Source organism: Arachis hypogaea, chromosome 13 (genome assembly GCF_003086295.3).
Source record: "Arachis hypogaea cultivar Tifrunner chromosome 13, arahy.Tifrunner.gnm2.J5K5, whole genome shotgun sequence".
Lineage (NCBI taxonomy): Eukaryota > Viridiplantae > Streptophyta > Magnoliopsida > Fabales > Fabaceae > Arachis > Arachis hypogaea.
Window position 1 is genome coordinate 14,673,039 of NC_092048.1, and position 68,101 is coordinate 14,741,139.

Below are 68,101 nucleotides of genomic sequence, written 5' to 3' on the forward strand. Positions count from 1 at the left end.
TTTCCCTTTTAAGAAAACAAATGGAGTGAAAGAAAAAGAAAAGATATAGTTTATAGCCTGCTATAACTTAAATACAGACCAGCTATGAAGATAAACAAAATGAGACACATTTTTAGATAATTGAGTGAATAAATACTATAAACCAACTTGTATTGCGGTTTTCATAAACTTAGATCTTATCCAATGAGACTCGGGTCCTATACTACTAGTAGGAATTGATTTTTTGTCGGTAGAACACCTTTAATATCCAATTCTCTGTCCTTCAAAGTAGACGACAATAATGCATTACTCTTATTTATTCCATTTTTAATTAGTTTAATTTATTGAGGCAGAGGAGTTTTTGAATGAATAATGCTAGTTTAATTTATTGAGGCAGAGAATTTTTTGAATGAATAATATTTAGGAAATAATAATTTAAATTAAAGTTATGTCATTTAATTTAATATATATATATATATATATATTTATTATATTTAATATTATAAATTTATTTCAGTGATAGTTAATGAGTACAAATAAAAAATTAAAAAAACAAGTTATGGTTTTCTTTGTTTTTTTAAATTTAGCTACTAAACATTTTTTTTTTGAATATTTTTTATGTGTTAATTCTTTTGTGGTGAATTATGTACAAATAAATGAGTGATATTCACTAATTTGTACTTGTACATACCTCTATTCCTTCGTTCAATAATTGTTGTTTGGGTAATATAAATGTAAATAAATAATCAAATAAAACATTATCATTTTTTGGGAGACAATAGATTATTTGTACAATGTGTACAATGGATTACCAAAAGTTTAAACTCTAATACCATGTTATGATACCACTTATCCCAAAAGTTTCAGTTGATGAAAAAATGTAACACTAATGATTATATTTTTAATACTCTCTAAATCTTCATTGTACACACTGTATAAATATTTCATTAACTTCTCGTACTTTCCCAAAATTTAAAGCAGAAGGTGAAGCTAGGGACGTGGCTTAGAACAACTCTCAAATTATTAGACGTAATCTATAGAACTAATAATAGAAGAGGAAAATGAGAATAGATAGCAATTTGAGCAAGTTAAAATAATAATGATTGGAAGCTAATAATCATTATGTTTGTCATGTTATGTATGTGGTCATCTTTATTCTGTTTTCTTTCTTAACTTGGGGAGGTGTATTTAGCATTCTCATTCTAGATATATATGGCTCATCACTGGGACCATGTTAGTTGCAGTTACAATTACAATTACAAATGCATGTTAAGTAGTTTCGAGTTGTCAACTTGATAATCTAACATTCAACACAAAAAAATCAAACTAATTAACGTAGTCATGTGTCCGACATGATCAGCAACCGACGCTAGGTATATATCAAATTTTAGATTCTTTTGTGAGGTCTCTATATACACATGCACTACTACTATACAATAACAGTGAATATTCTCATCTGTTCTTGACTGATTACGAGATTTTGTCCGCATCTTTGAATCTCAAAACACGGGTGTGTGTGAGTATATATATATATATGGATGATTATAGTATTTTAAAAAATATTGTTAAAATTAAAATAATATTTTTTTTATTGTTAAACAAGAACAACAATAACAAAACCTTCTTTTACTAGGTGGGTCAGCTAAAAAAAATATTGCTTAAATAAATATAATTTTAATTCTAACAACACTTCTATAATCAAGTGCTTAAATAAATATGATAATCGTAGGAGTAAGAAATTACTAATAAATTCATGGTTAAAATTTGGTAAAAAATTAAATAAACAAGTGACTATTATATAATAAATTCTAAGTTTTTAAAATTTAGTTTTTCTTTATATAGACAAATAATCTAATTGTTAGGGATAAAATTGAAGCTAGTTAGTTAGACTTTGAGGGTTAGGCTTGAACAGTTTGTGCTGCCTTGAGTTGCCCAAATTAGCTAGTGTTCCTGCTGGGTTTGAGGTATAACTTGTTCTATTCAGAGATTGAGCTCTCGTTCGCCTAAATGAGAGAGGAATACGTCAGCTTAAGAGAAACGGCGGCGGCGGACACCTGCAAAAGTACTCCGACATTTATACTCAGAGTGATCGAGTAGCGTCCTTTTTACATAGTTAGGGTTTAGTATTTATAGGTGTAATCCTCTGTAGAGAGGTTGAGATATTTGCCTGATCTTTCGATAACCACCTTAATTTATTTCTAAGTGGGTTGTTATCAGTAAGATTCTCTCTAACTGAAGATAAGCCACATTTATTATTGTATTTGAATTCTGACTTATTGGCATAGTTGGAGCGGATTATAACCACCGGATTATAGCCCCTAAGCTTAATCTGTGGTATTTTCCAATACGACGGGTTGAGTTTATGGATTTTTTGTGGACCTATAAATTGGAATGGTGATAGTAATAATAGTTTGGAATAGTGATAGTAATAGTAGTAGCTCCCAAACTCAACTTGTTGTATGTTGAAAAATGAGTCATGCTTGGGAATAGCTTGAGGTGAATAGTAAAATAAAATAAATTTGAGAATGATTAGGAATAATAGTTAAATAATGAGATAAGGATTAGCCCCCAAGATTAACTTGATAATCTTGAGAATGAGATTTGGTGTTGCTTGCATTAGTGTCCTTTCGAATGAACTCATAGTTGATTGTTTGTTGGATTGATTCCGACTTAGATGTGTTGGTTTGCTTTGACTGGTTCCGACTTATAAATGTTGTTTTGTATGGAATGGTTCCGACTTATAGGTGTCGGTTTGTTTGGATTGATGCTAGTTTATAACTGTCAATTTGTTTGAAATGATTCCGACTTATAGATGTCGGTTTGTTTGGAGTGATTCGGACTTATAATTATCGATTTGTTTGAAAGATTCTAATTTATAGATGTCGGTTTATTTGGAGTGATTCGGACTTATAATTGCCGATTTGTTTGGATTGATTCTGACTTATAGTTGCCGGTTTGTTAGATTGATATCGACTTATAACTATCGATTTATTTTTGTATGTCAACATTAATATTGGTTTGTCATAGTTCCTCTTAGATAAGAGTTCTATTTGCTTTTAAGAATTGATATAACAATAACAGAATAGAGGATTATTAGTCATGGTCTCCTGGAGATTATAAAATATAGAAAGATAATGATTAGTAGAGCATATAATTGTTCACGAACTAATTGATAACTGAGTTTGTTCTCGAATTGATAGAAAGCCAAGATTTATTTTCGGACTGATTGATAATCGAGTTTATTCTTGGAGTGATTGATGGCCGAATTTATTCTCGATTTTATCGACTGATTTTGAAGTTGAATGATTGTATCAAAGTATCACTTGTGTGAATTATACTCGAGCTTGAGTATCTAATCTTTATGGTCGATCATTAGGAATAATAGAACATGATAAATAACTTGGTATCTTGTGCGTCTGAAAATCGGAGTATAATTCGATTTTGATTTGATCGTATTGGATGGCTTATAGATCAATTAAGGATAGTGATAAATGAAATTAATAGAAAAAATTAAAAATAGAAGAGTAAAGATGTTTTATTAATGAAAGAATAAAACATCACCGTATTTTGACTTGTGAGCTTAGCTAAAATGCACCTTTAGGCCAATCTTATACATTGATTTTGGAGTTGAGCTCTGTTAGAAGGTTCAAATTGTTCGAGTTATAGTCCGCATGGTGGTACTGTTACTAGAGTTGTTTTTGATGAGTTTGTTTATAGCACTGTCTGACTTTCTTCCGGTCGGCATGACTGTGTTATCATGTATACAAAACTTGACGCAAAAGTATATAGTAGAAACAGTGGTACCAGATATACTTAAAGAAGGTCTATCGAAAATGAAACATAGACTGACAATTTACGAAGAAATATAGTGTAACACCTTACCACACAGAATCTTATGCTTAAGTCATAAAACAGAGGTGGTGAAGTATTACGACCTCTAAAAGTGAAATATTATATAAAATATAGTTGAAAGGAAGTTTTATCTAAGAGCCTTTGAAAAAAGTTAAAACAAAAGTGTTAAACCGAAAAACGCAACACTCACGTAAATATTAGCGTAACCGAAGCAAGATAAGAGTAAACTAAGCATGGATATATATACAAGAGAGTTTCAAGATACAGATAAAAAAGCTTCTGACTCGGCTCGCGAAGATAAACCAGCCAGAGCATATAGGCATATATACATATATACAAGAGAACCCAAAATAAGCCCAAAATATAGTTTACAGAACCTGTTTCTCCAAATCAACCTCTAAGAGGGATAAAACATCATATACATAAATAGTGGAGAAAATAAGTATCTACATATATACATCGGATTCGGCTCCTCTGAAGTTGTTCATTTACTTTAGAGGAAAAAGTAACGCAATCTGAACCCTTGATAATATAAATGGTTCTGATCATCTTAAATAAATAAATAGTAAATAAATGCATTAAAAGAGAATCAAAACGTTAAAAAGAAAAAAAATGCGCCACTTTACAAAGATTGCGGCAGAGTTGAATTTCTATAAAACTAAATGCGTACAACAATAAAATTTGTATTGAGTAAAAAATAATGAAGAGGACCATACGAACATTGAAGACACAGTGGATATTGAACCAAAAAAATGGTAGTTACAGAGATGATGGAATTACCAAGTGAAACGAATATGTGGGTTCCATCTATGGAGACTACGATGATAGTGTCCCCAATGGAGACAAGTTTTGTGTTGTCTCCTACTAGAGAAACGACGATAGGATTGCATAGCAAGTCAAACATGGAGGTGTTGCTTCCTGAAACTAAAACAGTAAATTTATTAGAAGAAACAAATGAATTGATGATCACAATGATACCACCATGGAAAGGTAATTTTTTTATTGAATAATTTCAAATTTCACCGCAATATATTTGATAAAATTTTATTCAATATATATTTTTTTATATTTGCATAAGATTGTCGATTGATTTATCAGAACATGGAAAATACTCAAATTGCACAACACAATTCTACATTAATTACTTTTTCTAGGTATGTTTATAACAATTATATTTAGTACTCTTATCTTTGTATGTTTATAACAATTATATTTAAAATTTTATTATTTATTTTGTTCAGGCCAATTATAGCAAAAAAAATACCAAAATTAAGCATGGAATTTGACACAGTACTAGAAGCTAAAGACTTCTGGAAAAATTATGGTAGAATGATGGGTTTTGATGTTCGACAATTGTATGCAAATAAATGCAAGGTTGATAATTCTGTGAGTAATTTTAGACTCATTTGTGCAAAGAAAGGCCAACGAAGACCAGATAAACGAGATAATTTAACAAAGCAACCTCGCGCTAAGACTAGAACAAGTTGCCAAGTAAGAATGTTACTCAAGTTTGCTCGAGATATAAAAAAAATATGTGATTTGTGATTTTGAGTTAAATCACAATCATATTTTGCAAATTTCAAAAACCAGTCATATGATGCCATCACAAAGAAAGGTTTCAGAAGTATAAGCATTGCAAATAGATTTGGCATGGTATAAGACTAAAGGAAACACATGAACTAACAAGTTTACAAGCTGGTGGTAAAGATGTTCTTGGATATACCAAACAAGACCAAAAGAACTATCTTCGAAGCAAACGAAAGCGAGACTTGGCCTATGGTGAAGCAGGTAGTTTATTAAAGTATTTTCATCGACAACTACTTGATAATCCCTCGTTTCAATATGCTATACAGTTAGATAATAAAGAGAAAATAACAAATATTTTTCGGCTAATGCAAGAATGGTTATTGATTATGCTATCTTTGGTGATGTAATCACGTTTGACACTACATACTGCACAAACAAAGAAAATAGACCATTAGGTATTTTTTGTGGATTCAATCACCATCGAGAAATAGTAATATTTGGCGCTGCTCTTTTGTATGACTAATTAAAAGAATCTTTTATGTGGTTATTTGAATCATTTTTGGAATCTCACATGCAAAAAAAAAAAAGCCTAAAACTATTTTCACTGATCAAGATCCTGCTATGGCAAGTGCTTTGGTAGAAAAAGGCCTGAAACATATCATGAATTATGTGTCTGGCATATTATGCAAAATTCTATTAGATATTTAGGGAATAAGATTCTTTTATCTTGAAAGATTTCAAAGCTTGTATGTATAATTCTAAAGATCAGTTTCAATTTCAAGAGGCATGGGATGCATTGCTTCAAAGATACAAGTGGAAGACCATCCTTGGTTGAAGAGTATTTATAAAGTGAAAGAAAAATGGGCTCATTGCTATATGAAGAAGGCGTATACTATTGGAATGCGAAGTACTCAACTTAGTGAAAGTTTTAACAGTGATTTGAAAGATTTTATGCGGTCAAGTTTAGACATAATACATTTTCTCAAACAATTTGAGCGAGTTGTTGGTGGCAAGCGATATAAGGAGCTACAAGCTGAATACAATGCAAGACAAAAGCTTTCTAGACTTAAAGATGATTCACTCGCCATTGTTAAAGTATGCTGCACAGGTATATACTCCTAGCGCATTTGATTTATTTCAAAATGAATTTGATTGGAGTTCTGCTGCTTATATTATTTCTCGTAAAGATGGAGAATACACCGTATCTGGCAATGTGAAATATATGATAATTACTTGTAGTTGTGGAATGTTTGAAATAATAGAATTCTTATGTTGTCATAGTTTAAAAGTTCTAAATGTTTGGGATATAAAGCAAATTCTGGATCAATACATTATGAAGAGATAGACTAAAGAAGCAAGAGAGATGATTGTTCATGACTCAGAGAAAAAAGTTGTTCAAAGTGATACTAGAGTGGATGCTACATCACGGTATAAAAATATATGTTCTAAAGCTATCAAATTAGCTGCTCGATCATCAGATTTTGAAGTAACATCTAATTTTGTTGAGCAAGTTATAGACGAGGCATGTTTATAAGAAGGTAGATTCTTTTTGTAGACACAACCAAGATGATGATGTTTCAAATATTTTGAATGCAAAAGAAATCGTTAATAGCTGATGGAGATGCATTAGAAAGATTACTTGAAAATGTGAAAGGGTTGAAAAAAAAAGGACGAAAAGGCAGAAAAAGACTCGAGTTGGGTTGAAAACAATCAAATAAGAGAATGGCGTTAACAAAGAAACATTCCACCCAAATTTGTCAGGTTGTAATATTTTTTATTTCTTATTATCATTTTTTAACGTTTTTAAAATTTATTGAAGTTCTTCTGTATTATTATTTTTCTTATAATAGTGTTTACATTGCAGGCTGAAATTTTCACTTCAAATCCTGAAAATCAAGTTGTTTTGCCACTTTATTCATATTAACACATCACTGATCAATCATGGAATCAAATTACAGCAATAGATGGAGTCAAATTACAACACCAAATTTAGATAATTAAATGATAGAATGAAAAGCTATTTATTTGAACTTTGCAATTTTTCTTTTGGAATTTATAATGAATGACTTTAAGGAATTTGATATGATTGTTTTGTTTATATTTTTTACTATTTGTCTATTCTGATCATAATATATTTTCTTTCACTTTATTATATTTATTGTTCTACATCAATACAATGAGAATGATAAGTATAGGCTACTCAAATTAAGATTAACAAGTCACACATTTAAATTTAAACTACAACATTAGACATAAAACAAGAATCATAAACACATTAAATCACATAAAAATATAAATAAATTAATTTAATTTATATCAATATAAAATTATTAGAGATCTATTAAACCAACATCACATCATTATTTACTCTAAACACCCTTTAATTTGTTCTCAGTTACATTCTTATCAAGTATGAAAAAAAAATTGAGTACATTTATCTAAAAGATATCGAGCATATTTACATGAGTATTTTTTATATTAAAATAAAAAAAATATTTCTTGACCCATTTTAAATTAATTTATTTTTTTTTACCAGACTTTTCAGAAAAATGTTAAGGATTCAAAAAAGATAAAAAAAATCACTAGTGGTCACCATTAATCTCTTTCATAACAAAACTTTAAATGTGAGTTACAGAAGATAAAAATAAAGAAGAAGATAACGAAGACAGCAACAATATCATGGAAGAACATGATAATAAAACATAAAAAGAGAATTAAATGTTGTGAAAAAATAGAACTAGAAATAAAATTTCTCTTTTTTGTTGAAGAAAAAGAAAGAAAAAACGAAGTAAAAGAGAAAGAAGATGAAATAAAAAGAAGAAATAAAAAGAAGAAATCATGCTGGTCTTGGAAGCTGCTGCAATTGTCACACAATCTCCAAAGAACCATATTAAAAAGTCCTCTTTTAATTTCTTTTAATGTATTTATTTATTATTTATTTATTTAAAATGATCAGAACCATTTATATTATTAAGGGTTTAGATTGCATTACTTTTTTCTCTAAAGTAAATCAACAACTTCAGAGGAGCCAAACATCAAGCCAAAATAAAGCTCAAAAGCACAAAGATCATTGCTATCAGAAGCTTTCAATATGGTTCAACGAGGTGCCTCACGTCCTGCATCTGAAAACCATAAAAATATGTATGGGTGAGAACCAGAGATTCTCAGCATGGTAACAGTACCCATATCTCTGACATATAATATCTCGAAAAAACTGAAGGCGATCTTAGAAATTTCAACATATGATTTAATCTTATAAAACATAACTAAACCAAAAATAGATTAGGCAACTAACTAAGGATCTTCTTCATTCTATCTAATACTCCCTTTCCAACTCCTCCAAACCTCCCAACCGCCACTAGAATCATTTGTTTCAAACACAATTATTACATGCAAGAAAATCACAATTAGGATTCAAATACAGCAGATAAACAGATAGCAAGTAGTTTATGCAATTAGTTAAACATTCCAAACAAACACATAGATACATATGATGCATGTCTGTCCTATGGCTGATGAGTCTCATATGTTGGTTATATAGCCAACCCGACAAGTCCTGGTAGCTAACCATTGAACTGTCCTTCTGTCGTGCATCCCCAAATCTCATATCATAAACATTCATAATCATATAACACACATCAGCTTATATCCATGGGGCGAGCTCATCCGGAAAGGTCTAACTGTCCAGCCACACTTACGACATAGGGTCAGCAGAGTATCGAGTCTCAACCTGGAGCATGTGATGGCAAGCCACTGCTTTCACCCAGGGAAACTCGTATCTCAGATATTTGAAAGTGCATCAAACCACATAATCAATCAATAATCATACAATCATTATCAGCCATAATTCATTTATCAATATAGCCCTCCGGCTCAATACATAATCAGCACTTCTGCCATTATCATCCGTGAATTCCTATCATCATCCACAGCCATGTTTCATCATTACTTTACCTCTTTTTTCACCAATAAGTTACCTTCCTCACAGTCTTAATTATACTTCACTACCCAAATTTCACTTACCAGACTTTAAATAAGAGTTAAAAAGGTTTTGAAAGCTGGAGGAATGCATTTAGAAACAAAAGTCAATGTTTTGGAAAAATAGGGGCTCGCGTACGCGACCCCTGCTCGCGTACGCGAGGAGTGCGACCCGTAACGATTGCTCGCGTTGCAAGTCGTCCTTCGCGTACGTGCCTTTGCAAAAATTCGACCTCTCGCGTACGCGAGCCCCTCAACCCGAGAGTATTGCTCGCGTCACGTGCCATGTGGTCGCGTACGCAACTAAGGAAAACGCCACGTCCGTGTACGCGACACACATCCCACATATGCGAACCCTCTGGGCAATGCCCAATGGCTGCGTCGCGCATGTCCCTCACGTATGCATGCATAGTAGAAGTTTCAAAAAGCTGCCAAGTCCAGGATCTCTATTTTGCACACCAAACTTTGATTGCGCATAACTTTCTCGTTTTAAAACATTTTTCCTCTGTTCTTCGAATGGTGTAAACCTCTCGAACCAATTTTTCTTTTTAGAGAAGTTTGATAAAAATCGGAGGTTCAAAGACCAAGTTATGCTCCACCAAAGTTGGTCAAAAATCATAGTTTTTATTAAAATTTACAAACCTCAACTTTCAAAACATACTAATTTCAAACCTTTCAAAAACCAACCCAAACCTTACCATACAGCATCAAGCACTTCCAATTCATATTTCCAACTTCCTTATTCATCCCCAACCTACCAATTCTCCACTTTCATCAATATCAACTTCAATAATTCAAGTTCAAATAATATTCAAATTACTAATCATTATGCATATCAACCAATATCATCTACAAAGTTACACACATTATTCATGAGAGCCTCAATCACAACTTCCAAAATGACTAACCACATACGCAATATTCAAACTCAACCAACAACAACATAAACAATTCAATGCTTATCTTATGGTCAACTAACCTAAGTTTTCACGACACATTATATTTTAGTTATGAGAAACTGAAACCATACCTTGGTCGATTCCCCGATAAACCCGGAACACCTCACAGTATACCACACAACAAGTTTGTCAACCTCAGCCCCTCTCAAATGAACCTAGCTTCCAAAACTTGATCTCAAGCTTCCATTTTCTCAAATTGACTCCAACCCACAATTAATTTTCAATCTAAGATTATAATTACCACTATAATCAATATAGAGTTCACTAATTTAACATTACACAAAAAGGTTGAGGGTGCTTACCTAGTTCACAGCTCAAGTGAGCCAAACCCGATAATTTCCGCAAGTTAATTCGAATCTAAAACACCAAACCAACAAAATCTCAACATACACTCATAAATTTCAAAAATTAGGGGCAGAGCATCTGAGATGAGAAATGAGATGTTCCTATGAAATTGTTCTGATGGATTTGTAAAGCTCGACGCGGTAGTCGCGTAGTCGCAAACGGTGCGGCAATCGGAGCTCGGAGTTGGATGTTATGGCAATTTGATTTGAAGCCAAGGGTTTGGAGTTGATAATCTCCCCCCTTTCATGTTTTCCAGCGTGAAAGTAATGAAGAAGAAGGGTAATGAGCTGAAGCTCATGTGTTTAAGTATATTCGGCTGGGCCTTGGGCCCAATACGGGCCCAGTTTGTCCGATTCGGCTCGTTTGGCCCAATTTTAGGCCAAATTTTTTAACATTAGTGTCAAAAATCTTGTTTTAATTAGCTCTATCTCATTAAACTATAAAATTTAATTTTCTAATTTTATAGAATAAATATTAATTTATAAGTTAATTATTTATTAATTATTCAGATTTTACATATAGTGTGTCCTAGGTTGATATATAAAATTGTAAGATATATAAAAGTGAAGCTGTTCAAGTATATAGAGTAGTATATACCTTATAAGAGGTCATGTCGTATTAAAAATTAAAGTAAAAGAATTATATAAGTAGATTAGGTTATGGGTACACATTGTATTATCGTGGTATAATGCCTTATCAATTTGATTTGTTGCGGTCATTCGTCTTTCGATTGTTTTCCGAAGTAATTTCAAATTTTTCTTTTTGTACAAAGGATTTCAAATTCATGTTTTAAATTCATCAGTTAAAACTAAAGCACGGTCGTTATTCCCAAAGTGTGATCATCACCACTGTCACTATTACTAGAATTTCTTTGGTCCTCTTCATCACCTTGTTCGTTTTGGTTCACAAGTTCGGTTAACTTTTGAATTTATGCTTTCAGTGATTCCTTGATCACTAATAGTTTGGCTATAGTAGGAAGTTGTGGAGGTGGATTGTTTTGCTTTTCTACCATTGATTAAAACCTGCAAAATAAGGTAAGTAATTGGACAGAAAAGATGATAATGGGGTTAAGTAAACTCGACCTCACGGTAGACGCCAAATGTTCCTGCGTAGTAAGCCGGGCTTGAGGTGTAACTCGTCTTGTTCAGAGATTGAGCTCTCGTTCACCTGAAGTGGGAGAGGTATACGTCAACTTCAAGAGAAACGGCGGCATCAGACACCTGCAAAGACACTCCGACGCTCAAGTTAGTAGAAGTATGAGATAAGTATAATATTACTCAGAGTGAATAGCGTCTCTTTTACATAGTTAGGGTTCAGTATTTATAGAGTGTAATCTTCTATAAAGAGATTGAGATATTTACCTTATTTTTCGGTAACTATCTTAGTTTGTTTCTGAGTGGGTTATTATCAGCGAGATTCTTTCTAAATTGAAGATAAGTCATGTTTATTATTATATTTGAATTCCAATTTATAGACATAGTTGGACCGAGTTATAACTACCGGATCAGTTAGCAATAATCCTTGTAACTAATTGTATCTCACATTTTTTTATTTTTCAATTTTCTCTGAAGAAACTGTTTATATTTTCTCTGCTTTAATTTTTCTCTCAATTCCATCACCTTCTTTACCTCTCTCACCAAGTTTTGATACCTTTTACTAATATTAGGACTGAATTGTTTGAGGAAGAAAAAATCTAAAAACTAGTTTAGAAAATTAAAATTGATTAGTTACCAAAATATTATATTAAAATTTTTTTAAGAATTAATATGGAAAAACTACCATTTGTACCCATGAATTTTGTGAACACTGACAAAAGTACCCATCAAATAAGAAAACTAACGTTGTATCCATGAAAGATGAGTTCTGTGTGACAATAGTATCTAAACCGTGATTTTTTGTTGACTTTTTAATAAAATTCCCAAATTACCCCTTCTATCTTCTTCCCCAAATTTCAAATTTCACAACCCCCATCCTTCGTCTTCCTCCTCTGCTGCTGCCAGCCACCAGGCATGAAGAATATAAAATTAATTTCCTTTCATTTAATTCTTCAGCTATCACACAATTCCCAATCATCCTCCTTCCAAAGATCCCATTTTTCGAAGCATTAAAATTCATGAGATTTCAAAGACAACACAAACTTGGAAACCCGGAGGACAGAACACAAAACAGATTGAACTTCATCAAAACTTGAATAAACAAGAATAGATATTAAAGCTGTCAAACACACCAGAAGATAAGAGAATAACACAATAAAGAACCACCTTTAACAAACCACCACCCCCAGAAAATCTTCTCAATCCAAAGCAACATCACCTTTCCGCTGACTCCAAATCTAAAAAGATAAAATTGATAGCTAAGACACAAAGAGAAAAAGGGAGAAACAACACATACGATCGGCCCTGAATAAAGCTGCATGTGTACTGATTGAGAACGATGATAGTACCTCTCTGCAACTTGCCAGAATGGATCAAATCGTTCTTTTGCATAGCGAGCATGCTTTGCTGGTAATGGGAGCCATCAGAGAGAATCAAACGGAATCTCTCGGTATTGTTCTATTGCGACTACACAAGTTTGAAGTCCATTACTTGCAAAATCGGCTTCAGATCCTCAGTCGAACTGGAATTCTCGCACATCTTCGTAATTGCCGATTTGGTGAGTTTCACCTCCATTTTTGGGAACCCTAGCAAGAAATTGAAACCGCGTTTAGTGATGTAAAACGAAACGCCGAAGTTTGGTTAGAGTGCGTTGAAGCATTTTGGAGGGAGAGAGAGAGAGAGAGAGAGAGAGAGAGAGAGAGAGAGAGAGAGAGAGAGAGAGAGAGAGAGAGAGAGAGAGAGAGAGAGAGAGAGAGAGAGAGAGAGAGAGAGAGAGTTTGGGGAAGAAGATAGAAGGGGTAATTTGGAAATTTTATTAAAAAGTTAACGAAAAAATACTGTTTGAGTACTATTGTCATACGGAACTCATCTTTTATGGGTACAACATTAGTTTTCTTGTTTGATGGGTACTTTTGTCAATATTCACAAAATTCATGGGTACAAATGGTAGTTTTTCCAATTAATATAAAGTATTACTCTAATCTAACATTTTGAAGGAAACGTATAGGGAGGGAAAAAAAAAAGGAAAATGATACATACATCCAAAATACAAGATCAAGTGGACGATTTGAAACAACTTTGTTATTTGGATAATCATCATCAAAAGGTTGTTCTACATTTTGTTTCTTTCGTAAAATTATGCTGTGAAGTCTACTTATTAATATATTCCACCACAATTTTATTCTTCTTCCTATTATTGAAAACATTACAATTTTTTCATAAGCTACCAATGCAATAACATTTGACTATCAACTTGCACAAATAAATAATTATCTACATACTGTCTAATATACATAACCAAAATGATTATACAAATATCATTTTTCGTATTTGGATTTGAAACGTGTAAGTTTATACATGATCGTTTGGCGCTCCGAAGCAGGAAGTGCGTCCAATTGTATTCAACTTGACGGATAATATTAAAAATAATACTCGAGTCTAATATGAAATATCAGAGCAATATTAATGCAGTAAAAATCTTATATTTGATAAATTGACTTTTGACACCAAACAAGATTTTGAATATCAACTTTTGTTTTAGTTTTCGATATTTTAGAAAATTCGATCTATAACTTTTAGCAAGGAAAATAGTGAAATAAAGAAAATAAATGATAAATTTGGATGCTCTAATATGGTGTCCAATAGAATACAATAAACTTTTCTCAAAATAAAATATTCAGTAGAATTTAATTTTGATACGTTGTCAATGTAAAGCAGTTTTACATGTGTATTCAATTACGTAACGCTATATTAGTAAAAAATAACTACTTTTTTTATTAATCGTATAAATGGTCATTCAAAAAAACAGATGTAATTGCACGACAATATAAAACGCTTTATACTGTCAGTGAATCAAAATTAAACTCTATCTATAAAAAAGTATTAAAAAAAAAAAAGAAAATCAATATTGGGGGGCAATGTGATATGTTACATTCAATTGGGCCTAGGAAGAGGCCCTACCCACATGCAGCATGGAGGTCAGTGTTTTAGCCTTTAATTGAGGGGAGCCAAGAACCCCACCATTGGCCCCAATTATTGAAACCGCACTATGTTCTTCATTCATAAAAAAAAAAAAAAAAAAAAAATCAGAGTATCAATCAGTACCGTACCCCTCTTAATTGAATGCCTTAGCTTCACCTCAAAAAAAAAAAAAAAAAAAAAAAAAACCACACACACACAAATAATTAAAATTATGAAACCTAACACAAGTGATAGTTATCAGAAAACGTTATGCTTTGTATTGGATCCTTTAATTTTGGGATCATGTATGTAACAATTTTTTGAGTTTCTTATTCTCTGAAAGTGAACTTCTGTAAATATATTAATAAATATTCGGTAATTTAGTACAAATAAAATTGAAGACTGAGTTGATTGATACAAGTAGCACGATATGGGCCACAAATTGAATAGAATTCTTTAAACAGTGGCTCTAAAATATCTCCCTAATGGTTTAATTAATGTTGTAATATATAGTTAACTAACAAGTAACACGTACAATGAAATCCTAACAACCCAAGATATTTCATTTTCGTATACTTGAGTGCTATGCCTATATATATAGGTTCATTCCTTCCCAAATTTTTCCATCAAACAATTAACTACATACATTCTCATTGTGTGTGAGTGAGAGAGAGAGAGAGAGAGAAGAGAGATACATAAATAATTAAGATGGATTATGCAATGATTCGTTCTTCTAACTCCAAGTGTGTTGTGACAATCCTTCTGGTAATTGTTTTAACCGTCACAAATTTTGGTGAAGCAAAAGGGAGAGAATTCCGACAATCAAACACAGTATTCATTAGAAGCTCATGTAGCTCCACAACATACCCAAAACTATGCTACACTTCGCTGGTGAAGCATGCGGCATTCATTCAAACAAACCCCGTTCTTCTAACGGGGACAGCCCTCAATGTCACTCTTTCCTCGGCCAAATCGACCTCGGCCGCCATGTCCACGATGGCGAGGAGCGGCAGCCTGAGGGGGAGAGACGCGGCGGCTATGCAGGACTGCATGGAGGTTTTGGCTGATTCCGTGGAGGAGCTCACAAAATCGATTGGAGAAATGAGTCATTTGAGGACAAGTAATTTTGAAGGAACCATGAGTGATGTTCAAACTTGGGTCAGCGCTGCTTTGACCGATGATACCACCTGCACTGATGGCTTCCAACAGACCCCTAGTTCTGTCGCCGGAGATGTTAAGACCGCCGTCCGTGGCCGCATCATCGAGGTGGCGCAACTCACTAGTAATGCCTTGGCTTTGATTAATCAGCTCGCTAATGGCCATCCTTAAGTATACATAGTTTGTGGAAATTAATTATTAAAAGGTGACTATTCACATGGTTAAGATATTGTCACGTATTATGTTAAAAAGTTTAGTTAAATCTCAAACTACCTAATGTTTCTTGTATCTTCGTGTAAGTATTAAAATGATGAAGTGAGATGCTGATCTTCAAGGTTAGCATCATCATGTTGGTTTTGCAGTGTAAGTGTGTGAACTATTAATTAATATAATTTATTGTATATATATATATATATAGTGTTCATGCAATCATGCTTAATTATAAGTTAAGGCTTGAGCAAACGAGTGAATTATATAATGTTATACCTTGTATGTATTGTATAATGCATGTGGTCATCATGTGGAATGAAGTTTATTTGATTTCCTTATTTGAGATAAGTATGCATAATTTAAGTGAAGGTGCTCATCAAGAGCTAGATAAAAATAAAAAATAAAAAATAATATTTAAGCTTGATGTCTTGTCTTAATAACAGAGAGGGGGAAAAAGTACAGGAAAGTGATATTTGATATGGAATCTTATTGATTCACCAACGTAAGGTGTATATATACAGTGACATGGTGTGATGTTTTCTTACCTTATGATTGTGCTCTCTTCCATAGCATTTTATTTTAATATTTGATAATTAATAAAAAAGAGAACTAATTCTATATGCAACCAATTTATTAATATAGCAGCACTTTTTAAAAAAAATTATTTTATAATTTTAAAAAGTCAAAGTTTAGGAGGTCAATATTTTTATTAAAATTTGGTTTAAAAAAATGAGTAATTTTACACTATTAGATATAATTTACACCATTAAAAATACTAATAATAACAAATTAATTACTATAAATCACAAAATTTGTTGACCCTAAAACTATTCTTTTTCCTTCTTCTTCTTTTTCTTTTTAGGTTTTTTATGATTCTTTTTAATAATTTTAAATATTTTTTTCTAGATTTAGATGTGTCTTTTTTATAGGTTTTAGATGTTTTTTGTTTTATATATATATTTTAGATATTTTTTTAGGGTTTGAATAATATTTTTTAATTTTAAATATTTCTTCCGATGTTTCTTTTTTTTTTATATTTTGAATGTTTTTTTTCTAGTAATTTTTTATGTCTCAATTTATTAGATTTTGAATTTTTTAAAATGATTTTAAATATATCTTTTTTATTAGATTTCAAATGTTTCTTTTGTTAAATTTCGAACCTTCTTTAATTTTTTTAATAATTTTGAATTTTTTATTTTGTTTGGATTTAGATTCATTTAATATTTTAAATATTTTTTTATTAAATTTTAGATTTTTTTATTTCAGATGTTCTTTTTTTAATAATTTTAAATATTTTTTTGTGATTTTTTAGACATTTCTTTTAAACAGCAATGTAAAAAGAGGGGTGAGAGAGGATGACAATAGATGGCAAGATACCTGCAAACGCGATGACGACGACGATAGATACATTCTTAACAAAAATATCTGAAATTTCTAAAATTTAAATAGAGGAATGCTCGGAAGTCAGTAATTTTTTTGATTTGTAGCCATCAAGTAGCCATCAATGATATTTTTAATGGTGTGAGATTTCATCTAATGGTATAGGATTACTCACTTTTTTTTTACTAGTTATATGCTGGCCAGAATTTAATAAAGTTGTTGGCTCCCTAGACTTTTCCATTTAAATATCCGAAATCTCTAAAATTTAAATATTTGAAATGTAGATATAAAAAACTTCTAAAAGTTAAATATACCTTCGTTTTTAATTATTTACTTTTATTTATTTTTAATTGTATATTCTCAAAAAATTATTCAATACTTTTAAAATTTTAACATCCGAGATTCGAGTATAAGAAACATCGCATATTATGTTTTCTTTTTTTAATAGTTTATTTATTTATTTATTTTTTATTATACATTTAAACGTACAAAACAACTAAACTTTAAAATCTAAAATTCAAGTATAAGAAACATTCTAAATTAAAAAGAGTATTTATTGTGTTTAAATTTTGAATTTTTTTAATTAGATTTTGGATAATTTTTTATAATAATTTTAGTTGTTTTTTTTTTTTTGGTTAGGTTTTGAATTTTCTTTGTTAAAGGTTAAATATTTTTTATAATAATTTAAAATGTTTATTTTTATTTGATTTTAGATATTATTTTTTTAGATTTTAATTTTTTTTTTAATTTTAAATATTTTATTGATTTGTTTGTTAGTTAATCAATAATAAATTATTGTTGACGGGTATTCTAATTGATTACTTAGCATGATTGTAATAAAAAATATCAAACAAATGTTTAGTTCAATCATATCATGAACAATGTTCATGAGATATTTTTGGCGAAACCAAGCGCGTGGGACATTACAAACACTGATTACTACTAGAGTTCATGGAGCTAGAATTACTATTTTTTATTGTGAATTTTATGTCTAATTTCACACATGAAATACACCTCATTTATGCAAACTTTCAGTTCTTCTGACGTCATGATGAACCCACTTATAAGAAGAAAAAAAAATGCTAATACATATAAAATTCAAGCACACCTTTTTTCTTTATGAATGAACTTGGCTAACACATCAATCTTTTCTACTGGTGAACGCTATGGTGTCTAAAAGTTAGTACTTATTTATTAAAAAAAATTAAAAAATAATATTTAATTTAAAAGATATAACAATAAATAATTTTTAAAAAATCAAAATCTACTATAAAAAGTAAGTTAGGCAAAATTTAGACACTAACTCATAGGTACCATAGAATTAGGGGCAAAAAACCATTATAAGTCAATGCCATTTAGAATTTCGTATATAAGCCAAACCGGAAATGGTTTCAGTAATGCGCCAGAACGTATATTAATATAATTCGAATCAAAATGATTCGAACTGCATTTGTTAGTAATTCGAACCAGTGCAGTTCGAATTACAAGTTGACTTTTGTTAATAAATCGAACCAAGTTGGTTCGAACTTCTAGTGCACATAATTCGAACCAGGGTGATTCGAATTATAGAGAGAGAACGCTGACAAAGTAATTCGAACCAGGCTGGTTCGAATTAAACCAATCATAATTCGAACCGGATTGACTACTCCTTGTGGACTCAGCATCGTGATGATGAGCGGAGATTCGGTCACATGACAACTAATATCTCCGAGTGTGTTAACTCAATACTCAAGGGTGTCAGAAATCTCCCTGTATCCTCCCTGGTGAAGGCAACATATGGTAGGCTTGCGGAACTCTTTGTTCGTAAGGGGAGAGAGGCTGAGGCTCAGATGGGAACCGGACAACAATTCAGTCAGTACTTGGTGAAGTCTATTGAGGCCAACTTGAAGACGGCCAGGTGCTTCACGGTGACTTTGTATGACCGTGATAACTCCGAGTTCACCGTAGCCTCTCTGACCACCTGCATCATACACATGTCTTACCGCTACTTAAATGTGTGCTTAGGGTATCCAATACATTATAAATGAACACGTAGTTATGTATAGTAAATTGAAAAAGACAAGGCTTAGTACAGTACCTCGAGGCCAATAGCCAGCTGAACGTCTCAAACCCTGCAGGCCTAAACCGAGGAAATCGCCAGAAAATCCATGACTGAAGTAGCTGAAGTGGGCCCGCTAGCTTGATAACATTTCTGTTCGCCACTCGGCACATGCACCGGTACAACCATGCCAGTGCTGCAGAACCCCAGCTGTAGGTCCCCATATCCTCCAACCTAGCTACAAACGGAAGCCATCTGATGTGAATGCGGTTGCCGGACTTGTCCGCAAACAGCTGCGTGCCCAACAACATCATGGTGTACGCACGGGCATATCAACGCATAGTCTCCTCATCAGCTCCCTCCGGGCACTCACCAAAAGTCTCCTGAAACCAGCTGCAGTTGACCGCGTACTTCTGAACCTGGCTAGGAGGAGGTACCACTCCAAGCAACTCCTCGAACCACACCCAGGCTGGACGGCCACCCTGGATGTATATCTGGAACTCTGATAGGCAGCCGCTGACGTAACGCCCGTCCACTGGCAAACCCAGCTGGTATGCCACGTCCTGGAGTGTGATCGTGCACTCTCCGAACGGCATATGAAACGTGTGCGTTTCCGGACGCCATCGCTCGACGAACGCACTGACAAGGGCCTCGTCCAACCGGAACCATCTATCGTTCAGACTTGCAAGATGGTATAGACCGACCATCTGCAGGTACAGAACGTATCTGTCATTGAGGAGCATGCCCTGCTGCCGCCGCATGCTCCTGATGCATCGCTGAGGCTGCGGAAGAAATGAACCGCATTATTATAACCAACTTAATTACCAGTGACAAACATACTCAACACGATAATTCATAAACCAAAAAATCGTACTAAATATGACCGCTTAAAAATCCAAGAACGAGAACCACTTGCATAAACAACTAACATAAGAAACCGGCATAAACCACTGACATGGAAGATCTAACATAAAACAACCACAACTAAACCGCTAACATAAACCACTAACATAAACCACTAACGTCAACCTCTAAGATAAACCACTAACATAAACCGTTATCGTAAACCACTTACATAAACCACTGAGATAAACTACCAACATAAACCACTAAGATAAACCACCAACATAAATCACTAACATAAACCACTAACGTAAACCACTAACATAAACCACTAACATAAATCACTAACATAAACCGTTAACGTAAACCACTTACGTAAACCACTAACATAAACCACTAACATAAACCATTACCCTAAACCACTAACATAAACCACTAACATAAACCACCAACTAAACCACCATCTAACCCGCATGCAAAACCACTAAGTCACATGTACCGGTAGAACAAAGTTATTTCCGTACTAACCTCCTCGTTGATGACCCCAGCTATATGGGCGACTCCGTCCAAGCGATATAACCGTGCCGGATCGTCCCCCATCAGCAGAGTATTCCGTTCAGGTCTTCGTCGGAGAGAATCTGAGTCGTTTTCTCTGAGATTTGGTGGGGTAGGGGAAGGTGAGAATGGTTCGAATGAGGCTGATTCGAACTCCTTATATAGCCGAATCACTAGTAATTCGAACCAGAGTAGTTCGAATTATTAAGAACCCAGCATAAGTGTAATTCGAACCAGGATGGTTCGAATTACTTGAAGACTTTACTTACCTATAATTCGAACTAAGCTACTTCGGTTTACGTGGAGAAGGAGTTCGAACCTTGCTGGTTCGAATTACAACCAACTTTTCATCAACCTAATTCGAACTTGGCTGGTTCGATTTACTAAGGAATCCAATTCAAACCGAGCTGGTTCGAATTACATATATATAGCTCCTAGCTCATTACTGAAACGAATTTCAATTTGGCTTATTTACGTAGTTCTCAACTTGTCTTGGCTTATTCTAATTTTTTGCCCTAGAATTAGCCTTTTCTATTATATAATGATGGCGAACTAACGGGTAACCAACTAGATAACCTCCTGCAAGATAAAATTGTTTGTCACGCGCCATTCGTAATTATATTCTTTTTCAGACAACTACTTCTTTATTTTTTGGAATTAATTAATTAGAGGTAATTATCTTATCTTTCTTATATATTAACGTGTCATAAATTTAATTGTGCACATATTTAACATATGAAACAAATTTTCTTATATATTTCGGTTACTTTCCCCCACCATAGAGTTATTTGCATAGTGAGAAGATGGATCCCGAATGGTAAGCGGAATTCTTTTGTGAGTGAGAAGTTGCCATTTGCCAACAGTATTATAGATATGACCATTTAAGTATTTCCTAAACTAAGATTCGATTTGGGTTATTATGTGATCCCTCCTAGTTCTTGGGCTAGGTCGGGTACGTGTAGCTTTGGGTTCTGATCCCCTCATGAAATTTGTGAGGTAACGAATAAGTGGACTTTGTAGGGGAAGGGGGGTTGAGCCATTAGTTTCTGGACCTGGTCGCCACAAGTATTGTAGTTGAATTGAATTCTAGATCATTAACTTATTGCATCGTTTTTTTTTTCAATAGGATTATATTTATAATAAAACTTGAGAAATACTTATGTACGTAATTCTAAAGTATATTTAATGTGTGTTTTAAAAATTTATTTTATTCAAACTTTAACTATGTATTAGATTGACTTAATATATAATTATTTTAAGTGTAAAAAATGTGTGCAAAATAAACTTATATAAAATAATTAAAATATTATTTATATACAAAAATCAATTACTAAAAATAGCTACTATATATTTATATATAAATACATATATTATTTAATTTATTTTTAATATATATTTTATATTTTATATTAATAATTAATTTTAGTATAAACTTAATATGATTATAATTAAAATAATACATAATAGAAGATAATTTCCTCTAATTTCAGAAAGACACGGAGACAATTAACTTTTTTATAAGATTTTATATTTGCAGTGAAATTTATTATTTTTCTTTGATCTTAACTGAAAATTTCATAATTTGAGAAATAACAGTGAATTACGAATGCGTTGTCCTTCCATTCGAAATGGCGTTCATATTGATGATAATAATAAGAGATTGAAGTTGCTTTTAATATAGGTTTATCAGCTAGGCATATACGCAGTCACGATCCAAACAATTTTGATAGTGATGGTGAAATATATATAATATGATAATAATTTTTATAATAAAAATATTGTGTTTACATAAAAAATTAATTATTAAATTATCTACTATAAATTTATATATAAATATATATATTATTTAATTTATTTTTAATTTATATTTTAAGATTTATTTTGTACAAATAATTATTGTATGTATACGTAGTATAATTATTGTTATAATTAAATTTTTTTATTGTAAAATATAATTAGCTTTCAAAATATCTAATTATAAATTAAAATACTAAAATATTAATTTAAATAATAACATATAATTTAAAATTTAATTTTTTATATTTCATATTTTAAAACTTTGGCAATATAATCAAAATGTCTCTTTTTTTTGTATATGTCATTAAACAATCATTTAAAACTCAACTTTCATACGATTAGCTTTCGATGATATTCATAGTTAAAAAATTTCATTCAATTAGGGTAGTTATTATGAAAAAAACTAAAACTAATTTTAAAGGAAGAAACACAAATGGATAGATAATATTTTTTCGAGTCGATTTTTAAGAAAGAACATCAATCTTATTTAAATTTAAAAATTGATCATTATCACATCTAATATGAAGTTCTCAAATTAACTATTAAGTATTAAAAATTGAATAAAAAATTATTATAAAATTTAATTTAATAATTTAGTAGAAACAAATAAATATTATTATTATATACTATTTAATAAAATTTTAAATTATAGTGAAAACATTTATCCTGCATCCAAATGAATAGATCCGTCCCTGCATATACGTATAATAAGGGTGGTGAAAAGCATGCAATTATATTTTGTGTCGAAGGTAGTATTATATATACGTCATGGCAAATTATGTGTGGATCGTATCGCAATCATGAGATTAGTTATATTACTATAAGTGTAAATGATCATCAGCAAAATCACTTTTATTTAAAAACCTAAATTTATTGAAGGTTGGTGTTCAGTGTGAGAGTGATAAACATGCATCAAAATCAATCATCATTGTCCTTGTCTTTAATTTGGGATTTGAAAGCCTTATTAGTGAATTAATACCTGCCACCATATGAAGCCACACGATGTGTCGGTCATCTGATGACGTGGAAGACAGCAGGGTAAAGATGTATCTACATCTTTGCATTCTCCTCCAATTGACTACTTACCTGTTTTCCACGTGTGTATATATATTTTAATAATTAAAAACGTTAACATTAGAAATTAAACATCCAGAGTATTGAAAAAGAGGGACGAAATTGAACCCAATTTATTTAAATGAAAAAAAAATATTGGAAAAAAGCAGTTGGGTTGTTTGGCTTCGTTGACATGCTAGCTCAAGTTCTTATTTCTTTGATGTTGAAGGATATTAGCACTGGTGGAGTTTGAAATAAAATTTTAGGGCCAAAATTTTAACATAAAAAATTTAACGTTAAATTTATTTGATATAATTCTTTAAATTTTTGAAGATTGTATCTCATTTTTTTCGTGATTCATTAAAGTAGAACAACTATTTACAGGTGTTGATATTATAGAAGTTATATATTCTCCTTTTTGAATATTAGTTTTCTTCTTAAAAAATGCATCAATTCTTTGATTTTTCATCATTATTTTGTATAAAAATTTGAATATATATCCTGTAAAATATGTAAAAAAATAAAAAGATAAATATTAAAATTTATAATATTTATTAATTTTTTTATCAATTTATACAAATACAATAATATTAATACTTATTGAATATTCTAATATTTTTTATTATATAAAAAATTAAATTAAATAAACAGTAATATATAAAATAATATTAAATTAAATAAATAAAAATACCTAATTTTATAATGAAAAACAAGACAGCAAACGCAAGGAAACTTTTTATTCTTATATCTTTTTGTTAGATAACTTTTTTTTGTTAAATGTGTTGTGAAGCCAACAAAGGCCTACTATAAAAATTATTATGCAATAAAGACATGAGATGGAAATTAAATCTAAATATTCTAAATTCTAAATTATAATAAAGCATTAAACCAATAAAATTAATTTTTATTTTTTAAAGAATTACTACTAATTTTTTTATAAAAAATTTGAGGGGACTATGGCCCATTGCCCTAGTTAAGCTCCCTACTGGATATGAGGATTGAGGGGGAATGCTATTACCCTCACTTTAGTTTTTAGTTTTTTTTTTGGGCTTAGACCCAATTGGTATACCAAAAATAATTATTTCAAATAATTTATATATTTATCCAAATTAAAAAAGTATTTTTATCAGACCAAAAAAAATTAATTTATATTTGTAGTCACTAATTTTTTTCTGAAAAAAGTAATTATTATGAAACAATAATAAAAAGGATAGCTTAGCTTAACGAGTCATTATTACTTATTTGTAATGGATTAGAGATGTTAATCAAAAATAGAACTTAATTTCTTGCATTGTTTCAATTAGTATTTCATTAATAATTAGTAGTTAAATAGTGATTTTATTGAAAGCGAGAGCTTAATTTCATGTTTCAAGTAGGCATACATTAGTAATTAAAAAAACATAGAGAGGACCAATTTTTAGTTAACTATATTAGATAAAGTTTTTTAAAATTAATAATTCTCAATTTTTAGAAAATTTATAATTTAAAGTTTAAAATTTAAAATAAATAAAATATTTAAAAAAATTAGTTCTTATTCTTTAAAAAAATTAGTTTTCTATCATTACTCTTAATAATAATTAGAAGTTGATTAGTGATTTTATTGAAAGTGAGAGCTTATTTTAATTTAAATAGGGACGGCAAAACTCTCTTAAGCGTGGGGATTTTTGCAAGAATTATCTTAAAAAGGGATTCGAAGACAGAAAATTTGTTTCGCAGGAAGTGGGAATGGAGCCAAAATTCCTTTGAAGTAGACATGAGAACTCGAGTGGGGATCCCCGCCCTATCCCCACTAATCCCCGAATTATTAAATATACTTAAATATATTTAATAATTATTTTTAATATAAATTTTTTAGTAGTCATTTCACATACCATGTGTGTTGAAAAACCTAAACCTATTTTTAAAAGTATTTTTCCTTTTCTCCAGAACATTAATACTGTGTCGTCCCACTCTCCAATCACCCCAAAAGGCTAGAATTCGCAAATTTCAATCTCCCATAGTGTTACAATCATACCCCTCATCACTCCTACTCAGTACTCATCGTGTCATCACCTCCTCATCGTCTCATTGCCTCCGCTCGTGACGTCCTTTTCCTTTTTCATCTAGGAATGGTAATACCACCCGAACCCGCGGGTACCCATCCCGTTCCTACTTGCTCGGAGCGAGTAATTACCCATGAAGCGGATTTTTACTGAGACGGGTTTTTGGGCGGAGCGGGATGGGATCGAGTTTAAGTAATACTCGCCCCGGTTTATATAATATATATAATTTTAATATATAATATATGTAATATATGTAAAATAATTAGTAAAATGATTAATAATATTGTATTATATTTAAATTTTTGCTTTAATTTATATTATGTATGTGATGATGGTTATATAAATTTTGAAATTTAGTTTTATTTATTGAATTTTAATAATTATAGGGGCGGGGAGGGTACTCGTGAAAGCGAGTTAAGATTCAACTTTTTACTACCTGCGAGTAGGAGCAGGTCGAATTCTATGCGGGTTATTGTAGGGTGGGGCAGGATCGGATAGAGCAAAAATTCATCCCATTGCCACCCTTACTTTTATCGATGTGTGACTGTATTCTTATATGTTTAATAATTGTTTTTAATTTTTTAATTTTTTTTATCTTTTCATTAGAACTTTCATATAAACTATTAATATAGGTAGATGAAAAATACGGCCATGAAAAATGAAGATCCGTAAAAAATAGAAATAGGCCGGGGACAATATTTTTCAAATATGGGGATAAAAAGCAAATTTAGGAGAAAACACAAAATAGAAAAATGTTCCACTCCTATCCTATTCTTTGTCATCTCTACTTTTAAAAGTGATTAATAATATATTAGTGGTTTAAACAAAAGAGCCCTTAATTTTTATCTTTGAAGTATAGCTAATCTTTCATGTTTGATAAGGAATTAGCGGAATTAGAGGAATTAGGGTGTGATAATCATCAAAATAAAATTTGGAATTTTTTACTTAAATAAAATTTTTAAAAAATTATAATATTTATTATATATTATTAATTTTATAATAAAAATATTTCTCATGTTATTTTTTTTTATTGTAATTGAAATTTTTTTTTTAAATTAAAGAGCTTTTTTTTCTTTTCTTTGTCTCTCTCACTATTCTTTTATTCACTCTATTTCTCTTATATATTATTATCAATGATTAATTATAATTTAATAATCAAAATATGTGATATGTTATTTTGTCATTATAATTAAAAATAAATTAAAATTAAAATTAAAGTATAGTTATATTATATTACTAATTTAACAATCAAAATGTGTCACTTGACACTTTCTCATTAAAATTAAAATAAAATATATTTTTTTAAAATTAATAAATTTCTTTTGTCTATGCATCCTCTTATCTACCTCTCTCTCCTTTTTTATTTCACTTTACCCTTTCTACTTTATACATAATTTATAATTTATATGTTATATTTTATATTACTAATTTGACAAACCAAAATATATGTGACGAGATATTTTCGTTACAATTAAAATAAAATATTTTTCTCTAAAATTAACAAACTTTCTATCTCCTCCTCTTTTTTTTTGTTTATCTTTTCTCTCTCATTATTTATTTCTCTCTAAAAAAATTATAAAAAATACATTAATAAAATAATATAATTTAAAAATAAATTCATAAAATTATAAAAAATATATTAAATTTATAATTAAAAAATATCCTGTAATATTATTCACATAAACAAATATTATTATTATAACTACTATTATTATTATTATTATTATTATTATTATTACATGTATACTTTTTTAATTTTTTTATTTAATTTAAATTTTTTACCGCTTATCTTTTTAATTTATATTTTTATTTTTTTTTTCAAATATTTTGGAGAGAATATTAATATTGTGATTAATAATTAGAATCAAGGTTGAATTATTTTAAAAAAAAATTATGTTGAGTTAATTTTATAACTATTAATATAATTTTTTTATGCTAATATCTAATTATATATATATATATTAAAAATTATTATTTTTAAATAACAAACATGAAAATTAATTATTTTAATTTATGCAACAGACGTAACACGCACCTAATCAAATATAAAAGTATACACATCAATTAGTTCTATCAAATTTTAAATAATAAATGTTAAAATTAATCATTAGTAAAAAATTACACTATTTTACATAAAAATAATAACTAAAAATTTATTATTTAATTTTTTTTTATCTATGATCTTTTTAGTAAATGAAAATTTTTGTTTTTTATGACCATTATTTAAACGTAGTTTAACTCGATAAATTTTTTTCTGTTATAATTTATAATGTCAAAAATAAAATCGATGTAATTTTAAAAATTTATATTCTCATAATATTATCATGAACAAAAATATTATTATATTATCCGATGAATTGACCTAAAACCAAACTGGTTATATTCTAAATCATGTGTAATGAGTTCAATATTCTTAAACCAGAATGAAATGAGCGTCTGTACTAGAATAGCTCTTATCTTAAAAATCTGGAAACCAATTTAAGATAGAATCAAATAGAGCACTGTAGAGATTGCCGCAATGAGAGTGCTGATTTTAAATGAGTTGAATGAACAATGAAGAACTAATTAAAAGTCTTGTATGTAAATGTAAATGGGCGCACGTTGGTGCTACATTGCTTGCGTATTATATATTTATATTTGACTTCTAGGACTTTTGACACGTGGCATATCCGCATATGTGTCATATTCACATAGAGTGCCGACTCTTCTTTCTTCAACTCTCTTTTTTCCGATACCAATGTTCATTCAGCCCTAAACACCTCCTAACTCACAATGCCCGTTTTCTCTTCTCTTCTTCCCAAGAGCCATGTTCTTTCATGATAATAAATACTATTAGAAAAGTTAAACTACCAGCAATTTTAATTTATGTTGACTAAAACAATATAATAATATTATTGTTAAATTATTGGCCAAAACACAATAAATTATATTGGTGGAAACCCTATATTATACAATATATGAAAACAAAAAAACGGTTATATACGCTTTATTTCTATTCCCCTTAATCACAGGGCCGGGGCCTTTGTCTTTTTAAAACCTCATGTATGTGCCTACGAAATAAGGGTTGACCAACGAATATATATATATAAAATTGAATTAACATAGATGTAATACATAGGCATAAATTATGTTATAGCTTCTGACCAAATTTAAAAGAGAGAAATAATTATGTGCTATAATATGTATATATATAGTGAATTCCAGATCATTAGATACAAGCAATGATAATATTATTACTCTTTATTTTATCTATATATAGGGAAATGGGCTGGCTAATTATTTTATAAATAGAATTGAAACTGAAAGGCACTTGCCTATAAATGCGTCAAGTTTAAGACAGTTGAAAGAACATATTCACATGCAATTAGAGTCTGAGAGAGATAATCATCAATCAGAGAGCAATGGATGTGAATGTTGTTTTTCCACGCTCATCAGCTACCATGTATTACCCTGTCTTATTATTATTAGTTCTTCTCTCTATATCCAAATCTTCTTCTTCTGTTTCTTCTTCTTCTACCAATAATTACCAAAACACCCCTAATAATACACAAACGTATTACTACAAAAGCTACATAAAAAGCTCATGCAACACAACAACATACCCTTCAATTTGCTACAAGAATCTCAACCGTTATGCTTTGTCCATACAAGCAGATCCTTTTCTGCTCTGCAACACTTCACTCGGCCTCGCCTTTAAGGCGGCTCGCTCCGCCTCCACCACCGTCTCCAAGATCCTCAAGAACAATAGTAGCAGCCTCACGACGCCGGCCAAAGCCGTGGTTCGTGACTGCTACGGCAACCTCAAAGATTCGGTTGAGCAGATAAAAGATTCTATTTCTGAAATGGGGAACTTGTATGAGAGTAGCGACAAAGATTTCAAGATGAGTAACATAAAGACATGGGTGAGTGCTGCTATAACGAATTATAATACGTGTTCGGATGGATTTGAAGAACAGAGTGTGGATGGTGATGTTAGAAATAAGATCAATAAGCTTGTTTTGAATGCTGCGAGGATGACTAGTAATGCATTGTATTTCATCAACCACCTCGTATATTGATATTAATTAATTGGACATTAGCCAAGCTAATTTATATATATGGCTTGCTCTTTTATGAAATTCAACTTTTGAGAATTTTCTCAAGAGTTACGCTGTGTAAATCCGCATGCACCATGTTTGTTCACTTTCATTAATAAAACTATTCTTCATTTGCACTTGGTCATGTTATACCTGTTCTGAATAGAACCATGATGATAACTGAAAATGGCCAAACTTTGATTTCTTATTTAATTTAAAAATTTTATTTGTATATTAAAAATTAAATACCATGGATTTGTATAACTATATACATTAACAGTGTAAAATATTTTATACAATTATCTAATTATATTTATTTTTAAATCATTATTTATGTCATTAATGTAAAAAAATAATTTTTTAATTATATGATATTATATAATTAAATATACGTATAAAATTATTTTATATTATATTAAATTTATATATATAAAATTTAATTTATTTTTATTTATATTTTGTATTTTATGCAAATAATTTATTTTATTATAAATTTATTGTATACATATAATATAATTGATTTAGTTAAATTACTTAACATAATAATTTTAGTTATTAATTTTGCAAATAAATTTTTTATTTTTTATATTAATATGAATAATAATCACCATTAAATAATATTACATATACAATATATTGACAATTAATTTTACTTAAATTTTATATACTTTACAGTGTGAACGTCATGTATATTTGTTATACTCTAATTTTCTACTCTGGTCTTATATATCTTAATATATTTTATAAAGAGGCTCTTTAATCTTTTGTGAATTTTTTTATAGTTTTTTTTTTATCTCTTTTTATTAAATTTATGCTAATTTTGTTTTTAACAAGGATCGGTTGAAATTTAGATTTTTAGATTATACAAATTTTTATACTAATATTATTTTTTTTAAATATATACTCTAATAAGAGAAAATATATAAATAATTATATAGTAAAAAAAATTTAAACAATGCTCAAAATTTGTCAATTATCACAGGTATACATTTAAAGTATTTTTTTTAGAGTTATATATTTTCCTAAAAGCTAAATATATAGTAGTATAGAGTTATTTAAAAGAAACCGTCTTAACACCGCCGGCAATAACTCAGCCACAATTTTTTTTTTTTAAATAAAAGCTATTTAGAATATGTAAAAATCACATATCAATATACATAACTGAGTTTCACACCCGTTTATTAATATCATGTCCGTGTTAGAAATCATTTTTCCACTTATATGTATACTTATTTAATTTTATGCCTATATATATATATATCAATTAAAAATTTCGTTTTGCAATCGGCATTATTTTCTTCTATTCTAAAAAAAAAAAGAGGAAAAAAAAAAGAAGAAGAGGCTATTTTTAATATCAAATTTTCATTCTATTAATACTTCACTTCTCTACTAAGCATTAACTAAGATAATATTGTACTGTATGTGTATGCCAATTTTTTTCCAAACTCAACTTCCATTTTACTTCTTGCCACAAAACATTTTTATAAATACATTATAAAAATGTGAATTGACATGCACGAAATTTCCGGAAGATACTAGCTAGTATTTAATAATGTTGATAAGTAGTGATTTGATTTTTTTTTTTTCTTATTATTCAGTACTCTATGTAGGGATTGGTGATTATGTGTTAAGACAAATATCTATTTATCCTTGATATCTGTAGGACACTGTATGTGTCTCACTGACTACTCTATCTTTAATATATAATAATATAATGAAATGAAAATTAATTTAGTATATGTTAATTGCACACTACTGGATCCAATAACATATGATAATATATTAAATATGTTATAAATGTTAATGTTCAAAATACATTATCCAAATTAAATTTAGTAGGTCATTAAATTAACGGAAAAAAGAAGAAATATTTCTTAGGAGATGTGTTTTGATTTTGGAGAGGCTTGGACGTGACACATTGCTTAATATGTGATAGCATAGCAAATGAAATTACACGCATACAGTAATATATAGTTGAATTGAAGTTTCAATATATACTACGTTTTGAGTCTCAAATTAATATAATATATAATAAAGAGTATGGTTTAGGGTATATTGACTATATTCATTATGAATATACTTAACATTATCTCAATATTAAACAAAGAGTTTAATTTTTTTAAAATAATTTTGATGTAACTGAATATCTATGTAAAATACTCACAAGAAAAAAAGTTAGCCATCTAGAATTTCGTCTCTTTTTTAAAGAGAGTATTAGGAAGCCAACATTTTTAGTATAAACAAGAAGAGAAGTTGTCAGTGTTAGTTTAAATATAAAATAAAAAATAATAAAAAAGTTTTGACTACCTAATAAATTTCGTTTTTTTTACAAATAATAAAAAGTATATAATTAAATGAGTAAAATTATTAGATTAAAGTAGTAGTGATAGCATAATGAAGAATAAATTACTATTTGTATTTATACAAATTTTAAATGCTGACAAATGTACTAATGAAATAATAAAATTAAAGTTATACTCATAAAAGATTGACTCCTTATCACAAAACTATTTGAACTCTAAAAAACTACTCAAAAATTTAAAATTACCTTTCTCTCTACTTTTATGACAATAGTTTTCCCTTTTTTTTTCTCTCTGTATTTTTTCTATTTGCACTCTCTTTCTCTTTCTCTTTCTCTTTCTGTATTTTCTCTTTCCACCATCTCAACTTTCGTGGATAGGATTTTTGAGGATAGCTTTTCCTCCGACTACGACCTCAAATCCATCACAAGCAAGGCAATATATACTGCCGCCCCTGTCAGTGTTGATTCTCTATCTCCTTCCTCCAAGCACGTGAAACCCTTGCCTGCCGAATCGTCCTCCTCAACTCAGTCACTCGTCCTGGTTGACTCGCAGGAAAATGGGATCCGACTCGTCCACACACATGGCGTGCGCGGAGGCAGTTTATCAGAACAACTTATCTCTTGCGGAGGCGCTCTAAAGCAGATCGAGTTCTTAGAGCCATGCGTAAAGTAACCATATACTTCGCTGAAGCTCTCACTCTCTGGATCTACGGTGTAAACTCGAAGAATCCAATCCACTACTCGTAAAAAATTCATCACGAACAGCTTGGAGGATCTTGACATCTCGATGCTGGAGCTGAGGTGTACTAAGACCGAGATGATGGCGATTCTCCATCTCGAAAATGAAATTATTAGAGATGATTCGAGGAAGATGAGATAATATGATGATGGGGTTGTGCGATTGCAGTTAAAGACGAAGATGGAGAAGGTGAGGGATGGGCTACTGTGTGGTTGCGGTTGGGGAGGCGACAATACAAGTGGTTGAGATTGGCGACAATGATAAAGATGAGGGTGATGACTGGTGGTTGTTGGAAAGGGAATAAGATAGAGAATGATGGTAGTAATGGTGGAAGAAAGGTAACTTAGAATTTTGGATAACTTTTTAGAATTTGAATAATTTTATCGTATAAAACTTATTTTTTATGAATATAATTTTAATTTTATTATTTTGTGAGTATATTTATTAGCATTTAAATTTTTTTGTGAATATAAATAATAATTTATTCGCATATTGAAAGAAGAATTGTTTTTACTATCTTATTTTAATTTGAAGTGTGAAATCTCTTTCAAACAAAATAGCTGTTATAAAAGAGATCAACAATGCTAGGGAACTAAGAGGGTATTAGCCAAAAACTAGCCAAATATTTTTGAGTGAATCCAAAATCTCTACGAGTTAATATATATGCATGTTTCTTCTGCTAAGTATCAGAATGTTTCTTTTTCGAATTTTTTTGTATTACAAATGTGAATGTCCCTATTCTTTAAGAATTTCATATTTTTTTTAAAATTTTATAGATATTTAATTATTTTTGCAAAAATATAACTGGATATTTTTTTGTTAAGTATTAAGATATTTTTTTCATATTAAATGAATGTTTTTTTTTTATATTTCTTTCCAAGAAGATCAATTAACTTTCATTGTGCTCTAAGGTTAATTGAATTTTACAATCTGCACTCACTTGTTTGAATACCAGTTGCGCCTCAGTTACAAGACCGACATGATTACAAGCAGATAATACAACAAGTAAGGTAATTGCATCTGACTTCACTTCTCTCTCTCATGAAAAAGTTGCAATGCTTGTTGGTCACCACATCCATGAAGACCGCAGGCAATGATAAAAGTGCTCCATGAAACAGAGTCTCTATTTGGCATTTCTAAGAATATCTTAATTGAGCCATCCAGACAACCATATTTGGCATACATATTTATAAGTGTATTTTTTAATGAGATGTGTGAACTAAACCCAAATTTGAGGACATAGCCATGAAATGGACAACATGTTTTAGTGAAGATAAGTTTTGCGGCTCCGGTAACACATTTGGTTCACAAAAGGGAAGCGGTTCTTGTCGACGGTGGCGAATCCGACGAGCCAGATGTCCGTAATAGAAGAGGAGTGGGTCGCGACACTACAACAATATAGATTATTTTTTAGGGTTATAATGTGTAAAAGAAAATTAAAATTTGTCAAAAAAATAAATTTTGACACTATTTTAACTATGAAAATATGTTAATAAAAATTTTGTCAAAAATAGTATTTTTAACATATAAGTGATTGTGAAAAAAAATTTAAATCTTATTTTGATAAATATTGGCTGTCAAAAATAATTTGTTAGAAAATTTTGAAAACATATTTTCTGTGATACTTATTAATTGTCAAAAATACTATTTATTTTGACATTTATTGACTATAAAATATTTTCAACAAAAAATTTTAACAAAGAATGAAATGAGATCTTGAAACTAAAGAATAAATTGAGATTTTGAAGATAAAGAATGAGTAGTATAATCTTAAACTGAGAGTAGTGTGATGTCAAAATTAACAGAGCCCAAAGAAGAAAAAAAAAATAGTGGAGTAAATTGAAAACAAATGAGTTTCAAAATTGAGGAGTAATTTTCTACTGTCAAATTATTTATCAAGAAAACATAGAAAATTTGACATTTGTGATATTTGTCAAAAATATATATTAATTTTGACATTTAATTATGGTGTTAAAAAATAAAGTATTAAAATAACTCTATTTTTTTGTAGTGCGGTGGGGAGACGGAGAGAGTGTGACAGTGAGAGAGAGAGGTCTATGTGTGTGATTGTTAAAGGTGGGTAGGTTAATATAAGAGAGAAGATGAAGATTTTTATATGTTTTAATTAAATTTACTTAATTAATTTTAAATTTTTTAAATTTTAAATTTAAAAATTTAAAATTAATTATTAATATAAATTAATATGATTTTGTTTAGTTTTTCATTGATAACCTCTTAGTTTCGTATACTTTTCCAAAAGAGATAGATGTTACTTGTGCTAAACTTCTAAAGGCTGTGTCCAGGCATTTAAAAAAAATCTAGTACCTTTAGGATATTAATTCTATACAAAAATGTTAACTACTATTAAACGATGATTGATTTTATATTTTCCGTCATATATATAAAGTATATCTATATTTAAAATATTTTACTTAACATACATGCATTATATACTATATGAAATTTAATTTTAATATATTGATAATATAAAATATTTTAGATAATTATTAAATTTTATTTTTTTTGGATATCCGTTCAGGCCATCAATAAAAAAATTAATTATTTTTATTGATATAATATTATATAATTGAATATATATATAAAATTATTTTATATTAAAAATTATATAATAATATTATATAATTAATAAATATTATCATTTTAAACTAATATTTAATCAGTAATAATTTTTACTTATATTTATATAAAATTTGTACAAAAAAAATATATAATTTACCATATAATTTATATTTATTAAAATTTATACACATAAATTAATAAAATTTATTTATTAAAAATAGTTTGATATTCGTATTGGTTAAATATTGGTCAAAATTACTAAAAATTATTTGCTCCAAAAATATCTGTACATAGTAATTTTAATATTTAAATTTAATAAATTAATATATATAAAAAAAAAGTAAAAAACGGTCGGCCATAACTACTGAAACGCTAGTATTGATAAATATTAAAGTAATGATTTCTTTTTATGAATTAACTCTTTTTCATAGTTATAAAACAAAATAAAATAAAAAATTTAAGTGATTAACATTTTTTCTTATTTTTATGTTATATTTAAATTAATATTAACCAATTATTTCTTTCTACATTAAAAATGTTGACCTCTTCCTAGAATAAAACTAGCTAGTAGCAATAGTAAACTCTTATTTTCCCCTTCTCATCCCTTGATTCCAATTTCCTTGCTTATCTTTGATCCAGAGTTCAAACCATATCAGTTATATAACTTATTTGATTCAGTATATGTTGCCCTTCTACATTAATTTGTGGACTTTAATTAACTGTTTTTATTATTAATTGCCCCCTTTTCTGTGTTTTTGGTTTCCACCTACATCTCAGTCTTCACTCTTCATTGACATGCATGCATGGATATTCCTCCTCTATTTATTTAATTATTTTTCAATATAATATTTTATCCATGAGGATTTACATTGTCACTATAATTAGTTGATAAACTACATGCTTAATTAATCAGAATTAATTATTCCATATTATATTTTTGTAGCGTAATATGTACTCGTAAATGCATTTAATTTAATATATACATCTAAAAGTCAAGCATGTGCTAGCTAGATACTCCATTTTCCTTTAAATCAAATTGTGATTCATGATGCTACATTCATAGAAAAGAAACTAAAACAGTATCCATGAAATCATCACCATGCATGTGGCATGTGCTATCCCCTTCTTCCACGCTTTAGATTTGGCTTATCAACATTACAGAATTTTCCAGCAATTTTTAATTACTCATCTTCATGATTTAATTAATTTCCTCCTCATTGATTCTTTTTCCACCACATCATTGCTAAGAACCTCAAATACTCATCATAACAAATTTTCCTTATAAAACCCACCATTACATTCCTTCTAGCTTTGCATTAATACATTAATACTAGAGATAATCATCATTATCATCAATAATGTTGAGAATACTTGTATCCATTGCATTAATCTCAACCCTTGTTCATACATCATCTTCAAGTTACTCTCCCGCCACACAAAAATCCATAAACACATACAAGAAATTCATAAAGGATGAGTGCAATTCAACCACATACCCTAATTTCTGTTACAACTACTTGTCACACTACGCGTGGCAAGTCAAAACAAACCGCGTCACACTCACAAAAGTAGCCGTTAACATAACGGTAATGATTGCGAAGAGCTCGTTCAAAACGCTGACAAAACTATCCAAATCGACGAGCCTAACAAAAGCGGAGAGTTCGGTGCTGGCGGATTGCCGGGATAACATAGACGACACGGTGGACCGGCTGCAGCAGTCTGCAAAGCAGTTGGCGCGGCTGAACGGAACGAGGACGGTGGAGGAGAGGTTTGAATGGGATAGCATAAAGACATGGATGAGTGCTGCAATTACGGATGAGTACACTTGTACGGATGGAATCGGTGAAATGAAAGTGAGGGTTCCATTGCAGAAGAAGATCCAATCCAGTATTGCTAATGTTGCTTGGATGAATAGCAATGCTCTCGCTCTTGTTAACAAGATTTCTTACTAGAGATCCATCAATCTTAATTAGATTATTTGAATGAATTCAAGTTGATGAATACTTGTGTACAATTATTTTCATGTGAAGTTGATAGTTGAAAAATATAATTTAACTAATTTAATGATTTTTAATTAACAACTTCACATAAATACGACTACGACTCATTTGCACATGAGTTTCTACCATTCAAGTTATATACATACACTATAGAGTAGTGTTTTTCTTCGTATATGTGTTTAATGGTTCCTATCAAGTTAATTCATTCTGCTTTTAGTGATTAGTCTTGTTTTGCATGCATAATGTATAGGAGTATATATATGCGCATCTTGAAAACTCAATTATGCTAACAAAACCAAACCAAAACCTATACAAGAGAAATGGTGGGGTATTAAAATTTTGAAAAAGTATAATGAAAATATTAAATAATGTGAACAATAGATATATCATATATTAGATATTCAATTTAATAGGTGTGCAGATAATATTAAGTTTTAGGTAGGTAATTTGGAGGTGTAGTATGTTTTTACTTTATTGGGCTAATTTTAGAGTTTATTGTTTACATTGTTCACACAAGTCATTATCTACCTAATAAAATCCTAAAATTTATTGTATTTAATTTGTGATTTTGTTAAGTAGACAATAACTTTCGTAAACAATGTAAAGAATAAATTTTAAAATTAATCCAATAAAATAAAAATCACAAAAATCACAAGTGGAGAAAGAAAGTTACAGAATAGGTAACTTCATTGTTCATTAAATTCAATGTTTACCTATATTTTTTATTTAATTTTTATTTATCTATTAATTTAATTTTTTTGTCAAATTGATTTAGTTTAATAATCTAACAATATATTTTATTCTATATTTTTAAATATTAATAGTTAACTAATAAACAAAAACAATAAATTTTAATGATTTTTTGATATTTTTCTCCGTACAATTTAACCGGATATAATAAGTTAAAGAGGAATGTTAGGGGCCAATAATTTTGGTATTTTGTAACTATCAATTGGCCATCAATAGTATTTTTAATTGTGTGAGATTACATCTAATGGTGGGAGATCACTCACTTTTGATTTGATGGTTAAGTGCTGGCTAGAAAATACAAAAATTGCTGGCCCTAGACTTTTCCTAAGCTAAAATATTGTTTAAACATGTTTTTAACTGGAGTGAATAAATATTGAATTTAGCCTTATAAATACCGATCCAACCCTGAATACTCGATTACTTATATATTAAATTAAAAATATAATTTGTAGTGTTGACTTTTGATATTAATTTGTAATTATAATGTTACTTTATTATAATATTTATCTGTAATGATAATTTATAATTTTTTTTATTTTTTTTATATTTATCATATTTTTTGTTATTTTCTATAATTTTTTATAATTTATTTATTTTTTAAATTTTAATCAAATACCTAATTATCCAAACTCGTTCGGTTTTATTTTAATTGAATTGGTTTAAGTCTGAGTTAAACAAATGCTGAATTTGATCCAAATTGACACAATTGTATTTTAATTAGTTCAAGTGTACTTTTCGTGTAAATCCGAATTAACCAACCCCGATTACACCCTTAGCGGTATAAGCTCATCATTATATATAAAAGTATTTTTTTAGACATTTGTACATTAATTAAGAAATTCAAAATCATTTACTAAAATTATGTTAAAGATTACATATACATGAAAAAAAGTTAATAGTTATTATAAATATAATCATTTGTATATTTTTTTTATCGGTTTAAATTTTTAAATATTATAACATAATATTTTTTTTTATAATTTAAAAATACAAAATTCGATTTTTTTATCTCGAACGAAAAAACTTCCATATAAAACAAAACAAAAAAAAATATATGTAAAATTTACCTCAACTTAAAAGGGGACAAGCGATTTTATCACAATTGTATAAGATAAAAATATGAATTATATATTAATAAGGTTTACGCATAGTGCACACCCTAAGCAGTCCATCTATATGATTGAGTTGTTTGTTCATGGACGAAACGTGAAATCATCTAGGCACACTGTCCTAGGTCTCTCATAGAATTTGATGACTTATTAAATTTATGATTGTTCAAAAGGAATTTCTCGAATTTGAGTATCTATACACATGTAACAATATTATATTAATAGAGTATGTGGGAACGAAAAATTTGAGAGTATATGCTCGAATAAGTGGCTAATTTTTTATTTATTTATAATTTTAGTGTAATATTCAATCATTATATTTTATAATATTTTTTAAAATAATAGAAATAGATAATATATCCTTTTGTATTGATAATACACTTTTTTGTATTAAAATATATAATATAAAAGGAGTATATTGTCAATACAAGGAGGCGTATTGTTCTATTCTTACAATTTTAAAAAAAAATCATAAAATTTAATAATTGAGTATTATACTAAAATTATACCAATATATAAAAAAATAAACACAAATAAATATTTAAAAAAGTTTGTTTCAGATATTTTTATGTTTTAAAAAATTTTATATTAAAATTTTTGAATTTTAAAAAACTTCTGTCACATTCTTTTAAGATTTATTCATATAAAAACAATAAAGTTAATTAAAATAAAAATTTATATATTTTGTTTTTATAAAATCCAAATATTTTAATATAATAAAAAAATTTAAAGATAAAACGTACAATACGAAATTTTTAAAAATTTATTTGAATATATACTCGTGATTTTATTAATTAAATTGGCATATGATAGGAATATATTGGATCTCGCATATTCAATATATATGAAGAGAGAATAGAGATCCGATATGATAAATGAGAAAAATTAATGTAACTAGCTAGTAATAACTACATTTGGATGATATTTTTTTAAATAAAAATATAAAGATGAAGAAATAAAAATACTTTTTTGAAATAATGAACATACAATAATTTTCTGTTTTTGGAAAAAAATTATGTTTTTATTTTGTTTTTGCAATTTCTATAATAAAAAATATATATTTACCATATTTTTGTTTTAAAAACAAAAAATTAAAATACAACTCATAGTTTAGATGGAAAGAATAATAGTGGTGTCATGGAAAAGCATCTGAGAAAATTCTTTGAAAACAATTGAGATTAGTTAATGACATAAGTTAGCTTATTGGTCAAATCCGTCTACTCTCTGGTACCCTATTCTATCAAAATAGTAGGCCACTAACTTAACCTATATGGCTCTATATATAGCACTTGTAATAGGTAAGCCTAATAGGCAAACCATGTGAATTGTGATTAACCAATGCCTTAGCCAAGCTTATTATTAATTATTAGCTTAGCTTGGATATATAGGCCACTTTGTTATAAGCCCTTCTCTTTAAGCTTAATTAATACAACCATTCTCTTTAAGTAACTAATTACGTACCTTGCTTGTTACACATTGCTACTCTTGACTTAATATATATTGTCTATTTTATTCAAGGAGATTCGTTTCTTTATTATTAATTTTAATTTTGGGCTATATATTGCTTTCTTATGCCTATTTATGAAATAAGCCTCTTCTCACGTTCATTCATTATTCTTATATCAGACGCAATATATTCGTGTGTGTAATTAATGAGATATTCGAATTTATTAAAAAAAAAAACAAAAAGTATAACTTAATGCAATGACATTCATTTTGTATTTGATCAGTGTAGACAAAGGTTTCTTCATCTACGAATCGAATTATTCTTTAAATTTCTCCCTAAAAAAAATTTGTTGATCAAATTAATTTTTTAAATATTATAATTTAATTATTTTTGTTTTTTATTATTCAATTAATAGTTTTCATCAATAATTGATATAAAAAATATTAATTAACAACATATATGACATCTAGCATATTTAATTAGACCCTAAACAAATATGTTTATAAAAATTTATTAATTTAGTCTATTTTTCAATTATATAGATCTAATCTTAATATATCCTACCGACACTAAATTGATAAATTTTCATAAATATATTTATTCAGCATTTAATTGGATATACTAGGTGTTATATATGATGTGAGTTAACATTCCATATTAACAATCGATGACGAAAATTATTAATTAAGTGATTATAATTAAAATACAAAAATAATTAATTTATAATTTTTAAATGACCAATTTGATTGATAAAATATTTTAAGAACGGATTTAAAAAATAAACATTTTTAAGAACTAATTTGACTATTAACTCAAAAAAATAATTTGCTATAACTTGAAGTTACACAACATTCTAGCATAATTCAATGTATGCAGTAAAATATTAAATTAGGAGAATATTTTGAAACACCAATCAGCAAGACTTAATTCTATATGTAAATTTGTATTTTGTTTTTTACTTAATTGCTTACCTTACTTCAACATTGTGTATCACCTTCTTATTTTGAAAGAGGGTTTTATGCTTCAGAACAAAGCACCATTTGAAAAGAATCAAAGTATCAATAGGGAATGCTCACAAGTTAGTAGTTGTTTCGTGGAGAAAAAGCGATAAGATGAGAATAATAAAGCACATGATTAGATGTAGTAATGGTGTGTTAATTAATACATGAAATCTAAAATACTCTGGCTGCGACCACCACTTGAGAATTCAGTTATCTGTTTTCTTCCACAGTTACCAATTGTTTTACTTTTATATAATACATATATTTCACCATAAGTTTAGGATCCCAGCCTCATCTTAATAAAACCCCATTTATAAAAGTGTTTCTTTTTTACACATCTATATGGTCCAAAATTCTACAAATAACACTATTTTACACGTCGTTAAGAACTTTACAAGTTTGCTGGAAGAAGCAATTTGTTGGTCAATAATAAGCAGACTTCTGTTCTATACAATGTTTTAAGTAAGCCTCAAGTAATTACTTGATTCAACAGTAATATTACAAAATGTCAATGAATTTTGTGACTTTTCATGGGTAAGAAACTATTGATGCTAATTTCTACATACAATGCATCCAAGAAACGTGAATCAAATTCAACAACAATGTATGAAGACACATTTTTATCTATCTATTCTTGTTGATGGCAAAGTACACTTAACCACCTAGTAATTCTTTCTAAAAAACACAAATATATAGTCCGTACATAAATGAAATACTATATTTGATAGAAAAAGTTTCACATGTACTAGTTTACTTGACTGATATACTGGTATAGAATGATTTTGGACCGATTGATATTAAATAAAATATGTTGAAGGGTCAGATTTTGCCGACTATTTTTGACGTGATGATGTGATTATGCAAAACATTGTGAGAGATTTACTGAATGTCCCCTTAACCAAAGCATGTAGATTGAAAATTCTAAGTGGATGTCTTGAGTGTATAAACCTTGCGATGGCGGCTCAACAACTCAGTGTATGGGCCGCTGCATTATGGAATTGGAGATAATGGGCCAGAGTGCTTGGGCCTTTTTTGGACAATGAGTCTGAAATTTGAAACCGTTGTGAACAATAATTTGGACAAGTCATAATAACTAAATCATTAATTATTTGACAAAAAAAGAAAAAAAAGCATTAGATATAGAATTTTGAATTTCACTTTAGAGAGTAAAATACAATCTATCACCATTTATTTTATACGTGGAACCAAGAGAAAATATGAGAGAGAAAACATTTAGTGGTAAGAGATTTTACTTTATCCTATAAAATAAAAATCTAAAATTTAGAGAATCCAAATTCAAAAATATATACAGTGACAAGGATGATTATGAGACCAAAAATGGGAAAGGAAAGTAGTATTGATTGAAAGTGAAAGGGAAAAAAAAAGTCAAGTAAAAGGTAAAAAAAAAAGAAAAAACAATTATTTGACAAAGAATTTATCATATAAGAATATTATCAGAGTCAAGATGGATAATAATTAGTGTGTTTTATGATTTTTTCCAGTTACACTTGATGGTTTAGATGAATAAGCGACCTTGCAATGTAGAAGTAGGTCAGTGATGATGAGAATGTACTAATAAATCACAAAATATATGAAATTTGCGTTGTTGACATTATCCACGAAGGGTGTAATCAAATAAGGCAATTAAGGAATTAGTTAGAAATATTTAGTGGAAAAAAATAATTCATACATTGATTGAGATAGAAATTGAGTAATTTTAGTGATAAAAATATGTGGACAAAGGGTTTAGTCTTTTTGTGTTGCGTAAAGGTTAAGATATACTAAATTGGCCAAAGTATTCCTAAAAAGTTAATATGCAAGTAATGAAAGTAATGTAGGTAACATGAGGTTTTGAGAAAAAGCTTGAAGGTGGAACTTGATTGATTCGAACAGAAGCTAAAGATGTAGAGTATTTGGTCAGTTTTCATGAAAAGTGGAAACGGGAAATATTGGAATGTTATTAATGTAAATGTGTCGAGAAGATTATTTCTGTAAAAAAAAGTCATAACTCGTAAGCAATCAATTAAGTACCATAAGTTAGGGACATTAAAAGAGAATAATAAAGTTTTTTTTGTCGTAGAAGTTTTTGGTTTTTTAAAAAGTAAACTATTAAAATGGTATTGCATAAATACACTACGAATTCAAAAAAATACTAATAAAAAATAAGTCTTCGAAAAATTTTAAAATACAACATAAAGAACTAGATATTAAATATATATTCTAAAAAAATAATTTTAAAAATTAAATTTTGATATAAATTTTTACAATTATTATTAAAAAAATAATATCTTTTCATTCTTAAAATTTATAATTTTTTGTCAAGTGAATTTTTTTAAAAAAATATTATTGTGAATGACTATGTTTTTTTTAAATAAAAAATATAAAAATCAAATTTTATTCCAAATTTTTTTGTGCACCTTCTAAATATTTATTCAAATATTACTATAAAAATTTAGATATAATAGATAAGCCGTTTGCTAAATATGAAAATTTTTTTTGTTGTTTATAAAAAAAAATAATATTTATTAATTCTTTTTATCGTATTTTCAAATCATTCATAGGCTATTTTATTAATAATATCTTTCAAGAACTTTTTTTGTCAACATTTCGGATATCGAACTAGTAGTTAACTTTTTTTTTTCGGCAACCAAATTTTTTATCCTCATTGAACATAAACCATCTTTACCCTCGTTAAATCCATTACATCAAATATTCATGAATACCAGAAAAAAATGAAGCCATATTTTGTTCATGTTTCGCCAGGGCTTAAAACAAACAACCCATCAGCTTCAACCAATTTTTGTGCACCGAGTGTCAAGCTTCATTCCTTTTTTAGTCACATAGTTGCTTCATTTTCACTATTCTTTCGGTCCTTCTAACATAAGTCATGGATATTTTGGATATTTAGTCATATTTTGGATATTTAGTCTCATACAATAAGATAAAATATCTAATCGATATCGGTACCTATCTGGTATAGCGCTATACCAATAAAGTGACCGCCACATGTAAAAATTTTCTCACTAAAAATAACTCTATTTTTTCTTTTATTTTCTTTTATTTTTATTTTCTTTCTTCTTCTTTTTTTACCTTTTATTTTCTTTCCTACATCCAAACAAAGTGTAAGATAGATACAAAGATGATTTTTTTTTTCAATTTATGTATTCTCTCTTAAAAAGTAGAAAAATAGATAAAACTGTGTTTTTATCTCTGTCCCTAGTGTCTCCATTGTCTTTGTATTTATGTATTAAGAACAAATTCCAAACACTACCCAGCAAACATTGTTTTTCCCTTGTAATTGATAATAGAGATGAAGACAGACAAAGCCAAGGTATAGTTTTATCAAGCAAGCTATGTGGTGATGCTGTACAGTATACATTATTAAAGAATCCTTACTTAAAATAACCACTTTTGCATGGGACAAAATGGAATTGAAAACATGTATTGCACTTTTCAGTTTTAGAATTCTGCTGCATAATTATTTAATAATCCAGGCCTCTTTCTACCATCATCAATCTAACTCTCTCCATGTCCTCTGATTTGCCTGCCTTTTCGTAGATCTTCATGAGAAGTACAAAATTGTGTTCATTGTCTGGCTCCAAATCAAAAAGCTTGTTTGCAGCAATCTCTCCTATTGTTACGTCTCCGTGTAAAAAGCAAGCATACAACAAAGCTCCCCAGAGAGTTGGACTAGCATTCTCCGAATTCATTCCATTCACTATGATGCTATAAGCCTTTTCAATCATTCCTACTCTTCCACAAAGATTAACCATACAACCATAATGTTCCATAATTGGTTCTATTTTATATTTTTCACACATCAAAGCAAACAACCTCTCTCCATCCTTCACCAAACCCAAATAAGCACAAGCTGATAATAATGAAACAAATGTTACTTTATCAGGTTTTACTCCAGCATGCTCCATTTGATTAAAATAATCTAGAGCCTCTCTTCGTTTGCAATGAGCAGAGATTATAGTGTTCCATGACACAACATCCTTCTCTGGCATCACATTGAATATCCAACATGCTTTATCTAACTTGCCATGATTGGAGTACACTCTGATCAAGGAATTAGCAACTGACAAGTTCCACTCAATCCCACGCCGGATCACCCATCCATGAATTTGGGCCCCAAGAATCAATGATGACACACCAGTAAGAATTTTCGATATGGAAACAGAATCAGGCTCATAACCTTTCAAAAGCATTCTGTGGAAAGTGTTGATTGCATCAACCTCAAGGCCATGATGAACATAAGCTGCAAGCATTGAATTCCACGAAATAGAATCTTTATTGGGCATCTTTTCAAAAATCTTGCGAGCCATCACAATATCACCGCACTTAGAATACATATCAAGGAGTGCATTGAGGACAAATCTATCACTGGCAAAACCAGAACGAACCACGTGGCGATGCACCTCTTCCCCAACTTCGACCGAACGAATTCCTCCGCATGCCTTGAGAACCCGAGGAAATGTAAACACGTCGGGTTCAACACCCTCTTCCACCATTTGGAAGTAGAGTGCTATGGCATCATGATAGAGGCCAGCTTGAGCATACCCCGAAATGAGTGAATTCCATGGAAATGCATATTCATCTCTCTTAGGCATTTGATCAAACAGGTCATGTGCCTCATCCATGTAACCAAAAGAAGCGTATAATCTAAGAAGCTTGGAGGATATACCAACATTTCTGTGCAAAAGGGTGGTTGGGATAAGGCGGTGAAGTCGAATGCCGTGGTGAATGGATTGAAAACGGTAGCATGTTTCTAAGAGAGAAGCATAGATTTCGGGTTCAATAGTGATGCCCTTCTCAAGGGAAGCTTCGAGGTCGTTGAGGACTTGTTCAAGTGCTTGGGATTTTGTTTGGGGATTGGGTTGGTGATTGATGAGAAGTGGGGTTGATTTGGATTTTGGGAAGGAAAAAATGTTATGGTTGGTCTCTGTTTGCCACTTGCTCAGTTTCCTGGTTCTACTTTTGTTGTCGTTCTTCTCCTTCTTCTTGCTCAGAATGCACAACCTTGGAGGAAAGCTTAGTGGTCGGAGAGTAGTGGTTATTATCATTCTAGTCACTGCCTGTGGATAAAACCCAATCACATCACTAACACCTAGTGAGCAATATAGCGGATATGCTCTATGAACATTTCTTAAACTCCATTAACTTGTGCTCTAATCGTGGGAAAATTTAAATGCATACTCTTCCATAGTTATATTTTGAAGTCAATTTCTTAAAAAAATCCACAGTAATAGAGTGAATTGGATGAGGCAAGGGAGATAATTACCATATTCAAGGGAGACTCAGTAAATTACCTATGTACTCTCAGTATTTATTTGTAAATTCAATGATGTTGATCCAAGTAATCTCATATATAACTCATTTTTATTTAATGAAATTTTTTCTTTGTTAAAACAAAAAAGTACATTTGTTACTAACAATTATTTTTTTACGTAATTAATAGAAGAGGAAAATTTTGAAATTTTTATTTAATTAATAATTTAAAACTATTAATTTTTAGTCACACAACTTTCTCTTTTGATTCTTTTTATCAGTATTTTTAGAATACTCTTCATTGAATGTGTAATAGGGTAATAGCAAGGGATGCAAGTTTGCACTCCATGATAATGATTTAATTCCATTATGCTACTGAATGGCCATACCAATTTTCCCAAGTATTGCAGCACTTCCATTCTATATTGAACCAAAATCAGACAAGTTTGTCTAACTTAGAAATCGACGATGATGAGAAAAATAGAAGAAAGAAAGATTAAAAGTTTAGAACAAGTCCAACACTAAAAAAATCTGTCAAACTTGTTTCAACTTCTGTGTTAACAAAACCCCAAAGGGTTTCAGCAAAGTATTTGTCATCAAATTACAAAAGATCAAATGCTATGTTAACCAAAAAATAGATCTGCGCACTTGACAATTCCTTTGCTGTTGGGGATAGTTTTGATCCATCCGCCATACTCTTGGTGGCATGAGCTGTTTATTGCATGTAAGAAACACTTAAAGACAGAAAAAAAAGGCAAGAAGAGCTATCTACTGTGAATGGTTGGCATGTAAATGTCAATACTTTGAGTCAACTGTTTTAAAGGGACTGAAATTCCAGTGCTTATCAGCCAAGGAACTTGAGTCAGAGTCAATTCAGCTGGAAGTATATATGATCCTTTGTAAAACCCAAATTTCAATACACTGTGCAATGTTTCCAAATTCCAACCCATTCAATCAGCTTCTATTGAAAGCCTTCTGCTGTATAGATGATACAAGTCATTGGCAAACAAATCAATGGTTATGGCTGTCAAATAAGTGCAGTCAATTATTAATTGCTTATTTGGAAATGCTAGTAGTAAGCATGACCATGAAGCAGCCATAATTCTATCAGGAATATGATAATGTAATGTAAAAGAAATAACAACAAAAGACATACCTCACATGCCTTAAAAACTGGCTTAACTTGCTCAAATATTTCATCTACTGTTCCAACTGCATTAATCTGCAGAGATTAGCTTGTCACTGTAACAAACATGTTCATCATATAGCATGCAATCACATAACAAAACCAAAACCAGTGGGTTAAGTGTTTTTAATAAAGCGACATAAAATCCTTTGGACAGAACCTAAATTTTCTTTCCTTCTTTCCAAAACCTTCAATTGCATATTGAAAGTACAAACATACAGGTTAACCATAGGTTCAGTCCTCACTTCAGTCAAACCCATAGAAGACTTGCTTTTGAATTTTTCCACTTGGACAAATTCAAATAGACAATTTGAAGCAGCAACAAACTAAAGAAGGCAACAGTAGTTTAAGTTTTAGTGTGTTTGTGACATACTAAAGAAGGTCAGTTCTCCTAAATTTAATTAAGTACTGAAACAACATAGAATTACCCTGTGAACTTTCCCTTTCTTTGCATAGTAATCAATGACAGGAAGATTTAATGCTTCAAATACTTTAAGACGTTTCTTGATTGTATCTATATTGTCATCTATTCGCCCCTGACATAAAAGGAGCACCAGATTCAGACAGTATTTTCATATCAGGAGTGTATATTAAATTTCTAAGAATTTGACTAGAACCTGATTACGGCTCAATACTCGTTTCACCATCTCATCTTCTGGACAATCGAAGAAAAGTACTACATCTGGTTCTGCTCCAGACTGCGTATGGAACAGTGAGTGCTTATTACATAGAAAAATTAACAATGGATGGCCTCCCACCTAGTGGGGCCTAGAAGGCAGTATATGGCTATATGTGTATTAAAAGGCTTATCCCCCGCAAGTAGGGAGCTTCTTTTTTGAATTTGAATCTGAGACATCTAGGTCTTTTGCCATTTAAAAGAACTCTCTGTTATAAAACACTGCTCAGTAATCAATATTGACATTTGCAAACAAGTTAGAGAATGTATAACAAATTTCCAGTAAGTTAAATACATAAATTCAAGTAAAATAGGTGCTGACACAAAAATAACTCAATACGAACTTCCTTCAATGCAAGTTTAAGTGATAAAAAGGTTGAAAGTCAAACTCACAATTTTTTCAAAAGCAATGCGGTTCTCCTCGCTTCTAGGGAAACCATCAATAAGGAACTTATGGTTGTCACTAGATTCCATCTCTTTTAGAATCAATTTGACAGTCACTTCTGAGGGAACGATCCTTCCTTCTTTAATTGTATTCAGAATCATTGAGCTGTTTTGCCATTTTAATTGTTAATATCCCAAAGACTCACAAATGAAACAGATAAATAAGAATAGGATAAGACAATATTACCCATATTCGCTATTGGAAACCATCTCCCTTCTCAAAAGATCACCAGCGCTTAGATGCTTAAATCCAAAGGTTTCAACAATTTTAATACATTGAGTACCTTTTCCACTCCCAGGGCCACCTTAGGACATAAGAACAACATTTTAAATCACATATTTGAAGCAAACATATATCTGAAAAGAAAAATAGTAGCAAGGAAAAATTTAGCATCATTATTTCATTAATAACTTAAATTATCATAAGGAAAGAAAAAATTATTTACTTTGATCCACTGCCAATTCTCTTTGTAAACTTTCACAAATCACTTCCATATTGGCTAAACAGTCGATAAAATTTTCCAGATGTACAGTCAAATAATTAATTGAATAACATAAAACATCCTAGAACTCTAAGCTCCATTATTAACCATGTAGCTGCAACAACATGATACCCTTCGATATTATTCTTGGTTTCTTACAAAGTGAAATCCAATTACGCCACTGTCATCCTGGTTATGTTCATTACTTGGATAATACACTTAAAACCTCAGATATAACTCCCAAAATTAAATTTGAGGACAAATAAGGCACAATCATTACCTAAAACAAATGTTATAAAGGGACACCTTCCATCCTTTTCCTGCATCAAAGGAAAAAGGAGATCAGTTTTTGTTAATGACACAGTGAGGTTAAGTGATCGGGAGTCGACATTGGCACTCCAATTTTGTTAGTGACTCTAAATTTGATAAGATTCTGTGATAGATAAGCTTTAGATTAAGAGTAAAATCTCCTAAATAGAAGTAATATTATCAATTTGGAGTGGAAATATCCACTCTCTAAGTGATCTATTCAGTGGAAATGAAAAATTGAAAGTCATTAATGTACAAAGTAAAAGACTGAAAAGAGAGTATATGTACGGAAATGGAATCAGACCTGCAAGGGTGCTATGGTGGCAAATCTTGAGACGGCGGAGGCAGAGGCGGCATTGTGTTTAGAAGCTTGCTGAACTCAAAAGACAAATTGAAAGTAGGTCAACGTCAGAAGAATGCATCAATCAGAATCATTTCATGTTCAATTTTATTGAATGAAAAAATGAAAAAAAGATGAAGAGAATAGAGTGCCTGGAGATGGAGGCGTGTGAAGAAAAGGGAGGATTTGAGAGAAGAGAAGGAAGTGGAGGTTACTTTTCTCCACATTATTTGTTTGTTGAGCTTCTCAGATGAAATTCGAACGGAACGAAAGGGGGAAGTGGGGAAGGGGTATTACATCAAACAGGTAGCGTGCAAGGCACAGTGGGCGGCAATAATGGTAATGGACAATGCAAACTGCGTTCACCTGAATTGGGTGAGTACTAGTTAGAATAGCACGTTCCGTCCCTTCCGCCCTCTCTTTTATTTTTCGAAATTAATAATAATAATAATAATAATAATAATTCAATATTGCTATTTCTGAAATTCATTAAAAAAAACATTATTTTAAACTTAGGAGAATTTATTAAGATTTTCAATTATTTTGGAATGATAACTTCATATGAACATACAAAATACAAGTCATTGTGGATAATTTTGTTATTGCAACTAATTAAAAGTAGAAATGTTTAAGATTCGATTTAAAATTTGATCTAAATTTAAAGTATATTTTATCAAATTTTTTTTTATTAAAGATAAGAGACTCGAACCCACAACCTCTTAATTGAGTATAAAAAAACTATGCTCATTAGCTATATTTTATCAAATTTGGGTTTATCAATTTTATTCTATGTAATCTTTTACCCGAATTCAAATAATGTTTTGATTGAATATTATCCTGTCTGAAGTTATGATTGTATAACTAAAATATATGCTTTATAGAAAAGATAATAATAAAATATTATATTTTATATTTTAATTAATATTTTTATATTATATAATATTATATTTTAAAATGATTTGTTTTAGTATAAATAATATATAATATTTATTAAATTTAATTTTTTAAAATAAAATTTTATCATTTTGTTATATAAAAATTTATAAAATTATATATAAATTAAATTAATTTAATCCAATTTATTTTAAATTAATTTAGGATCCAAATCCTTAAAATAGACCTAATACAATATTAAAATTAAATCTCAATCTAATTAAATCAGTCGCACCCAAGTCCATCTTATCTATCTACACCCCTAATCAAAAGTGGTAGAGTGGTGCCCCAGGAGCGTTGATAAGACTCTACCTGCTAGAAGGTACAGACACAGACACGGGGCTACGGGGAATTCCCGCAGCTTTGTTTGAGCAGTGTTAATCGAATCTGATCTTAAATATCATGCAACATGTCATCCGTCCATTAATCAAGCCATCTAACATTATTGGCCTATTATGAGCGAGGAAGCAAGTAGGTCAATAATGAGATGGTGTATGTCTAGTCTGGGATAGAAGGCAACAGGGGCCAGGGGGTTTCACTTTCTCATTCCTCAAAACTCGTAAAAGCATGTGGCTGCACCAAGATGCTTCCAATTTGGAAAAGTTGAATGGAATTAATTCCTGAAATAAAATCATATAAGCATCGCCCCTTAGCCTGCATTGAATATATACGCTACTACTTCTGCCTATAAAGTGGAAGAAAACTAACTTCACTTTTCGCCTCCTCGCTTTATGATTTAGCTTTAAGTGGTATTACGTATTAAGGAAGGAAGCTTTATTCATGACGAAGAGTGATATATAATACTCAAAACATGTGTTATGATATTAGCCCAATTAAGCTAAGTAGAAGTGAACTAGTTACGGTAGAATTTAGAAAATGAAAACTACTTATTAAGTGCAAAGTAAAGAAATTAAATTCGAATTTTTTTTCCTTTTTATGTAATGAGCAATTAAGTCATTAGAGTAGAGTAATTATATTTTTTCTAATATAAGTGTTAAGTGATTTTACTTTTACTAATTAGATTTAATTATGAACTATAATATCATAACAGAATGATGATCTTTTTTTTTAGGACGCTTCTGCAATTACATATTACCATTTGAAACTACATTAGATAAAAGACACTCTGTATATTTATATTTAAAAATATACAATTTAAAGACATAATTTAAAACATGAATTTGAGTGAGTTATTGTTAAATTTTATTCTGCCTTCCGCGTGCTTTCTTTTCTTCTTGATGACCATGCATGCCAATCCTCAAACAAGAAATCTGGCAAGCTTTCCCCTTCCACGGGCAGGCAGGCATGCAGCTAGCTTCTTTGCTTTAGTTTTAATGCATTTCAGACGCGTAGGTTATTGTGAATCACTCTAATCTAATGCATGCCAGAGCTTTATCTTTATTTTACGCGCGAGGGGAAGAAGATGAGATAAGAGAAGGACCTCTATCTCAGTCCGAAAAGATGCCTTCCACCAAAACCTGCACGCACTACAGTACTCTTCTCACCCATTATGACCACGACACATAAACTTCCATTTTATTATATCAGTCGATGAAGGCACTCACTAGTCACTCGGGGCTGGGGGGAGATTAACACTTGGGAAAAACAAATAAATACGTAAATTCATTAATTCATCACCTTTTTTCTTTTTAGTTTTAGTGTTCAAGTTTTACGAGGAAGGGCATGTTCAAAGCTTCCTATGATGTATGTAGTATGTACAAAGAATCAAGCTGCCTAAAACCTCCACAAAGAGATGCAATTTCCACAACAAAACCTTTACCAAAACTCATACACCTATTTCTAAACTTATATATACCTAATACTTTATTCGGGGTTCAAACTAGCTTCGCTCCTGGCTTCTTTCTCCCCTTTTTCCTTCACCTAGAAAGCATAGGTGTATGGTCATACTTAAGATTTTCGGTGTAACTGTACCCTTCTACCTTCCAAAAGCACTCTGAGCAAGAGATAAAATCTTATTAACAGTCTCACTCGGTTCAAATCCTAAAAGAGCTTCTACACCGAAAGATGACAACAAACAAGTAGAACAACTTCTTGGGCCACATCACATAGCATCCAACATGAGACCAATAATACCCTCGTAGTCACACGAAGAAGGTAGGAGAAAATTACCACCCTATCTGGTGTTGTCATGAAACTGATGGATTGGAGTTATCGGGCGATTCTTTGGAGTTCTTAATCACCAGATCATAATTGATAGATGCTAGCTGAGACAAGTTCTGCAAAAGAGATAATGGTGGAAGAGAAAATATTTTCGTTCATCATAAATGTATTGTGCATATTAAAAGCAATAAACTATTTGGCACTACAAAATGTATAGTTTACATAAGATCTTGAATCAAATTATATTTTACCAAAGTGAATACCAGGCTCGACCAATCTCACCTTAAATGAGAAATTGCTAAAGGAGTATTGCACCTCAAGAGGAGGAGCACTGAATTCTGCCAAACTACCACATTGATCACCCTGATAAACAAGTATTTCATTAGAAAACATCATGGCCAGAAGGTTGACAATTTAGTGCTACTACATTTAATAGATCATGTCAGCTGAAATGGTTTTTAACACCCAGTTACAAGTTCAATTTAAAAGGGTAGCAATATTTGACGATATTCTTACATCTTCATCTAATAAGTCACTGCCAGAGGTGCTGCTTGTTTCACTAATGTCATCAAAGTCACTACCCCCAGTACAATGTTCATCCTCTGGATTCCAAATGTACCGGCTCATAAAATAACTTGTATCAAGAGCTTCAGCTGATGGTATGAACATAGCCTGAAAGCAATTAAGATAGATCCCAAGTGTGATGATTCCAAAAGATACAGCAAAAACATATATCAAAGCTCTATAATAAACTAATTAGATGTCAACCTTCTGCCTTGCTAAAGTATCCCAATTAATATCCTTGAAGAACGAGTGGCGTTTAACCTTCCATCAAAATTAAAGTTGTCATGGTCACATTTTTGTGCAGTATTTCAGTGTGCAAGTACCCTACTGCTTTTATGAGCAATAAATAACTTACCTCTGTAGCTCCTGTTGCACCTAACCTTTGGACTGGATTTTCATTCAATAATCTGAAAGAGACATACTGTCAGCCACATCCAACATGACATGAAACTTGAATGTGTTGAGTTGAATGGAGAAGATTTCATTGGTCAAAGACATGATTCATATTAGATCCTTGAGGGGATCTTAAAAGTGCAAAACATTATAAGCAGTTGAATGAACCATATACTGTCAAGTTCACTCAAACTGACCCAGCTTTTGCTGACATATTATGTGAACTTTGGAAAGCATTTATTCTTATCGATTTCCAATTTGCATGTCAGAGTCTATTTGAAAATACAATATTAGTAATGTTAATTGTTAAAATGGACAATCATCAACTTTTACTTTTGTCACAATTTACATTTATTCGCTTGGTTAATCCCCTCTAGATACATGCCAATGGTTAAAGCGGCATAAAACACGACCAAAAAAAAAAAGTGGCATTAAACAATGGGATGTGTGCATTCACAGCTATACATTCCTCATCAGCATTCTTTAATTTACCCTTTTTCTTCTTTATGATATACCTTTCCAGATTTTATGCAGGTAAAGATTACAATGAGTAACTGTTCAATAGGATACTACTTTGATAGCATTGTCATGTTGAAACACCCATAAAATGCATAATTTTACTTAAATAATACTTACTTGTTAATCAAATCATATGCTTCAAAGCTGATCTCCTCAGGAACCTTGGGCCATTGTATATCTCTGTTGATTATGTTATCAAAAATTTGCTGCCCAAAGAAAAAAAAAACATGAGAAAAAATTGCATAATGATCCATCCATATTCACATATATGGGGAAAAAAAAGTAATCGAAAGTTATTAGTCCCTTTTAAGTTCCAACAAATGCAAAGCAAAATATTTAATCAAGTTAAAAATCCATATAAGTATAACCATATAATGGACAGTAACCCAATGTCTTGATAAAAAAGGCTGTAGCAACAGCATCCTATGGTTATTATGTGTTGGTTCTGTTCACATATTAAAACAAAGTGTAAAAAATATCTTGCAGAGTTACCCAATTGGTAGTTTTTGAAGTATAAAAATATCTTGCACTATAACCATATTAAAACTAAGTGTAAAAAAATAAGGAGAGCATTAATTTGGCAAATTAAAAAAAAAAAAGGAGACAAAACTTAAGAGAAAGGCTGCCTGCTATCATTTAGAAATGCAGAAGAGGAGAAGAAAAGGGAATGTCATGTATCAACTCCTTTCATAGTCGTTAGAATCGGAAATATATCACAAAATCCTACCTGGGGATGTTCTGCATTGAATGGTGGAATACCCACAATAAGCTCATAAAGAATCACACCCACGGACCACCAATCTGCAGTTGCACCTGAAAAGGAGAGCATGCAAATATACGGATGTAAGTCAAACAAAACGAGATAAAGAAAAAAAGTAACACCATTTTTGCATGTGAAATGATGTTTGGTTATCAAAATATAGGGCATTCTATGGACAATGGACAAAAAAATAACTTGACCTTTTTACCCTAAATCCATTCCAACTTTTATTTATTTCTCTGCTATGCCCATGAAACGTATACATTTTTTTAACGTGCAAATAACATATCTCTTTTTATATAATTTGTATTGTTTAATTGATGGATAAAGTGCCAACCATGTCCCATCCCAAGAAGTATTTCTGGTGCCAAATAATCTGGGGTGCCAACTATTGAATGCTTTCGACGTCCTTCCCTTTTAGAATAATGTTGAGGTTTTAGTTCATCATCTCTTAGAAAACCATTATTGTAAAATGATTGTGCTGATAAGTCATCTGTGCTGTTGATAAGACCAACTTTAGAGAGTCCAAAATCAGTCAACTGTAATCGAAGGTATTAGACAAATATTAGAGGCAGCAAATGTTATTCTTGTTGGAGCATCTTAAGATGACAAGTTGAAACATGTAGTGATATACTCGAGTGCTAACCTTAATGTGACCATCTTGACCAATCAACAAGTTATCTGGCTTCAAATCTCTGTGAATCACATTTAAGGTATGCAAATACTCCAATGCAAGAACCTGTAGAATGAATAAGGAAAATAGAAAAATAAAGAACATAAGCACAGTTCTGCGAGAACTTATAGATATTCACAAGCAAAAGCCAACAAATTACAAAGGTTAATATGCTTACAACTTCTGCAATATAGACACGAGCCATATCTTCATCTAAGCAACCTAAATTTCTTAACAGAGAATAAAGATCTCCACCATTCAAATACTCCATAACCAGATAGAGATTTTCTCTACATGTGAAAGAGTAGAAAAATCGGACCTGTTCATCATAAATTCATGAACATCATATTAGTATTACCAATATGCAACAATTTCACATATTGATGCCACATTGCAAGTCCTGCTCACCACAAAAGGATTTCGAACAGATATGAGGATGTCTCGCTCAGCCAAAATACTTTGAACTGCATTTTTACGTATCATATCTGCCTTTTTCAAAACCTGCAAAAGTGAAAATTGAAAAGAAGTTTGTAACTTCTTTTTGTTTCTCTTTTTGTTGATTTGGCAAGAAGACTTTCTAATAATTTCTCTACTGAACGATAGCCAGTTGGCAATGCCAGACTGAAAAAATAATCTTATGGTTCTAAACTTCAGCATATATGTTGTTACGAGGTACAATTCAACAAAAGGATTTATGGCATCATCTTATCTCAACTTTCTCTAACTTCCTTTTTGCAAAGCCAACATGTCTACACAGTTAGGAAGCTAACCTTTATAGCAAATAAATCACCAGTTGCCCTTTTCCGGGCAAGAAAAACTCGTCCAAATGCACCCCTACTTATTGGCTTTATTATTTCAAAGTCTTCTATAGAGGTTCGGTCCTTGGAACAAGGATTAATTGGACTAGCACGAAGGCTACGTACAACTTCATCTTCCACTGCACTCTCTTCTTCAGCCATGATATTTGACGAGTCTACCTTTTCATCTTCTATCTGCCCACAAAGAGATATATATTTCTCCCTGTAAAATGAAGTTGCAATTTTGCAAGGCAAGGTTTAAGCATGCTGAAGGCAAAAGGAAACAAATAAAAAATAATAAAGGGGTAAAGTTATATTGAGCATTCCCGCAATAATGGTTTTAATGAATGCTAGAAATATCTAGTAGGCCCTTTTGAAATCACGAAATGTATGTTTGTACTAGAAATCCAACAGAAAAGTTACAAGTGCTCACTGTAGAAGTTTCTCTATACGTCGTCCAAAAGTCTCCAGAATGAGGCCATCCACTTTTCTGTCTTGAATTGCATATTTCAGGTCTTCTAAGCGATCAAGCATAATCTCCAAAGAACTGTAGTCACAGGCATTCACATTTGCAACAGAACGAGCTATTTCCACTAGCTTATTAATCTGTCATTTGACAGTTTACTAATCAACCCCAAATTTGTACGTATATACTTAGTAGAAGAAATCCATGAATTACAAAATTTTTATGTATAAAGGTGATATATGTTCTTAGTTAATGTAATAAAATGTAATGTTTCTATGCATCACAATATATTCAATACAGAATAAAACTGACAGCCATATGTATACCTGGTCGTAACTCTCATATTCAGATATTGCTATTCTTCCACTTAATAACACTTCTATCTGACTGGTTCGTGGTGTTATCAAAGGGGATCTTGGTGTCAAGCTTCCAGTTGAAGATATTTTTGTCCCATGATCAGATTTTAAATAGATATGCGGTTCACACGATATTTCGGATGGGAGGTGCACATCATCCATAACAAATGTATTGTCAGTTTCATTGGTAGAGTCAAGCATGTCTTCAGAGCATCTAGAAGAGATGTTATTTCTTTCTAGAGTTAACTCACTGAACTCTTCATGCACACTTGATGTAGACATTCTAGAAACCTCAAAACTGTCTCCTGCAATTTCGGTACTTTGGGTGCTTTTAGGTGTCCAGGATTCCAATATCTTTTCAATAGTATCAGAAACTCTTTCAAGCCGTTCATTTACAGTTAAGCCTTTCAAATCACATCTATCAACAATTGTGCATATTCGAGAATGCTCCTCCACATGTACAATTGGTATTTCAACCTCACAAATTCTGCAGATCATTGAATCTTCATATGTTAGATTTTGTTGATCTCCCCAGAATCCCCAAGAACCCTTTCGTGTCCTTGACGATGACACAGAATGTTCAGGTTGACATGACATAGCATCCAAATTTTCAGAATTCTGTTCTTTGACCAGCGAATGATCCATATCACCTTTTGAGGGGAAATCTCCATCATCTTCATCCTTTTGCTTTTTGTCAATAGCTGCTGGAAACCTTTTCCAAGAAGCCATCCTATAGCTATTTGGAGTGGAACTATTTTTTGTTGTACTATCCTCCTCCGCATTGCCACTCATAACTCTTTGTTCGTTAGCTTGAGATTTCGTAGTCTTTGATTTGTTTTTCTCTTTTCCTTTTGACTTTTTCCGCAGGTCAGCCATGTCATGTCCACCAATTGGAGCATCAGCATTTTGTTGTGCAGCCTGCAACAGCTCCTCTGGATATACACCAAGATCGCTGAGCTGGTGAAGACCCAGAATGTGATCTTGTTCATAGCCACTTTCCTTGTGGAATTGCACAAGACGGGTGCAACGAGTGAGGATAAAAAGTAGGCGTGTGTGAGCTTGCTTGAGGATCCCCACAGGTAAATCTTGACGTTTGTCATCTAAATTTTGAACAATAGTTTCACATTTGACCCAAAACTCGGTAGCTGACATCTTTGAACATTGTCGAGCAACAATCAAGAGATCCTCCAAGCTCTCTGCCCATTCAGGATGAGACCCTGAAATTTTTTCAAGAATACCCACCAAATCTCCGGCAAAAGCACCCAAGTCCGAATCAACTTCTTCCTTCAATTTTTCGAACTTAACTCTAATTGCCACCATGACTTCCTACAGAAATATTTCATACAAATGTCTTGAGAAATTCATGTATTTTCAAAATCAATAAAACAACTAATAATCATGTGATAGTTTCAAGACGATAGATAAGGAATAATGTACCTCCATATGGCCTAATGCACGGTGTTTCCAAATTGGAAAAGGTCGAACACCTTTGGAGTTGAGTTCATGGGAAAAGCTTTTGATATCAGGTTGTGTCCTTCTGCGGCCACTTGTTGCACGCAGGATTGCCTGAAAACGTGGGGAATTCATTTCTTTGGCAAAAGCTGCATGATTACCCTGTTCCAACACACAACCTAATTAAGCTAAAACCTAGCTAAATTCCTCTAACTAATCTCTCGTTGAATTACATACAATTCAAGATACAAATTATTTATTATACATCACCTCCAGAACAGGAAGCAGCTGAGAATGAGCCTTCAACGATTTGGATTGACTCCAATGAACTTTCTCCCCTAAACAACAACAATTAGGAACTTATCAATAATCCAATCAAAATAACGGAAATGCATGTGTACGGAAACGTACATGGTTCCTTAGTAGGTTTGGTTGTAGGAATGTGGTCAATGTTTGAGACGACGTCGTTTGTGAGAAAGGAAGAGGCGCCAACGGAGGAGCAATGGCGGAGAGGGGAAGAAGAAGAGCGAGTGCGAATTTGATTAAGCCCTAAAGAAGACGCGAGAAGAATGGAGGGTTCTCCGGAATCGCAATCCTGCATGTCTTTCTGCACCTTGCTTTGTTTTTGTTTTTGTTGTTGTTCTTGCTTCTCCTGCTGCAGCTTCTGCTGCTGCTTTTTATGTTCTTCCTCGGCCAATCTGTTTGCTTCGGCCTTAGATTTGGACTTCCTTCGGAACGGAATCGGAGGAATCTTCTGAAGCCTGAACTTGGCGGAAGAGGAAGAGGAAGAGGAGGAGGGTTCGGCGTGGCGTGGTGGCGTAGGTGTTGACGTCATGGCATTATGAGTGATGAGAGAGAAAGTGAGAGAGAGTTAGAGAAAGTGACTGATTGAATGATTGATCGATGGAAGGGTGAGGGAATGGATCGTGGTGAGAGTTTTTCGCGGGAAAATTAAGAGGGAGAGATGTACGGAGGGAAGTTCGTTAGAGAATAACAAATACGATGTCTGATTTGTCAACGTGCTTCCCGGGAACCTAGTAATGCGATGTATTAGCCTTCTTCCTATATTACGTGTCTATGTGCCTATTTATTTGTTTCTCCTTCTCGCACTTGCATGTATCATGCTTGACAAATAGGATCATCCCATTTTGCTATTTATAGAATGCTTTACAATTGTTCTTGTTAGGTTAGATTCTATGGAATGTTATTTTCAACATTTTCCTAGAATATCCATTGTCTAATCATCTTCTTGAGGAGTTCTTTAGAGAACCAAATTTTTAGTTAGGCTTCTTTTTACGATTTTGTCGTGCGACTATTTTTTTTTTATTTTTTAGTTGAATGAGCCCAAATATTTAAAAGAAATGGAATTCTCATTCACATGATTGATATGTGTATGTAGTGATCCAATATTTAAATTTGTATCTCATATTTTAGTCATTAGTCAATGTGTCTAAAAATGGAAATCCAAAGAAGTTATATTACTTATATATATAACCAATGAAAAAGTATATATCAATGAATTTAGATTTCAGATATATATTATCAATAGAAAAATGCTATTTAGCCCATAATTCCTCAATCTTTAATCATTTTTAAAATATAAAAAATTAATATTTATATATTCACTTTTAAATTTTTTACGGAACTAATATCCAATTCAAAATAAATTTTAATAATCGTCATTTTAAAATTTCTATCACTCACCAGACCTCACTTTGTAATTTGTACCCGCCACTAGCAAAAGCTATCAAGGTTAAAACGTGATGCTTTAAATCCTTGGCAAATAGTAAAGGAGGGGTTGAATGAGTTATTCGCGATTCACAAGTACTATGGGTTAAACGGTGCATCTGTTACTTTTAGCCACAACCTTCATGCATAACTTTTTTGGGATTGATTGTGATCTTGTCTCGGGATAATGGATTGATGAAGTTAACGTGCGAAACTATACTATCCTAGAACACCACGAATTGCATATAACGAGCTAAATTTGAAGATTCATGAATTAATCATGCGAAATTATAGAAAGCACATGGATAATATCTGCATATCCACAGTAATTATCCGTATTCGATTTAAATTTTGTGGATATTATCCAATTCGCAGAGTCATCGAATCGGGTCAGCTTTGGTCTGCAATATAGTAGAATCAAATAGTAGATTTTGCAATAATATCCGCGGATCTGATCCACATATCTACACCTATCATATAAAAAACATAGTTTAAGAAAGCAAACCCTGGCCTAATCCTTAGTCTCTTACTTCCCTGGCTCTCCCTCTCCTCTCTCAGACTCTCACCCAGACCTAGTCCCACACAACTACACTCTCACGGTCTCGGTACTCTCACCCTCACCTAGCTCACTTCTGACAGGCTCCACCTCCATCATCGGCATTCACTCCACCGTTACCAGCGGTCGTTCATAGTCGCGTCTCTTCCACCGTCATCTCTTCCGTCGTCTCATAAGTTCGTCCTTTGACTTGTTTCCTCCAGCTGCACGATCGTCGTCTCCTCCATTGACGCAGTGGACAGTGGTCGTCTTCTCCATAGGTGCGGCGGCGCGGTCGTCTCCTCCAGTGGCAAGGTCGTCTCCTCCAGGCTCTAGCGGCTTGGTCGTCTCTTCCATCGGCGATGGTCGTCTCCTCCAGCGGCTCCGTCAGACCACGGCTCCTTCATCTTCATCGTCTCCATCATCTTCAACTCATCAGGTAATTTAATTTTAATTTTTAAATAATAAATTTTTAGAATAAATTAAATATCATTTGTACACAAATGCTTATAGATTAAACTACTAGAATCATTGTGTTATTGTGTAATATTTATAGTGTCAATTGGATGAGATATGTCAATTTGATCTTGCTATTTTAGTATATGTTGAATTGTTGATTTAGTGTGTTATTTCACCACGAGATATGTCGATTAGAACTTGCTATTTTAGTATGCTCTGATTTAGTGTGTTATTTCACTAAGTGTTGTTTTATGAATTTTAGTGTGTTGTTTTATGAATTTTTTAATATTTTATTTTTAAATTTTTATGTTATAACTTCAACTTTATTATAACTTCAACTTAAAATAATTAAACTTAGATCTTGTATTTTTATTTTTATTTTTTTGTTATTTAAGAGAAATTTTATTGATAATATTTTAAGAGTAAATAAACTTAAACAGGTAAAAAAATGGATTTTGTAGACTTTTTTTTATAAAAATAACCAAACAGGGCCTTAACACAGATTTTTTGAATTTTGCGGATATACCTGATATCCGATCCGATCTTACATCAAAAAATACAGATATCATATCCGATCTGATAAGTGTAGTGCGGATTGAATAGAATTTTAGGCTATATCCAATCTGATCCGTGTGTAGCCCTACGAAATTGGATTTTGTGGGTGTCGCTGGTTTTCTCTTATCAACTCTGACCATGAGTGTCTAGATGAGCTCCCAAAAAGAGCTACTAGGAATACAAAGCTAACTTTGCCTAAAGCAACATGAATTGGTCTAATAGTTAACTAAGGTTCTAAAGATCGGACCACCCTAGTTATTGAATTATTAGTTCACTAGTTCAACTAGTTTGACCGTGGTTTAATCGAAAAAATTATTTTATGATAAAATAATAAATAAACATACTAAAATATAATCCAAATTAAAAATACTACATAAACCACAATGTTGTAATCTCTTTCAAATATAAACTCAAAAATCAAATAACAAAAAAATTAATGACAATATGTCACACCTGTGTTTAATATCTCATTTCTTGAGTGGATCATGGCAGTAGTGTGATTCAAATAGAAGTATTCTGAAGACAAGAATTAAACACACCAAAATGAACAGCATATAAAGTTTTCATTACCATTGTATACAATTATTCTCCAATTTAAATAGTAAACACACCTACTTTTCAACAAGTTAAGAATTTACATAATAACACATCCTATACATAATATATTTTCATATGGCGATAGTAAGAAGATTACCATCAAATCTCATCTACTACTACTACTATAATATATACTCATATAGTGTGAAAGTCTTGAAAACAATGTAGGTACTAAGTTTAATAACAAGAGTATGTTCATCGGAAAATTGAACAACATTCAAATGAACAAATCCGTAGTCTTGTATTCTCACAAAAATTGCGCTACAAAGTGACCAAATAGAGTACAGTAGTGTAGCACTATTAGAATAATAATGAACTAAAAGGAGGTTTAAAAGTTTCTCTTTTCAACATAAGCTTTTTTTTCTCCCTCCTCTTTGAGTTCTCATATGTTACCATTGTCTCAGTAGAGAAAAAAAAATTCAAGAAAGAAACATATATGTTAGTAGAGCCATGTGACCTTGTATTTTTTTGTTTAATCATAAAACAAATTCAACTCAATTGAAGAGAAATACACGCAAAAAAAAAAAAAGAGTACCACAACTTAGTTATAATATGAAAATCAAACAGTTCAAGAAAAATAGTAATATTATCAAATATAAATAAAAGCTTACTTTACATAAATGGACAACTTACGAATAATCTTTGGAGCCATATGAAAATATAAAAAGCAAAATAGTATATCAAAAATCTTAGGAGCCATTTGACAATATACAAGGTCCAGTAATATGTATTCACTCCAATTTCTCCATATCTCTGCCACAAAAATATAATTTTTCATGATCTAATTGTCTTACAAATTTGATACATTTTTATTATTTATCTTCAAAAATCAAATAAAAATTCACTAAAGTTATTTATATCCTCCAAATTACCTCCATATTTATGCCACAATGAAACTTATCTCACATATGCAATAGTTAGCACTTTAACAGCTTCTTATAATTATTGCTCTTTAAAAAATCATTCTTCTTGTCTAGAATAATTTCCATTTAAAAAATAATTTTTGTCGAAGTGATAAATGACTGTAGTTGTGGGAATAGAAGAGCAAGAAAGAGCAATAAATCAGTAATACAGGCAATGTAATTTATCATTAAGCAGTAATCTAGTAATACAATCATTAAAATTGAAATTTATGACCAAACAGTGCATAAAGCTAATCAACCAAAACAAACACTGACTGAGATATTATTATCAGCAACACAATGACATACTGACATACCAAACAGTAGCATAGCAGAACCAAAGCTAATCAATAATCACAACACATTTAATAATCAATAATTAGTAAATTAAAATAATAAAATCACAACATAGTGATGGTGCGAAATTTATAACCCACTAACTTACCGACAAGTGCACCGGATCGTACCAAGTAATACCTTACGTGAGTAAGGGTCGATCCCACGAGAATTGATGGATTAAGCAACGATAGTGTTTGATAGGATTAGTTAGACAAACAGAAAATAGTGTTTGAAAGTTCAAAAGCATTAAAAAATTAAAGAAGAGTTTGAAGACAGGCAGGTGAATAGGTGAGGAATAAAAAATGAAGAAACAGTTAAGGTTTTAGAGTTATCTTTTTTTCCGGATTGACTTTTCTTATTATTTTATTTTAATCATGTAAGATCTAATTTATGGCAACTATATGTGACTAGACCTTAATTTCTTAGACCTTTCTAGTTTCCTCTAAAATTCATCAACAGCTAATTCCTTGGTCAATTAATTCCAATTAGGGGGTGAAGTTTAATTCTAGTTATATGCCACAGAAATCCTAATTACACAAACATAAAAGGATTATATGTCACGTATCCTATTAAATCCAGATAAATTAGAAATTTAGGAGAATATGTTTTCAAGTTGTTGTTCAAGTAAAGAGCTTTTCCAAGTTATACAAGAACGCATTTAGAAAGAGGGTCGTACTTCCGTTCCACCCAAATTCATAAAATAAAGAACGAAAACAATTCTTAAATATAAATCAAAACATGAATTAAAATAGAAAAATAATAGTATCAATCCATACAATAGACAAAGCTCCTAACCTTAATAGTGGAGGATTAGTTGCTCATGGTAGAATGTTATGGAATATGGAATGTAAATTTGGAATAGGATGGGATCCTCTCCAGGACCTCTCTAAAAGAAGGAAAGCTTCTTCCTTTTATAACTAATCCTAATAAATTTAAAATCTAATATCTAAAACTAAAAATTAAAATAATATCTTTTCCTAATTTAAGATTTGAATTTAAATTTGAATTAATTAACAAATCTTCCGTTGATGGGTGGGGACCACTTGTTCTGTCCATTATGCAGCTTCTAATCTGTGTTTTCTGGGCTGAAAATTGAGTTAAAACAGCTCAGAAATCGCCCCCAGCGTTTTTCTGCGCTTTCTGCACGTGGCGCATGTGACGCGTTCGCGTCGTCCATGCGTTCGCGTCATTTGTGCAGATTCCAGTCCACGCGTTCGTGTCAGGCACGCGATCGCGTCATTGCGATCTCCTCCATTCAGAGTCATGCGTCCGCGTCGGTATTCGCTGGTCATCTCCTTGGTTTCTTCTCTTTCTCTGCAGAAACTTCATCAAATCCATCCGAATGCTACCTAAAATAAATAAAATTGCACAAAACTCAAAATAGCATCCATAATGGCTAAAATATAATTAATTCTTAATTAAACTCAACAAATTAGATGCAAATTCACTAGGAAAAGATAGAAAAGATGCTCACGCATCACACACCAAACTTAAACTGTTGCTTGTCCTCAAGCAACCAAAACTATTATAAGCTTAAGATGTGAATTTGCATGAGAATGAGAGTTCAATTAAGCCCATGTCTTCTTCTTATAATAGGGTTTACAACTGCAATCCTGAATAGTTTTGGCATCTCACTTTATCCTTTGAAGTTCAGAATGATTGACATCCATAGGAACTCAGAATTCAGATAGTGTTATTGATTCTCCTAGTTCAGTATGTTGATTCTTGAACACAGCTACTTTATGAGTCTTGGCCATGACCCTAAGCATTTTATTTTTCAGTATTACCACTAGATACATAAATGCCACAAACACATAACTAGGTGAACCTTTTCAGATTGTGACTCAGCTTTGCTAGAGTCCCCAATTAGAGGTGCCCATAGTTCTTAAGCACACTCATTTTGCTTTGGATCAGGACTTTAACCGCTCAGTCTCAAGCTTTTCACTTGACACCTTCACGCCACAAGCACATGGTTAGGTACAGCTTGATTTAGCCGCTTAGGCCAGGATTTTATTCCTTTGGATCCTTTTATCCTTTGCCTTTTAGTTTAAAGGGTTATTGGCTTTTTCTACTTGCTTTTTTTTTTCTCTTTTTGAATTTTTTTTTGTTTTCGCAAGCTTTGTGTTTTTCACTGTTTTTTCTTGTTTCAAGAATCAATTTTATGATTTTTCAGATTATCAATAACATTTCTCTTTTTTCATCATTCTTTCAAGAACCATCAATTTTAACATTCATAAACTTCACTATAAAAAATATGCACTGTTCATGTCATGCATTCAGAGTCACAGAAAATACCACCACTTCTAAGTGAATAAGACTACTCTTAAAATTAACTCAATTTCTCATGCAATACATCTATTCTTCTTTCTTTTTTATTTCAAGCTTAGTGGGTAATACATGAGACATCTTTCAGAATTAAAGCACTTAACAGAAAAATTAAACTAGAACCTATGAATCTACTAATAAAGGATCATGCAATAAACAAAACAAAGTAGCAAGAAACCAGAACATAATATAATAAAAGTGGGAAGGAATAAAAAAAATGAAAGGAACTCAACCACCTTAGTTATCCGAGCGGTCGTTTTATTCTTCAGGTTGTGCTCCTTTGTGAAGGTGATTCACCTCCCTTAGTGCCATAAAATTAAACAGAAAACCTATAAGCGAAGCGTCAACACCAAACTTAAAGGTTTGCTTGTCCTCAAGTAAAGAATAACTGAAAATAAAAAGAAACAAATATTATACTGAAATAAGAATAAAAGGATAAAAGAACAAGAGAGATTTAGGATTTGGGAGAGAGAATAAAAAAATTAAAAACTGGCGGCGAACTGGTGGAGGTGTGCGGCGCAAGCGGCGCGGACACGTGAGTCACACGATCGCGCGATTAGCGCGCTGTTGAAGTGACGCGAACACGTGGGGGATGCGATCGCGTGGATGGCCGATATTGAAAAAAATGACGCGGACGCGTGGGGTACGCGTTCGCGTGACCAAATTTGTGCTTTTAGCACACTTCTTGCCCCAAGCCAGCACAACTCTCTGCCCAAACACTCTTTTACGTCGATTCTACAGGTCACGCATTCGCGTGAGTGACGCGGTCGCGTGAAACAATTTGTGCCAAAGGCACTATTCCAGTGCCACTCCCTCGCAACCCTCTGTCAAATTTATTTTTTCACACGCACCCACCTGACTGACGCGTACGCGTCAGCGACGCGTGCACGTCGTGTGCTCTTTTTTTTTTTTGAATATAGCTTGAGGTGTTCGGTTCCTGTTATAAAATAGCTGCATGATCAGAAAATTAGTAAGAACTTAATAAAAATCAAATAAGTAAGAAAACTACTACTAATAAAAAAAATAAAACAAAATAAAGCTAAGAATGAAAAGGAATGATCATACCATGGTGGGTTGTCTCCCACCTAGCACTTTTAGTTAAAGTCCTTAAGTTGGACATGTGGTGAGCTCCTTGTCATGGTGG

At 31.0% G+C, this 68,101-nt stretch overlaps 6 protein-coding genes across 10 annotated transcripts; 3 read left to right on the forward strand and 3 right to left on the reverse strand.

Moving 5' to 3' along the window:
* The first annotated feature begins 15,309 nt into the window (after positions 1-15,309).
* LOC112737395 (21 kDa protein) lies at positions 15,310-16,282 on the forward strand. Its single transcript, XM_025787287.3, has one exon. The coding sequence runs from the start codon at positions 15,404-15,406 to the stop codon at positions 16,022-16,024; it is 621 nt and encodes a 206-aa protein (XP_025643072.1). The 5' UTR covers positions 15,310-15,403; the 3' UTR covers positions 16,025-16,282.
* A 12,804-nt stretch (positions 16,283-29,086) lies between these two features.
* On the forward strand, positions 29,087-29,984 carry LOC112735772 (21 kDa protein-like). Its single transcript, XM_025785277.3, has one exon. The coding sequence runs from the start codon at positions 29,173-29,175 to the stop codon at positions 29,827-29,829; it is 657 nt and encodes a 218-aa protein (XP_025641062.1). The 5' UTR covers positions 29,087-29,172; the 3' UTR covers positions 29,830-29,984.
* Positions 29,985-36,562: 6,578 nt separating this feature from the next.
* LOC112735773 (pectinesterase inhibitor 4) lies at positions 36,563-37,620 on the forward strand. The gene has a single exon (XM_025785278.3). The coding sequence runs from the start codon at positions 36,827-36,829 to the stop codon at positions 37,418-37,420; it is 594 nt and encodes a 197-aa protein (XP_025641063.1). The 5' UTR covers positions 36,563-36,826; the 3' UTR covers positions 37,421-37,620.
* Positions 37,621-45,043: 7,423 nt separating this feature from the next.
* On the reverse strand, positions 45,044-47,146 carry LOC112737396 (pentatricopeptide repeat-containing protein At4g25270, chloroplastic). Its single transcript, XM_025787288.3, has one exon. The coding sequence runs from the start codon at positions 46,839-46,841 to the stop codon at positions 45,258-45,260; it is 1,584 nt and encodes a 527-aa protein (XP_025643073.1). The 5' UTR covers positions 46,842-47,146; the 3' UTR covers positions 45,044-45,257.
* Positions 47,147-47,568: 422 nt separating this feature from the next.
* LOC112737397 (UMP-CMP kinase) lies at positions 47,569-50,879 on the reverse strand. Of its 5 annotated transcripts, none has more exons than XM_072211282.1 (9): positions 50,636-50,879; positions 50,448-50,516; positions 50,115-50,148; positions 49,540-49,657; positions 49,302-49,458; positions 48,850-48,930; positions 48,661-48,768; positions 48,203-48,268; positions 47,569-48,021 (listed from the first exon to the last, which is right to left on the reverse strand). In XM_072211282.1, the coding sequence occupies exons 1-9, from the start codon at positions 50,708-50,710 to the stop codon at positions 48,001-48,003; spliced, it is 729 nt and encodes a 242-aa protein (XP_072067383.1). In that variant the 5' UTR covers positions 50,711-50,879; the 3' UTR covers positions 47,569-48,000. The 5 variants fall into 5 exon arrangements, with proteins under 5 accessions (XP_072067383.1, XP_072067382.1, XP_025643075.1 ...); XM_072211281.1 differs by having other exon boundaries at positions 47,569-48,024; XM_025787290.3 differs by having other exon boundaries at positions 50,115-50,154.
* A 1,582-nt stretch (positions 50,880-52,461) lies between these two features.
* On the reverse strand, positions 52,462-60,491 carry LOC112737398 (probable serine/threonine protein kinase IRE). The gene is made up of 17 exons (XM_025787295.3): positions 59,929-60,491; positions 59,788-59,855; positions 59,503-59,679; positions 58,036-59,391; positions 57,677-57,849; positions 57,217-57,466; positions 56,855-56,947; positions 56,625-56,765; positions 56,420-56,512; positions 56,111-56,312; positions 55,741-55,826; positions 55,131-55,219; positions 54,457-54,508; positions 54,306-54,362; positions 54,054-54,209; positions 53,820-53,900; positions 52,462-53,653 (listed from the first exon to the last, which is right to left on the reverse strand). The coding sequence occupies exons 1-17, from the start codon at positions 60,350-60,352 to the stop codon at positions 53,564-53,566; spliced, it is 3,588 nt and encodes a 1,195-aa protein (XP_025643080.1). The 5' UTR covers positions 60,353-60,491; the 3' UTR covers positions 52,462-53,563.
* Between the last annotated feature and the right edge of the window lie 7,610 nt (positions 60,492-68,101).

Excerpts from the sequence above, each read along its gene's own strand:
- LOC112737395 (XM_025787287.3), top strand. The coding sequence starts at position 15,404 with ATGGATTATGCAATGATTCGTTCTTCTAACTCCAAGTGTGTTGTGACA.
- LOC112735772 (XM_025785277.3), top strand. The coding sequence starts at position 29,173 with ATGGATGTGAATGTTGTTTTTCCACGCTCATCAGCTACCATGTATTAC.
- LOC112735773 (XM_025785278.3), top strand. The coding sequence starts at position 36,827 with ATGTTGAGAATACTTGTATCCATTGCATTAATCTCAACCCTTGTTCAT.
- LOC112737396 (XM_025787288.3), bottom strand. The coding sequence starts at position 46,841 with ATGATAATAACCACTACTCTCCGACCACTAAGCTTTCCTCCAAGGTTG.
- LOC112737397 (XM_025787289.3), bottom strand. The coding sequence starts at position 50,710 with ATGTGGAGAAAAGTAACCTCCACTTCCTTCTCTTCTCTCAAATCCTCC. Across the intron at positions 48,931-49,301 it reads GCATTGCTTTTGAAAAAATT|TCTGGAGCAGAACCAGATGT; the intron begins GTGAGTTTGACT and ends TTCCATACGCAG. Across the intron at positions 48,025-48,202 it reads CAGTTTTTAAGGCATGTGAG|CAGAAGGCTTTCAATAGAAG; the intron begins GTATGTCTTTTG and ends TCATCTATACAG.
- LOC112737398 (XM_025787295.3), bottom strand. The coding sequence starts at position 60,352 with ATGACGTCAACACCTACGCCACCACGCCACGCCGAACCCTCCTCCTCT. Across the intron at positions 55,827-56,110 it reads ACTTCTTGGGATGGGACATG|GTGCAACTGCAGATTGGTGG; the intron begins GTTGGCACTTTA and ends TCTCCTTTTCAG. Across the intron at positions 53,654-53,819 it reads TTAGCAATTTCTCATTTAAG|AACTTGTCTCAGCTAGCATC; the intron begins GTGAGATTGGTC and ends TCTCTTTTGCAG.